Below are 72,089 nucleotides of genomic sequence, written 5' to 3'. Positions count from 1 at the left end.
CCCTCGGCAAGTGCGTAGGTTTGTGGGCATGCCGAATTGGTACAGGGCGTTTATTACCAATTTTGCTGACTTGGCAGGTACCTTGACCGACTGTCTTCGTAAGTCAGCAGGCCCGTTCAAGCTTACAACTGAAGCTATAGAGGCCTTCGAAAAGCTAAAAGTAGCTTTGAGTTCCGCCCCTGTCTTGGCCCAACCAGACTTTCCAAGGGAATTCGTGATACAATGCGACGCTTCCAAAATAGGTGTTGGCGGAGTGTGGTTCCAGGTCGATAACGAGGGCGCTGAGCATCCGATCGCGTTTGTGTCGAAAAAACTGAACAATGCTCAACGCAATTACACGGTAACCGAGCTGGAATGTCTCGCCGCCATAATCAGCGTGAAGCGTTTCCGACCCTATGTGGAGGGATTACCGTTTCGTATTATCACGGACCACTCCAGTCTCAAGTGGTTAATGACACAAAAGGACTTGAGCGGGAGGTTGGCGAGCTGGTCGCTCTTACTGCAAAGATACGACTTTAAAATGGAACATCGTAAGGGCACCCTGAATGTAGTACCAGATGCGCTGTCGCGGTTTGATGCCGATGAATTGTCTTTCACTACCACACCCGGGGAAATAGATTTAGTCTCGCCCGAATTTAGCAGCAACGAATATTTAGACTTAATTCGGACCGTCACCGAAAATGAGGAATCGCTTCCGGATTTACGAGTGGTGGACGGGGTAATTTTCAAACGAGTTAAATTTCGTAAGGGGGTGGAAGGTGAAGAAGATTCGCTGTGGCGATTATGGTTGCCGAAAGGGTTGACTGAGGAAGCAGTGAGACTAGCACATGACGCTAACCCGAGTTACCATGGCGGGTGGCAGAAAACCTTAGAACGCGTTAGGCAGAAACACTTCTGGCCGCAGCAGGCTAAGGACGTTAGGGACTACGTCCAGCGTTGCGATACCTGTAAATCAGTAAAACCTACTAATCAGCAGTCGAGACCGCCTATAGAAAATACCTTTGCATCCGAGAGGCCATTTCAGCGATTATATTGCCATTTCCTAGGACCGTATCCGAGATCTAAGCGGCGAAATCAATTCCTTTTTATAGTACTAGACCATCTTTCAAAATACGTTTGGCTAAAGCCCATGCAGAGAGCCATCACTGTTAACGCTATAAATTACTTCGCTTCCGAAATTTTTCCAGCTGTAGGGGTCCCTCAATTTATTCACAGTGACAAGGGAAAGCAGTTTATCTCGAAGGAAATGAACCAATTTTTTGCAAATTATGGGGTGACGCACGTGAGGACGGGGTTATATTCTCCCCAAGCAAACGCATCCGAGCGCGTTAATAGAGAAATTGTTTCGATGATTAGGATTTTCCTGAAGGATAAACCTGACCATACTGATTGGGATAAGCATATACCCGAGATTTTATCAGTTTTGAGAAGCGATTTTCATACGGCGATTCAGTGCTCTCCATACTTTGCATTATATGGCCAAAATATGGTTCAACATGCCTCAGCGTACACAATTTTAGAGAAACTCGGCAGCCTTCGGGAAGACCAGGTTACAATAGTGAGCAGAACGGACAAGTTGACTAATATTCGCGAGCAGATCCGTAGAAATTTAGATCAGGCCAAGGATAGGGGGATAAACACCTATAACAAGCCCTCTAGGCAAGTCAACTACAAGGAAGGCCAAGAAGTTTTCAGGAAAAACTTTGCCTTATGTAACTTCAAGCAGGGCATTAACGCCAAATTCCTGCCAAAATACCTAAAGTGTCGCGTGCTCCGGAAAATAGGCTATGCACTGTATGATCTCGAGGACCTAAACGGGAAATTGATAGGGCGCTTCCATGCTTCGGATATTCGTCCACAATGAACAACAAGAACACTTTTTTTGCCAAATTACCAAATGATCTTTTTTTATATCTACCTACCAATCGGATTTTTTTTGTCTGGGCGTTTTGGCGGTCGGGTACATCTCGCCCAGTATTATCCCCGAGCACTGACCTCATGGGGTGTTCACACGCGTACTCACCGAGGACCGTGAACACCCTGGTAGTCCACGCTTAGGTCGGACTAGCCTTTCGGAGTTTGGACGAGTTCTCCATATCAAAATGTCTACACTTTTTTTGTCTTGCCTTTCAGTGGGGGCGATAACCACTAGAAATCATCTTTCGGAGTTTTGACGAGTTCTCCATAACAAATGTCTAATTGCCGCAAAGCCCTTTTAAACTAGGAAAAAGAATTAATTCCCGATCTGACTAAACTTTTTTGTTGATGGACCTATGTTGCCCGGCTAGCTCCGTAGTAGGACTTTGAGACTCTTAACTCAGGGGTGAGTCGTGCCCCACGTTGATTGGCATCGGAGGTTCCCGGTAGTGGCTTCCCACAGATGAACCGGTTTCCTGTTCGCTTCATCGTCAGGTCTTCCAAGCGAAGCAGGTTTGTTATGGTCCACTTGGGAGATTCAACCTTGGAACGTACCAGTTGGCTGGTGATAGGAAAGGTGAGGATCCACCCTCACTCATGTCTGCCTGGGGTGGTTGAAACAAAATTTTGTTAATTTCGCGCAGGTGGCATCACGAAATAATCCAGCGATGTCGGAAAATTCCCAATAACGGCAGCCACCATGGCGTAACTATACAAGGTGACAGCTGACTAGTAGGTTCATACGAATTGACACATTAACTTTCAGCGCAGTATGATTTTGACATTAGTCCATCGGTTCACAAAACCGAAATATATCGAACTTTTAATGATGGCCCCTTCGGGGGAGCCTAAAATCCCTAGAGGGCGCGTCCCCAGGTGGCGGATAGGGGAATGCCTCCCAGATATGGGTGGTAGGAGAGAAATCAAATATCTCCCGCGGACCACACAGGCCGAAGAAGGACACTTCGTTAATAAACCAAAGTAAAAAAAAAAAAAATCCTGTCGCCTCTTTGGGAGCCGAGTAGCCGGCAGGTGGGCGTCTGTTCTCCATGTAAGGAGCGGCCTGCTTCGAGCAATCTGTGAACTCATCACTCGCTTATTGAAATTTAAATAATATTCTAGCATGGATCAAAACGATAACGGAAACTATTCTCCACGGGGTAACCAGCATTTGCGACACAATCCCTCTGCTTCGGCAGCTGGCACATCGGATGTGGAGGTGCCAAATTCACGCTTTAATATTAGGATGAATGAAACTGAAACGACCGACCAAGATCATATTCCTGAAAGTAACAAACATCACAGAATCGGAATGAAGCATAAAACACAAATATGTACATGGAATGTACGAACTCTCTATGAGAGTGGTAAGCTTGAACAGCTACGGAGGGAAATGCACCGATACAAAATAGACATATTAGCCATACAAGAGTGCAGATGGACAGGATATGGCCGAATAAATGACCAAGGAACAACGTTCCTATACTCGGGCCGAAATGAAGGAGAGAGTCACACCAGCGGCTTAGGTTTTTTAATAACAAGTACAATAGCGAAAAGTATTATTGAATGGGTGCCGATAAGCCCCAGAATTATTATACTTAAACTCCGCACTAGAGCAAGGAAACATGTTTTATTGGACCAACAGAAAGCCAAAATGACGAAATCAAAAACGAATTTTTCGATACGCTCAACAGCTGCGAAAATTCACACGTAAATCAAGGGGACATATGTGTTATTCTGGGCGACTTTAATGCTAAAGTTGGATCTGACAATGATGGTCTAGATATATACATGGGTAAACACAGCCCTGGTACCCGGAATGACAATGGTAGTAGGCTTATAGAATTTTGTTGTGAAAACGGTCTGGTGATCGGTGGTCCACAAAACAACATGGACGTCTCCGGATCAACGCACTAATAACCAAATTGATCACGTACTAATAAACAGCAGATGGAGGTCATCCTTGCTAGATGTGCGTGTTAAAAGAGGAGCAGATATTGGTAGCGATCACTACCTTGTAGCTGGTAGTTTCAGATTTAAGGTAGCCGCAGTACAGAAAAACCTTCAAAAATTAGCAAGAAAATTGATATTGAGAAACTAAAGCATGAAGAATATTAAAATGCCTTTAATGCCGCAGTACGCGAACGTGTTGAACAGGTAAACATGAGTGGTAGTACAGGTGACAGGCTAGACTTCGTTAATAATATCTACCAAGAACTTGGTAGCAGTATCCTTGGACACAAAAACAAAGCAAAGAAAGTATGGCTAACAAATAGTACGTGGACACTTATTGAACAGCGGCGGAAAATTAAAGAATCGCTTCTCAGACGGACGAACAACAATGACACGGAGGAAGCAAGGCAGTTATCCGCAAGGTATAAGAAAAATGCAAGCAAATTAAGAAGTCTGCTAGAAAAGACAAGAGGGAATGGGCTGACACATTAGCAAGTCGAGCTGAAACGGCAGCCAGATTAAATAATATGAGGGAACTCTATGAGATTAGTAGGGAACTCACCGGAAAATACAGGAGTGGTCAAAAACCAGTAAAAGACTTAAACGGAAATCTTATTACTGAAAGCGAACAACAAATGAGTGTATGGGTGGAACACTTCAAGAAAGTATTAAATAATCCTGTAGGTGAAGCGACCTAAATTCCAACACTATTGCTGCAAACTACAACAGCCAACCCCACTTCAATGGGGTAAACAGCGCGCCCCCTACGAAAAATGAAATAATTTCAGTAATCAAGTCCTTAAAAAAGGGCAAGGCCCCAGGAATTGATGACATATATGCTGAATACCTCATAGCAGATCCAGATACCGCAGCTGAAACCTTACTTCCAATCCTCCGTCAGGTATGGGAAGAAGAATCCTACCCTCGTCAGTGGAATGAAGGCATACTTGTAAAAGTCGCAAAAAAGGGAGATACCTCTGATTGTAACAACTACAGAGGTATCACCTTACTCTCGATTCCTAGCAAAGTGTTCTTCACGATCTTACTGTCCCGAATTCAAGAGGCGGTGTATGGAACTCTAAGAGAAAATCAGTTTGGCTTTAGACAAAACCGATCCTGTGTTGATCTAATAAATACCGTCCGAATCATTGTTGAACAATGCTGTGAATACAGAACATCAGCTTATTTACTTTTTATCGACTTTAAAAAGGCTTTTGATAGTCTCGACAGGAAATATATTTGGGAAATACTACGAAAACGAGGGATGCCCAATAAAATAATCAACATTATAAAGGCAATGTATGCCGAATTTAAGTGCCGGGTCAGTCACGATGGGCGCCTCTCAGAACCCTTCGAAATTAAAAGCGGGTGCGACAGGGATGCATACTCTCGCTGCTCTTGTTTATCTTGGCATTAGACGAGATTATGAGGAACGCAGAAAATGGTGGACACGGTGTACAGTGGACGCCTTTCACTCAGCTAGGGGATTTAGAATATGCAGACGATGTCTGTCTGCTAAGCCACAGAAGTACTGACCTTCAACACAATTTAGAAGCTGTCAACACACATGCAAAGGAGGCCGGACTAAGCATCAATACAGCGAAAACCAAAGTCATAAGATGCGGCTATAGTATTTCATCAAGGCCATTGACGCTTACGGTTGACGAAAATGAAATCGAAGGTGTAGAGTCCGTTGTTTATCTTGGTAGTATTGTCTCAAATAAGAGCGGTGCAGATGAGGACGTTCAGTCTCGCATAAACAAAGCAAGAATGGTTTTTGGGCAACTGGCAAACGTGTGGGGGTCCAGCCAAATATCTTTAAAAACGAAGCTTCGACTGTTTAATTCGAATGTTAAATCAGTACTGTTTTATGCTTGCGAGACGTGGAAAAGCTCAACTTCAATTCAGAAACGTCTACAAAGTTTTTATTAATAAATGTCTGCGCCAAATCCTGAAAATTCGATGGCCGGAAAGAATTTCAAATGACGACTTATGGTCTAGAACAAATCAACCTAAGGCTACCACAGAAATAACCAAGCGTAAATGGTCGTGGATTGGTCACACTCTCAGAAGACCTCCAGTAAATATAGCCAGACAAGCATTGCGATGGAATCCACAAGGAAGCCGACGACCTGGTGCACCTGCGAAAACTTGGCGCAGAACTGTGGATAAAGAACTCGAAGACGCAGGATATACGTGGAATGACATCACAAGAACTGCACCTAACAGAATAAGATTTAAGTCGGTGGTCGAGGCCCTATGCTCCAATAGGAGTTGAGGAGGATGATGATGATGATGATAATGCAGGATTGTCACCGCGACTACCACCTTGTATGGTTCTACTATGGCAACCACAGTTAAATCATGCGATTTAACGGCGCCGTTCCACTGCGCAGTCGCAATAATGGAACGAAAGTTTTCCACAATGCCATGGCGCGGTCGGCCATTTTGGGCAGAAAATCAGAACTTAGATTGCAAGCGTTGGTATCGGTTGGGTTTTGCCAGGGAATTTAGATCATAGCAACGCCGTGAACTTTACAACTTTGCGAAAAGCATTACCTATAAACTATGGGCTCTTATGTGCGCATATTGGAAATAGAACATAAAGTAACTTAAAGCGAAAAATCCAAACGAGATTTTCTGTAATTATATGAAGTGAATACGTGGTGTGCTTGGGCTACGGTTGCGGGCATAATTTGTTGGTCGGCTGTGTGAGTACTGGTGATTGTTAGCAGGATTTCAAGAACGCGTTAATTTTTTTTTTTTAAAGCCCCTATAAGAATAGTGTGAGGTAAAGAAATACCCTCTGTAAAAGGGGCAGTTTAATATTAAGACGACAACCACTGCCCGCACAACATCATATAGGCCGCTGTAACCAACCACCACCAACAACAACAACAGAAAGGCCGCTTCATATAGGCCGCTGTAACCAACCACCACCACCAACAGCAACAGAAAGGCCGCTTCATATAGGCCGCTGTAACCAACCACCACCACCAACAACAACAGAAAGGCCGCTTCATATAGGCCGCTGTAACCAACCACCACCACCAACAGCAACAGAAAGGCCGCTTCATATAGGCCGCTGTAACCAACCACCACAACCAACAACAACAGAAGGGCCGCTTTATATAGGCCCACCGAAATAAGCCGGACGCAACAACCGCCGGTCACGATAATATCTGCAAAGGCCGCTTCATATAGGCCCACCGAAATAAACCGGACGCAACAACCGCCGGCCACGATAACAGCTGCAAAGGCCGCTTCATATAGGCCCACCGAAATAAACCGGACGCATCAACCGCCGGTCACGATAACAGCTGCAAAGGCCGCTTCATATAGGCCCATCGAATTAAACCGGCCTTGCACCAGCAATACAACCCCAACAGGCCGCAACCATTAAACTGACCTTGCACCAGCAATAACGACAACAACAGGCCGTAACAATTAAACCGGCCTTGCACCAGCAATAACAACCCCAACAGGCCGCAACCATTAAACTGACCTTGCACCAGCAATAACGACAACAACAGGCCGTAACAATTAAACCGGCCTTGCACCAGCAATAACAACAACCACAGACACCCACAGCCTCTTGCTGGCTAAGTAGGTATTAGCCTATCGGGTGAGTCGCTGCCAAAGTAGTTAGAACGTAAACTTTAGAAATTAGACAAAACTAAATGCATTATTTTCTTAATTAAAATAAACAGAAAAGGGAAATTAGGATTAGACACACAAATTTAGAAGTTGTACCTAAACCTTTAATTAAAAATTCTCGCATTTAAGGGGTGGGGTTCCTTTTATTTTTTTTTTTCATGCGCTTCAGTAACACTTACTTTTAGTTTCACAACATTAGGAATCTATTTATATATATATAACTAGTACATACATATAATTTGATGCACACTGGCGAGCGTTGTCGTATTTAGGACACTACAGTCTAACTATACTGGAGCTTAGTTCCGGTTGTCTTATTTATTTAAATGCAATTTTTCTTTGCATTTGCTTACTTATTAGTGAGATGAAATTGAACTTATTGTAACCAAATTAGATACGTCAACCTAAGAATAGAAAATAAAGCGAGCTCAGGGACATTATTAAAACGACGTTCATACATATGTTCGAACTAGTATATTATATTATGTAATACTTTAATAAACTGGTAACACATATGCGCATTGCTAACTCAATTGGAATGAATGTAAATTTTAACAAAATTGCTGCTCAGCTACTAAATGAATTGTAAACAAGAAGAAAACCAACACAACCTAAATTAACCTATATGAAGAAAAGACCGAACAACCATTAGGTGTTTAGTAATATTGCATTAATAAGGCAATAGGTATGTGGCCACATACTTATGACATATTTATGAAGTGTACCAGCGCACTTTATTTCAGATACATGAATGTGTAAGCAATCTATAGGAATCAATCAGGTCTAGGTTTTATTCTTATTTCCTGTCGTAGTGACTAACGATTCAATGAATTTCCTTACTACGCCATTCAATCGATAAATGTACTACATATAAACGTTTTTTTTTAATTCATAAAATTCTAAATAAGGGAAACCTTAACTAATAACAGATTATCATCATTGCTGTTTCTTTTGGTCAGCATTTTTTTTTTTTTAATTGAACCAACAAGTTTTAATTGAAGCCATAAAAACAAATAATCCCCTTGAAAAGTTTATAATTTTGGAAAAACTTGTTGTGTTTGATACTCTAATTATATACAGTTCATGGCATAAAATTATCAAGCGCGCTTACGACGCAAAATCAGCAATACTTAACATTCATATATGTATGCACGTGAAGAGAGGGCGATGGCATAATACAATATACCTGAATATTTACCTACACAGACAATTTATAGAGATTTATAAAAAGAAAAAAAATAATTATATATATATAAGGGCAACCCAAAATAAGAGGGAAAATTAACAAAATTTACACCTTTGAATTTAATAAGAATAAGTTACATGCATAATATCGGAAGGAATGTTTTAATTGGAAGTAATTAGATTGTATGCTATTACAAGTGTCTACATACCTAGCTTATGTATTTTCATATATGATGTATTATAAATAAAAAGGGTTTGTAGAATGGGAATGCTGGCATTATTATTGATTTAGAAGGCATAGGGTAATACAGGTAAGGGGCCACCGAAATTCAGGTGCATCGGTGGCCATGGATTTTGAGGGTGGGATATGCACCGGGCGTCGCAACAACACCCGCGGCGCCCCCAAGATATATTCGGCCCTTTTATTTATATTTTTATTTTTCAGCCGTTTTTTTTTTTTAGTTTGATTTTCAACGTTGGTAACCGGCCATGTCCGGTTCGGTAATTTTTTTTTTGCGCTTAGTTTTTTTGAAGTTTCTTTTTTTTTGAATTTTAAATTTTTGAATGTTTAACGGTCTGTCCGTGACATCTGGTTCGACCGGATGTTGTTTTAGTTTGAATTTATAAGCGTTTTGAGTCGGTCTCTCCGCTTCTGTCAGGGTTTTTGATTTTGACAGATTTCAGTTTTGATAGGCATGATAGGAACTTTTTTTTATGGCGCAGGAACAGTAAGGTTGGCAAGGGCCCGCCCCAGCCGACAATGACTAGCCACTGTGCACCACCACATCATGCCGACCGCCTTCCTTACTGCTTCCACCGTAGATGCGATACCATAACAAGCATCAGACCGATAGGAGGATTTTAATTTATTAATGGCTTTACTAATATCCTCAGAAGAGAGACATAGCGATCCAAAGTTAACAACACAGTCCTAACTCTCCGGAAATTCAAATATTTGATTATTATTATCTTCTGGGTCAAAATTCGATTTGAAAAACTCCGCAAATAAATTGGCTGTTTCAGTTGGAGAATTCGCAGAATTGTCATCGAGAAAAACACCTGCTGGGACACTGGCGCAGCATTTTTTTGACTTTATGTAATTCCAGAAGGATTTCGGATTAGACTCGACTCAATGTTACGAATGTAATTGGTGTATAGATACTTATCCAAATTGTTGAAACTCCTAAGATAAAACTTGTATTTAGTAAAAAACAAATGATTCTTCGAGTTTTTGAATTTTTTAAAGTATTTGTTACTAAGATTCTTCAATTTCTTTAAGTCCCTTGAATACCGTGGCAATTTATAGGATCTTTTTCTTTTAACCGAGATCCAATCCAATCAGTGGTTGTATAAAATAGTTTTGAAAGTGCGGAAGCTATTAGCGGTATCAAGTCCCTCAAGTAGCTCCTCCCAGTTTATTTGAAATAAGCAATCATTAAAACCGGAGAAATCAAATGAATTAAAAAACACTGCTTTCAAAATTCTCCGAAGCAAAACAATAAAAATTAACTGTAGTAATCAAAGGCAAATGATGCCTGTCGCTAGGCGTAATAGGGTTCATGCACTCCCTTACTTCACAATTAATATTATCACTAATAAATACAAGATCTAAAAGTCTGTTTAGAGAATTAACATTATTGTTAATTTGAAATAAATTTAGGCTCAATAAATTATCAATGAGGTACAATTCATGATTTCCAGAAAGATTAGAAGGCGTAAGGCCGTTATTAGATAAACTGAGTGACCAATTGACATTACATAGGTTAAAATCACCTAGCACACAGAGATGATTATCACTTACATCACTTAAAGCTAAAGAAACAATATTGTCTGTGTGAGCCTTGTATAACTCAAGTGCGCTCGAAGGTGGTACATATGATGCCATAACGTACAGAGAACCTTGCGAGGTGGTGCCAGTTAAGCAAACGCAGATCTGGTCCAGCAAAGTATCATTAATTTCTAGTTGCACTAAAGAAGCTCGAAGTTTACGTTTGACGGCAATTAAAACACCACCGCCTCGATTGAGGCCAGTTTTTTCTGCATCACGATCCTTGCGAGATACATTAAAAAGGTTGGAGTCAAAAAACTCAGAATCAAAAAATGTTTCATTAAGCCATGTTTCCACGAATACGAAGATGTCATAATCTAACTGCGCGCTAAACTTGTACACCAGGTCAGCTTTGGTCCTCATGCCAGACAGATTTTGATAATAAATTTTCAGTCCACTGATATTTTTAATAGGGGGGAAGTCACGCCTTACTACCTTCGTAGCGGCTTCCGATGAGCCCTTCGAAAAAACTGAAAAGGCTTTACCACGACGTTCACCGGCCAAAGATCTCAGCATAACACCTTCTCATACGACGACTCAGGAACACCCAACTTGAAACTCACTCGAGTCAGAGTAGACAGCGAAACATCTTTTTTAACCAGTTTGGCACATGATAGAAATTTCGCCTCTATCTTTGTTTGCTTAGCCACATAATCTATAATATTACCATCTGACACAGATGGTGTAAAAGAGGAAATATGAAGCCATTTATAGCGATCGGCAACATCAAGGTCAGTGCAAACACTAGTACCAATAATGCGAGCCTGTTTGTTATTATTATTATTCCTGCGCCCCCTATGCATCATCTCAGTCAACTGCCCATTTTCATTATCAACAATTTCGACAGCGTCAACAATAGGCTCGTGGGGTGAAATATTGTTATTGGATGGCTGGATGGGTCTAATGTTGTCATTCACCGTGACTGCATTATTACTACTATTAACACCTTCAGGCATTGAAATTGTACCAGCGTCAGCATCACCATTGTCATTTTGAATTTTATGTTCATTTTTATCTTTATTTACACTTTTATTTCTTCGATTCCTTTTATTTCGCACTGTTTTCCATTCGTTTGAGTTACCGGATTTGTCAACAGTAACCGGAGTTGGTGAAGCTAGTTGCGTAGCAGCCGCATTAACAATAGGCACCACACTTGAAGAGATAGCAACAGCAGCAGCATCATGAGGCTGAATATTCGACGGTGGATGTGCATAGGAAGCAGTATCAGTCTGGTTGTATAGTCTCTCGACGGCTTTATCAACGCCGTCAGCAGAGCCAGACGCAGTTGAAGTATTAGTAACAGCAGCATTATTATCAACAGATCCACTAGCGACTGTTGACACGCACGAAGAAGCTGACTGCTTTGATGTAGACAAGTTGCTGTTTACACAGCACAATTTCTCAAATTTCGTGAGCAAATGAGACAAAATAGAATTGTTTTCAGTGAGCTTACAATGCAAGCCACGAACCTCAGCTTGAAGAGAATCTCTTTTTTCTCGTAAGCCCTCATTATCTTTATGCAAAATAGCCATAGCAGAAAGCGACTGAGAGTTAAAAATGTTCAACTCAGCAAAATTTTCATTAGCAGTTAGCGGATTAGGCATTTGCACTAGAGTAGCTTGTCGTTGTTGTAACGAAGAGTTATGTGAAGCAAAATTGTCATTAGCTGATATCGGGTTAGGCATTTGCACTAGAGTAGCTTGTTGTTGTTGTAAAGAAGAGTTATGTGAAGTAATAGACTCGTCTTGTTGAGATGGAGCACACAAACCACAAATGTAAATATTGTCAACATTGTTTAGATGGTTTAGGTCGGCAGACAAGCTACCAACAACACAACTTATATGGTAAATTTCTCTGCAATTTTCACATTGCACCGAAGTTTGGGCGCGATCCACTCTATGGCCACAAAAACAAGGCATAATATTGCAATTAATAAACTATGATAAACATAGAAAAACTAAGAGAGTCAATGTTCTATCACAATTTTAGATTGTAATTTTTATTTTTAAGCGACACTTAACAAAAGCACAAATTTAAATAAAACATTAGAGCGCAGCAAAAACACGTCTGTTCACGTCAATCACTTAAAGGCAGTGATCGAAATTTTCCAAGTTGAGAGAATGAGCAATAGTTTTCTCGTCCCGGTTGTAAATATTTACAAATTATCTGCACAGCTAAATTATTTAGTAACACTTGCCTTCAAAGCTTACGTTTAGCGCAGCAAGTTTATTTTAAATTAGTGTAAATATTCACAGAAAAGCATGTTGGTAATGTTCCGAATAGAGTCAATATTTTTTTTAAAACGCATCATAAAGGAAGTAACATAAACTCCTTTGCACACCTATTTGGTGCTTGAAATACGAAGAGGAGAAATTGAACTAAAAATATCCATTGAGGTCACTGTCTTCTATCTACAGATTCTTTTCGTTTGAAATTATTTCCGGAGGGGGCAGTAGGAACGACTTCTGTATTTGTATGATGTCATAATTCTTGAATTGAAACCCAACCCCATGTTCAAAAAAATATAAATGGTTAGAAAAGCCCTTTTTTGAAAATCATGTACTTCCCTATAAATGGCCAATGATACAGGTTTCATAAAGCGATTTATTTCTATGGCTAGGAATAAGCACACGCTAATTATGGATCTCACTCACCAATAGCTCATTCCAATTCCTGGCAGTCATCATCAGTGACAATTGTGATTGAGTCTTTGCGTTTTTTTTTAATCGAGGTGTAATGAGTTTAAAACTCGATGGCGATCTTCCTGAAACCGGAAATCAAAGGAAGGATAAAATTGTAAAGGTAACACCACATAATAATGAATAATATAGACCTGTAGGCTATTGGTAGTCAGTCAGTTTTAGATTTTCAGCATGCACCGATGCGCCGCAGCTCACGTTCAAGAGCCCATGCATTGACCTTCTGTAGATTACCTTGAATAACATGCCCTCTTTTTTCCAAATCTTCCATACTGTTTTCCGGCTTGATAATGTTCGAAGCCGGTACTTTCAACTTATAGGCAGGTCCAAATTTTATAAACTCATTATTGTCCGTAGGTATATCTCAGATATCTGTCGGCCACAACAGTTTGCAGATGGTAATGTGTTATTCCAATACAGTTCGTGGTATAAGATATTAAAATGGATTACTTAAGCTATTTTTATAAGTATACGTAGAACTATTTGTATCTAGTCAGACATCTGAGTGGATGAGTCCATGTTTATGTATCACTCTTCTACAATTTGATCGTCTTGTCATTTTCCAATGCTGCGGAAGCAAATTCCAAATGTAGACTATATTGCCCTCACTGCCCGACACTATCCACTTGCCCCCAGTAACAGCGAAGTTGGCGAATATGCAGTATTTCTCATTTTTATGTCCCATATATGTTTTTAGACATTAGCCCTTGGAGTAATCCCATAACTTTAATGTATTGTCTAAAGTTGCGGCTAGTATATATTTACCATTTGGCGAGAATTTGACAAAGCTCACAGGCGGATTATCGTCATCAATCAGTGTTTTCAAGCATTGCCCGCTGGCTGTATCCGAAATGCGACAGAGTCCGTCATAACTGGAACTCACAATCAATGAACCATCACGATTGAAATGAACGGCTGACACAGGGTCAGAATGTACTGGCAGAGTTGTTAAACACTTGCTAGTGCGCACATCCCAAATACGCACGCTCTCATCAAAACTGAGAGACACTATCAAATTCGATTTCGGATTAAAGTTGCAACAGAAGACACAATTGCTGAGGGACACAGTTAGCGTTTTCAAACATTTGCCCGAACCCAGTTCCCATACTTTAAGTGTTTTATGGTCACTGGCGCTTACCATAAAGACGTGTATCAGATGACCAGGCAACATGGCTTATGGCAAGCTTATGACCGGATATAGTTTTCTCAAATCTGCATTAATATGCGCCCCAAATTTTGATTAATTTATCAGCTGAAGAGATGACCAACCACTCACCATTTGGGGTGAATTTAACCGCAGATACCGCTTTGGTGTGTCCGCCCAGTGTAAACTTTAATGCATAGTTGGGTTTGACGGACATTGAACCGTTGTTTGATGGAGCATTAGATGGTGTGGATGATGAAGATTGCAGCGTGTTATGGTCTGTCGGCGCAGTTGGCATTGGTTGTGGCGCAGGTACACCTGGATGGCCATGTACAGCACCGATTGGTACCATCCTGTGGACAAGGGGCAATGGTACGTGACACGAATTCAGTGCTGCGGCTTGAATTTACTTTGGCGATTATAATTGCGGATGATGCCTTCACGCCGCACGGTGTTGTGATTTGTTGTTGCTATAGCCGACTGAGCTGAAGCAGTCAATTGAGACTTTATTAATTGCTTGTTTTACCTACAGTCTGTTGAGGATATTGCGCTCCAGCAACTTTACCAAAATATGAATTAAGTATTTTTCGTGTTATTTACTAATTAAAGATTTCTTGGTTGAAGTTACTTTTCCAATGTTTTTCCCCAAATTTTGCATTCAGCTGAGTCAAAAAAAAAAAAACCACTAGCATCTGCAAAATTGTAACCACCGATTGTGCTTTCATAAATAGCGTGATCGTTTTGCACGGAAATCTTTTAAATTCGTAAACATATAAAGCGCTAGAGGTGTGAGGCTCTCGATAAAACTTCGAAGCTGAGGCGTGATTGGCAGAAAAAGCACATCGCAATTGATGGATCCATTTGTTGAAAACTTCTGCGACACATGGTTATGAGCATAACGCTGATGTAGTGCAGCATCGCTGTATTGTATGTGGATCGAGACATATTACTTCATCATACCCATGGCCACCAAAATATAACGCTTGATTTGGACGGCCACCGATCATGCCACAACTACCCGCGAACTCAAAACAAGTTTAAGGGCAGGTTTTATGCATGAGATTTATATCACTGCCAGAATCTTTCGCGGGCATTGCAGTTGGTGCGGCAATGGCAGGGTTAAGACCAATTTACGAGGTCATGACACTTAACTTCAGCAGCTAAAGCATTTCACATGTCTGCCGGTATGGCCAATATGCCAATCGTTTCTCGTGGTCTCGATGGCACTGCCACGTATGTGACCGCTCAACATTCACAGCGCTTTGCTCCTTGGTATGCACATTGTCCTGTCCGGGGGTTTATGTTGCAATGTATGTCCAGTGGATGATAAAGTATGAGACACAGATTTGTATTACCCATTGGTAAGGCAAGAATGATGAAACCTAACAACCACATTACATTGGTAGCACATTCGAGGGCAATATAAAACTTCCCCAACAGCTGCAGCCGAACTAGCAAGAAGGGCGTTGAAGCTGAGATTATAAACTGGCGTTTCATACGCCCACTTGATATAGATACCATTTACAAATCAGTAACGCATCATCTTGTCACTGTGGAAGAGGGATAGGCACAGCATGATGTTGGCGCTGAAATTTGTGCGCGTATTACGGAGGATGAAACTTTCTTCCATTTTGGATGCACCCGTAAGGCATGTATGTGGCGTTGATATACCCATGACATATGCCAAAACACTAGAAGTTAATGCCTTACCACAGGCAAAATGTTGTCGCAGCTGTAACTAAAATTATAGGATCAACGCATCGGATTATTGCTCTCTAAAGCCTGTTGAGACGACATTTGGATCAGGTACCAGTTTGGCTCTATTTGATAGCTTAGCAGAAGGTGTGAAAATACTATTTTTTTAATTGATACGGCTAAATGAAAACAGTTTCCTTTTGTTTTGGCTTAAACAAACGTGAAATTATAAGTCAGCACTCAAAAACGTAAAAGCCTTTCGTGATGCAAAAGAAAATACTATACGAAAGCTGTGAAATCATAAATTTGTTGGCAAGTGTAGAATTGCTTGCGTGTATCTTGCGACAAAATGCATACTTTGTCACCCACTACCAGTTTTAACGCTGCGAATTGTCCTATATTGCGCTCAATGAGAAAATGAAGCCTGAGGTTCCCAAGAACAGTACAGTGGTAGCGGAAACTCACCTTGCCGACGTCGAAAGGCTTTCTTATGAGTCTCACCGTTGCTCCAGATTTCCTACCACCTATTTCCATGAAAATATACTCGCAGATTTTCCCAGTGACCAATCCTCACACTGGTCAGCGCATACAAACAATCCACCACCGTAGCTCGCACGTAAATTAAAACGGTCGGCAATTCTTAACCTTTTAATCCTTACAGAATTTTAAACACTTTGTTTAAAATAATATTTGTTTGAAAATTTCTTTCCACGACGCGTATGCTTCCACCATGCAATTAATAGTGCTACGCAAGCCACGCGCCATAGTAAAAGAAGGAAACAACGGAAAAATCGTTCGATTTTAGTCCCGTTTGTTTCAATTCATAGGAATTTTACATTCTATACACGGCTGTGTATTAATGTTCACTTTTTTGCCTTTGATGTTGGTATGCTTAGACCAGTGCGCGGACCTTTTAAGAGGAAAATGTTGGTAGACAAAAAAAAAATGAAAATAGTACTAGTTGGTACATTTTCATCCAAGAAACGAAAAAAATATCTACAGTTTTATATTTGTACAAAACAATGATTATTTATTGTAAAACAAATAAAGCACATTCCACGGAAATAACACTTTCAAAAAAACCACTGCCACAAAATAACCGATTTCGGCATGTTATCGTTGTTTAAAATTTTTATTTTTCGTTCAAAATTATTTCGAAAAGAAGAAAAAACTGATGAAAATAGTGCAGGAAAATATTCGCGTGCTCAGTTGCTACATTTATCTCATCAACAAATTGATTTCTTGTTTACATTTGTTTACAAACTCATCAAAATTGATTGGTGTGGTCAGCATCACCTTGGGTATACTCGGCAATTAAGCACATTTACCAAATGGTCGCAGTATTTGTTTTAAATGCGAAAATACTGAAATGTTGGTAGATTTTGGGTTTTAGTGGCAGAAGTAGTAGAAAATGAAAAATGGGTCAAAAAGGTTGGCCAATCTACCAATGCGGTAAAGTCCGTGCACTGACGGAAGACATACTTATACCAACGCATGTACGTATATATGCTTATTTTAAATGTACATTATACTAGTGATGCATAAAAAGATACAAACGGGTACACAAACACCCGTTTCTAACAAATCGGTATCGGACCCAAATACCCTTCGGGAAACGTGCCGTTTGATAAAGACCATCAATTAAACAGGACTCGAAGTGAAAGTGGGATTACTTACTTACTTAATTGGCGCTTAACCGTCTAAACGGTTATGGCCGTCCAACAAGGCGCGCCAGTCGCTCCTTCGCTCCGCCAACCGGCGCCAATTGGTCACACCAAGGGAGTTTAAATCGTTTTCCACCTGGTCCTTCCAACGGAGTGGGGGCCGCCCTCTACCTCTGCTTCCATAGGCGGGTTCCGATAGAAACACTTTCTTGGCCGGAGCATCATCTTTCATTCGCATAACATGGCCTAGCCAACATAGCCGCTGCGTTTTAATTCGCTGGGATAAGGTAAACAAATAATCGAAGGCCAATAAAAAAAAAAATTAAAAATTATACATTTTATAAATCTCTCCCCTCTTCCAAAACGAAAATTTTTATTTTTTTTCCTTTATAAAACATAAAATTTTGCTGTCCAAACATGTTTTTTTGCGGCGGGCAGGAAAGTTGTTGGTTTTTAGCACCAACAACACAAATAACAACGACTCAAAAGAACCCACGTTATACACTCTCTACCCGGTTCGGTTCCAGAATGTGCGAACCGAAAATCGTGAATGCTCATTTTTCTGCAGCACTAGTATGCCCGTGGCTAACTAAAACACTACCGGCTGATGCGGCAGTTACCCACCGACGTGTGCCGTACGTAAGGACGTTTGTCGTACGAAGCACGTTTGACCGAACTCTCAAGCCCGTAGGAATCAATGTGTGTGTCTGTGTACATGTACATAAGATATTTGAGTGTGTATTGTTTACAGATAAGCACTGTTGCCATTGACCATTTTGCATGTATGCTTATGGAAACATCAACTTTTTCCAATTTAATTTTTATACTCAGTTGAGCAGAGCTCACAGAGTATATTAAGTTTGATTGGATAACGGTTGGTTGTACATATATAAAGGAATCGAGATAGATATAGACTTCCATATATCAAAATAATCAGGATCGAAAAAAAATTTGATTGAGCCATGTCCGTCCGTCCGTCCGTCCGTCCGTTAACACGATAACTTGAGTAAATTTTGAGTTATCTTGATGAAATTTGGTATGTAGGTTCCTGAGCACTCATCTCAGATCGCTATTTAAAATGAACGATATCGGACTATAACCACGCCCACTTTTTCGATATCGAAAATTTCGAAAAACCGAAAAAGTGCGATAACTCATTACAAAAGACAGATAAAGCGACGAAACTTGGTAGATAGGTTGACGTTATGACGCAGAATAGAAAATTAGTAAGATTTTGGACAATGGGCGTGGCCCCGCCCACTTTTACAAGAAGGTAATTTAAAAGTTTTGCAAGCTGTAATTTGGCAGTCGTTGAAGATATCATGATGAAATTTGGCAGGAACGTTACTACTATTACTCTATATGTGCTAAATAAAAATTAGCAAAATTGGATTAAGAACACGCCCACTTTTTAAAAAAAAAATTTTTTAAATTCAAATTTTAACAAAAAATTTAATATCTTTACTGTATATAAGTAAATTAAGTCAAAATTCAACTCCAGTAATGATATGATGCAACAAAATACAAAAATAAAAGAAAATTTCAAAATGGGCGTGGCTCCGCCCATTTTCATTTAGTTTGTCTAGAATACTTTTATTGCCATAAGTCGAACAAAAATTTACCAATCCTTCTCAAATTTGGTAGGAGCATAGATTCTATGACGGTAACTGTTCTCTGTGAAAATGGGCGAAATCGATGGAAGCCACGCCCAGTTTTTATACACAGTCCACCGTCTGTCCTTCCGCTCGGCCATTAACACAATAACTTGAGCAAAATCCGATATATCTTTACTAAACTTAGCCCACGTACTTACCTGAGCTCACTTTTTCTTGGTATAAAAAATGGGCGAAATCTGACCATAACCACGCCCACTTTATCGATATCGAAAATTACGAAAAATGAAAAAAATGCCATAATTCTATACCAAATACGAAAAAAGGGATGAAACATGGTAACTGGATTGGTTTGTTGACGCAAAATATAACTTTGGAAAAATCTTTGTAAAATGGGTGTGACACCTACCATATTAAGTAGAAGAAAATGAAAAAGTTCTACAAGGCGAAATCAACAGCCCTTGGAATCTTGGCAGGAATACTGTTAGTGGTATTGCATATATAAATAAATTAGCAGTACCCGACAGATGATTTTCTGGATCACCTGGTCCACATTTTGGTGGATATCACGAGAACGCCTTCACATATACATCTAAGGGCCACTCGCTTTTAAAACCCTCATTAATACCTTTAATTTGATATCCATATCGTACAAAAGCATACCAGAGTCACCCCTGTCCCACCCTAATGGCGATATCTCGAAAAGGCGTCCACCTATAGAACTAATGCCCCCTCTCTCTTAAAATGCTCAGTAACACCTTTCGTTTGATACCCATATCGTACAAACATTCTAGAGTAACCCCTGGCCCACCCTAATGGCGATATCTCGAAAAGGCGTCCACCTATAGACCTAGTGTCCACTCCCTCTTAAAATGCTCAGTAACACCTTTCGTTTGATACCCATATCGTACAAACATTCTAGAGTCACCCCTGGCCCACCCTAATGGCAATATCTCGAAAAGGCGTCCACCTATAGACCTAATGCCCACTCCTCTTAAAATGCTCAGTAACAGCTTTCGTTTGATACCCATATCGTACAAACATTCTAGAGTCACACCTGGCCCACCCTAATGGCGATATTTCGAAAAGGCGTCCACCTATAGAACTAAGGATTACTCCCTTTTAAAATACTCATTACCACCTTTCATTTGATACCCATAACGTACAAACACATTCTAGAGTCACCCTGGCCCACCCTAATGGCGATATCTCAAAAAGGCGTCCACCTATAGACCTAATGTCCACTCCCTCTTAAAATGCTCAGTAACACCTTTCGTTTGATACCCATATCGTACAAACATTCTAGAGTCACCCCTGGCCCACCCTAATGGCGATATCTCGAAAAGGCGTCCACCTATAGACCTAAAGTACACTCCCTCTTAAAATGCTCAGTAACACCTTTCGTTTGATACCCATATCATACAAACATTCTAGAGTCACCCCTGTCCCACCCTAATGGCGATATCTCGAAAAGGCGTCCACCTATAGACCTAATGCCTACTCCCTCTTAAAATGCTCAGTAACACCTTTCGTTTGATACCCATATCGTACAAACATTCTAGAGTCACACCTGGCCCACCCTAATGGCGATATCTCGAAAAGGTGAACACCCTGGTAGTCCACGCTTAGGTCGGACTAGCCTTTCGGAGTTTGGACGAGTTCTCCATATCAAAATGTCTACACTTTTTTTGTCTTGCCTTTCAGTGGGGGCGATAACCACTAGAAATCATCTTTCGGAGTTTTGACGAGTTCTCCATAACAAATGTCTAATTGCCGCAAAGCCCTTTTAAACTAGGAAAAAGAATTAATTCCCGATTTGACTAAACTTTTTTGTTGATGGACCTATGTTGCCCGGCTAGCTCCGTAGTAGGACTTTGAGACTCTTATCTCAGGGGTGAGTCGTGCCCCACGTTGATTGGCATCGGAGGTTCCCGGTAGTGGCTTCCCACAGATGAACCGGTTTCCTGTTCGCTTCATCGTCAGGTCTTCCAAGCGAAGCAGGTTTGTTATGGTCCACTTGGGAGATTCAACCTTGGAACGTACCAGTTGGCTGGTGATAGGAAAGGTGAGGATCCACCCTCACTCATGTCTGCCTGGGGTGGTTGAAACAAAATTTTGTTAATTTCGCGCAGGTGGCATCACGAAATAATCCAGCGATGTCGGAAAATTCCCAATAACGGCAGCCACCATGGCGTAGCTATACAAGGTGACAGCTGACTAGTAGGTTCATACGAATTGACACATTAACTTTCAGCGCAGTATGATTTTGACATTAGTCCATCGGTTCACAAAACCGAAATATATCGAACTTTTAATGATGGCCCCTTCGGGGGAGCCTGAAATCCCTAGAGGGCGCGTCCCCAGGTGGCGGATAGGGGAATGCCTCCCAGATATGGGTGGTAGGAGAGAAATCAAATATCTCCCGCGGACCACACAGGCCGAAGAAGGACACTTCGTTAATAAACCAAAGTAAAAAAAAAAAAAATCCTGTCGCCTCTTTGGGAGCCGAGTAGCCGGCAGGTGGGCGTCTGTTCTCCATGTAAGGAGCGGCCTGCTTCGAGCAATCTGTGAACTCATCACTCGCTGATTGAAATTTAAATAATATTCTAGCATGGATCAAAACGATAACGGAAACTATTCTCCAAGGGGTAACCAGCATTTGCGACACAATCCCTCTGCTTCGGCAGCTGGCACATCGGATGTGGAGGTGCCAAATTCACGCTTTAATATTAGGATGAATGAAACTGAAACGACCGACCAAGATCATATTCCTGAAAGTAACAAACATCACAGAATCGGAATGAAGCATAAAACACAAATATGTACATGGAATGTACGAACTCTCTATGAGAGTGGTAAGCTTGAACAGCTACGGAGGGAAATGCACCGATACAAAATAGACATATTAGCCATACAAGAGTGCAGATGGACAGGATATGGCCGAATAAATGACCAAGGAACAACGTTCCTATACTCGGGCCGAAATGAAGGAGAGAGTCACACCAGCGGCTTAGGTTTTTTAATAACAAGTACAATAGCGAAAAGTATTATTGAATGGGTGCCGATAAGCCCCAGAATTATTATACTTAAACTCCGCACTAGAGCAAGGAAACTAGTCATCATCAATGTTTATGGACCAACAGAAAGCCAAAATGACGAAATCAAAAACGAATTTTTCGATACGCTCAACAGCTGCGAAAATTCACACGTAAATCAAGGGGACATATGTGTTATTCTGGGCGACTTTAATGCTAAAGTTGGATCTGACAATGATGGTCTAGATATATACATGGGTAAACACAGCCCTGGTACCCGGAATGACAATGGTAGTAGGCTTATAGAATTTTGTTGTGAAAACGGTCTGGTGATCGGTGGTCCACAAAACAACATGGACGTCTCCGGATCAACGCACTAATAACCAAATTGATCACGTACTAATAAACAGCAGATGGAGGTCATCCTTGCTAGATGTGCGTGTTAAAAGAGGAGCAGATATTGGTAGCGATCACTACCTTGTAGCTGGTAGTTTCAGATTTAAGGTAGCCGCAGTACAGAAAAACCTTCAAAAAATTAGCAAGAAAATTGATATTGAGAAACTAAAGCATGAAGAATATTAAAATGCCTTTAATGCCGCAGTACGCGAACGTGTTGAACAGGTAAACATGAGTGGTAGTACAGGTGACAGGCTAGACTTCGTTAATAATATCTACCAAGAACTTGGTAGCAGTATCCTTGGACACAAAAACAAAGCAAAGAAAGTATGGCTAACAAATAGTACGTGGACACTTATTGAACAGCGGCGGAAAATTAAAGAATCGCTTCTCAGACGGACGAACAACAATGACACGGAGGAAGCAAGGCAGTTATCCGCAAGGTATAAAGAAAAATGCAAGCAAATTAAGAAGTCTGCTAGAAAAGACAAGAGGGAATGGGCTGACACATTAGCAAGTCGAGCTGAAACGGCAGCCAGATTAAATAATATGAGGGAACTCTATGAGATTAGTAGGGAACTCACCGGAAAATACAGGAGTGGTCAAAAACCAGTAAAAGACTTAAACGGAAATCTTATTACTGAAAGCGAACAACAAATGAGTGTATGGGTGGAACACTTCAAGAAAGTATTAAATAATCCTGTAGGTGAAGCGACCTTAAATTCCAACACTATTGCTGCAAACTACAACAGCCAACCCCACTTCAATGGGGTAAACAGCGCGCCCCCTACGAAAAATGAAATAATTTCAGTAATCAAGTCCTTAAAAAAGGGCAAGGCCCCAGGAATTGATGACATATATGCTGAATACCTCATAGCAGATCCAGATACCGCAGCTGAAACCTTACTTCCAATCCTCCGTCAGGTATGGGAAGAAGAATCCTACCCTCGTCAGTGGAATGAAGGCATACTTGTAAAAGTCGCAAAAAAGGGAGATACCTCTGATTGTAACAACTACAGAGGTATCACCTTACTCTCGATTCCTAGCAAAGTGTTCTTCACGATCTTACTGTCCCGAATTCAAGAGGCGGTGTATGGAACTCTAAGAGAAAATCAGTTTGGCTTTAGACAAAACCGATCCTGTGTTGATCTAATAAATACCGTCCGAATCATTGTTGAACAATGCTGTGAATACAGAACATCAGCTTATTTACTTTTTATCGACTTTAAAAAGGCTTTTGATAGTCTCGACAGGAAATATATTTGGGAAATACTACGAAAACGAGGGATGCCCAATAAAATAATCAACATTATAAAGGCAATGTATGCCGAATTTAAGTGCCGGGTCAGTCACGATGGGCGCCTCTCAGAACCCTTCGAAATTAAAAGCGGGTGCGACAGGGATGCATACTCTCGCTGCTCTTGTTTATCTTGGCATTAGACGAGATTATGAGGAACGCAGAAAATGGTGGACACGGTGTACAGTGGACGCCTTTCACTCAGCTAGGGGATTTAGAATATGCAGACGATGTCTGTCTGCTAAGCCACAGAAGTACTGACCTTCAACACAATTTAGAAGCTGTCAACACACATGCAAAGGAGGCCGGACTAAGCATCAATACAGCGAAAACCAAAGTCATAAGATGCGGCTATAGTATTTCATCAAGGCCATTGACGCTTACGGTTGACGAAAATGAAATCGAAGGTGTAGAGTCCGTTGTTTATCTTGGTAGTATTGTCTCAAATAAGAGCGGTGCAGATGAGGACGTTCAGTCTCGCATAAACAAAGCAAGAATGGTTTTTGGGCAACTGGCAAACGTGTGGGGGTCCAGCCAAATATCTTTAAAAACGAAGCTTCGACTGTTTAATTCGAATGTTAAATCAGTACAGTTTTATGCTTGCGAGACGTGGAAAAGCTCAACTTCAATTCAGAAACGTCTACAAAGTTTTTATTAATAAATGTCTGCGCCAAATCCTGAAAATTCGATGGCCGGAAAGAATTTCAAATGACGACTTATGGTCTAGAACAAATCAACCTAAGGCTACCACAGAAATAACCAAGCGTAAATGGTCGTGGATTGGTCACACTCTCAGAAGACCTCCAGTAAATATAGCCAGACAAGCATTGCGATGGAATCCACAAGAAAGCCGACGACCTGGTGCACCTGCGAAAACTTGGCGCAGAACTGTGGATAAAGAACTCGAAGACGCAGGATATACGTGGAATGACATCACAAGAACTGCACCTAACAGAATAAGATTTAAGTCGGTGGTCGAGGCCCTATGCTCCAATAGGAGTTGAGGAGGATGTTGATGATGATGATAATGCAGGATTGTCACCGCGACTACCACCTTGTATGGTTCTACTATGGCAACCACAGTTAAATCATGCGATTTAACGGCGCCGTTCCACTGCGCAGTCGCAATAATGGAACGAAAGTTTTCCACAATGCCATGGCGCGGTCGGCCATTTTGGGCAGAAAATCAGAACTTAGATTGCAAGCGTTGGTATCGGTTGGGTTTTGCCAGGGAATTTAGATCATAGCAACGCCGTGAACTTTACAACTTTGCGAAAAGCATTACCTATAAACTATGGGCTCTTATGTGCGCATATTGGAAATAGAACATAAAGTAACTTAAAGCGAAAAATCCAAACGAGATTTTCTGTAATTATATGAAGTGAATACGTGGTGTGCTTGGGCTACGGTTGCGGGCATAATTTGTTGGTCGGCTGTGTGAGTACTGGTGATTGTTAGCAGGATTTCAAGAACGCGTTAATTTTTTTTTTTTAAAGCCCCTATAAGAATAGTGTGAGGTAAAGAAATACCCTCTGTAAAAGGGGCAGTTTAATATTAAGACGACAACCACTGCCCGCACAACATCATATAGGCCGCTGTATCCAACCACCACCAACAACAACAACAGAAAGGCCGCTTCATATAGGCCGCTGTAACCAACCACCACCACCAACAGCAACAGAAAGGCCGCTTCATATAGGCCGCTGTAACCAACCACCACCACCAACAACAACAGAAAGGCCGCTTCATATAGGCCGCTGTAACCAACCACCACCACCAACAGCAACAGAAAGGCCGCTTCATATAGGCCGCTGTAACCAACCACCACAACCAACAACAACAGAAGGGCCGCTTTATATAGGCCCACCGAAATAAGCCGGACGCAACAACCGCCGGTCACGATAATATCTGCAAAGGCCGCTTCATATAGGCCCACCGAAATAAACCGGACGCAACAACCGCCGGCCACGATAACAGCTGCAAAGGCCGCTTCATATAGGCCCACCGAAATAAACCGGACGCATCAACCGCCGGTCACGATAACAGCTGCAAAGGCCGCTTCATATAGGCCCATCGAATTAAACCGGCCTTGCACCAGCAATACAACCCCAACAGGCCGCAACCATTAAACTGACCTTGCACCAGCAATAACGACAACAACAGGCCGTAACAATTAAACCGGCCTTGCACCAGCAATAACAACCCCAACAGGCCGCAACCATTAAACTGACCTTGCACCAGCAATAACGACAACAACAGGCCGTAACAATTAAACCGGCCTTGCACCAGCAATAACAACAACCACAGACACCCACAGCCTCTTGCTGGCTAAGTAGGTATTAGCCTATCGGGTGAGTCGCTGCCAAAGTAGTTAGAACGTAAACTTTAGAAATTAGACAAAACTAAATGCATTATTTTCTTAATTAAAATAAACAGAAAAGGGAAATTAGGATTAGACCACACAAATTTAGAAGTTGTACCTAAACCTTTAATTAAGAATTCTCGCATTTAAGGGGTGGGGTTCCTTTTATTTTTTTTTTCATGCGCTTCAGTAACACTTACTTTTAGTTTCACAACATTAGGAATCTATTTATATATATATAACTAGTACATACATATAATTTGATGCACACTGGCGAGCGTTGTCGTATTTAGGACACTACAGTCTAACTATACTGGAGCTTAGTTCCGGTTGTCTTATTTATTTAAATGCAATTTTTCTTTGCATTTGCTTACTTATTAGTGAGATGAAATTGAACTTATTGTAACCAAATTAGATACGTCAACCTAAGAATAGAAAATAAAGCGAGCTCAGGGACATTATTAAAACGACGTTCATACATATGCTCGAACTAGTATATTATATTATGTAATACTTTAATAAACTGGTAACACATATGCGCATTGCTAACTCAATTGGAATGAATGTAAATTTTAACAAAATTGCTGCTCAGCTACTAAATGAATTGTAAACAAGAAGAAAACCAACACAACCTAAATTAACCTATATGAAGAAAAGACCGAACAACCATTAGGTGTTTAGTAATATTGCATTAATAAGGCAATAGGTATGTGGCCACATACTTATGACATATTTATGAAGTGTACCAGCGCACTTTATTTCAGATACATGAATGTGTAAGCAATCTATAGGAATCAATCAGGTCTAGGTTTTATTCTTATTTCCTGTCGTAGTGACTAACGATTCAATGAATTTCCTTACTACGCCATTCAATCGATAAATGTACTACATATAAACGTTTTTTTTTAATTCATAAAATTCTAAATAAGGGAAACCTTAACTAATAACAGATTATCATCATTGCTGTTTCTTTTGGTCAGCATTTTTTTTTTTTTAATTGAACCAACAAGTTTTAATTGAAGCCATAAAAACAAATAATCCCCTTGAAAAGTTTATAATTTTGGAAAAACTTGTTGTGTTTGATACTCTAATTATATACAGTTCATGGCATAAAATTATCAAGCGCGCTTACGACGCAAAATCAGCAATACTTAACATTCATATATGTATGCACGTGAAGAGAGGGCGATGGCATAATACAATATACCTGAATATTTACCTACACAGACAATTTATAGAGATTTATAAAAAGAAAAAAAATAATTATATATATATAAGGGCAACCCAAAATAAGAGGGAAAATTAACAAAATTTACACCTTTGAATTTAATAAGAATAAGTTACATGCATAATATCGGAAGGAATGTTTTAATTGGAAGTAATTAGATTGTATGCTATTACAAGTGTCTACATACCTAGCTTATGTATTTTCATATATGATGTATTATAAATAAAAAGGGTTTGTAGAATGGGAATGCTGGCATTATTATTGATTTAGAAGGCATAGGGTAATACAGGTAAGGGGCCACCGAAATTCAGGTGCATCGGTGGCCATGGATTTTGAGGGTGGGATATGCACCGGGCGTCGCAACAACACCCGCGGCGCCCCCAAGATATATTCGGCCCTTTTATTTATATTTTTATTTTTCAGCCGTTTTTTTTTTTTAGTTTGATTTTCAACGTTGGTAACCGGCCATGTCCGGTTCGGTAATTTTTTTTTTGCGCTTAGTATTTTTGAAGTTTCTTTTTTTTTGAATTTTAAATTTTTGAATGTTTAACGGTCTGTCCGTGACATCTGGTTCGACCGGATGTTGTTTTAGTTTGAATTTATAAGCGTTTTGAGTCGGTCTCTCCGCTTCTGTCAGGGTTTTTGATTTTGACAGATTTCAGTTTTGATAGGCATGATAGGAACTTTTTTTTATGGCGCAGGAACAGTAAGGTTGGCAAGGGCCCAATGACTAGCCACTGTGCACCACCACATCATGCCGACCGCCTTCCTTACTGCTTCCACCGTAGATGCGATACCATAACAAGCATCAGACCGATAGGAGGATTTTAATTTATTAATGGCTTTACTAATATCCTCAGAAGAGAGACATAGCGATCCAAAGTTAACAACACAGTCCTAACTCTCCGGAAATTCAAATATTTGATTATTATTATCTTCTGGGTCAAAATTCGATTTGAAAAACTCCGCAAATAAATTGGCTGTTTCAGTTGGAGAATTCGCAGAATTGTCATCGAGAAAAACACCTGCTGGGACACTGGCGCAGCATTTTTTTGACTTTATGTAATTCCAGAAGGATTTCGGATTAGACTCGACTCAATGTTACGAATGTAATTGGTGTATAGATACTTATCCAAATTGTTGAAACTCCTAAGATAAAACTTGTATTTAGTAAAAAACAAATGATTCTTCGAGTTTTTGAATTTTTTAAAGTATTTGTTACTAAGATTCTTCAATTTCTTTAAGTCCCTTGAATACCGTGGCAATTTATAGGATCTTTTTCTTTTAACCGAGATCCAATCCAATCAGTGGTTGTATAAAATAGTTTTGAAAGTGCGGAAGCTATTAGCGGTATCAAGTCCCTCAAGTAGCTCCTCCCAGTTTATTTGAAATAAGCAATCATTAAAACCGGAGAAATCAAATGAATTAAAAAACACTGCTTTCAAAATTCTCCGAAGCAAAACAATAAAAATTAACTGTAGTAATCAAAGGCAAATGATGCCTGTCGCTAGGCGTAATAGGGTTCATGCACTCCCTTACTTCACAATTAATATTATCACTAATAAATACAAGATCTAAAAGTCTGTTTAGAGAATTAACATTATTGTTAATTTGAAATAAATTTAGGCTCAATAAATTATCAATGAGGTACAATTCATGATTTCCAGAAAGATTAGAAGGCGTAAGGCCGTTATTAGATAAACTGAGTGACCAATTGACATTACATAGGTTAAAATCACCTAGCACACAGAGATGATTATCACTTACATCACTTAAAGCTAAAGAAACAATATTGTCTGTGTGAGCCTTGTATAACTCAAGTGCGCTCGAAGGTGGTACATATGATGCCATAACGTACAGAGAACCTTGCGAGGTGGTGCCAGTTAAGCAAACGCAGATCTGGTCCAGCAAAGTATCATTAATTTCTAGTTGCACTAAAGAAGCTCGAAGTTTACGTTTGACGGCAATTAAAACACCACCGCCTCGATTGAGGCCAGTTTTTTCTGCATCACGATCCTTGCGAGATACATTAAAAAGGTTGGAGTCAAAAAACTCAGAATCAAAAAATGTTTCATTAAGCCATGTTTCCACGAATACGAAGATGTCATAATCTAACTGCGCGCTAAACTTGTACACCAGGTCAGCTTTGGTCCTCATGCCAGACAGATTTTGATAATAAATTTTTAGTCCACTGATATTTTTAATAGGGGGGAAGTCACGCCTTACTACCTTCGTAGCGGCTTCCGATGAGCCCTTCGAAAAAACTGAAAAGGCTTTACCACGACGTTCACCGGCCAAAGATCTCAGCATAACACCTTCTCATACGACGACTCAGGAACACCCAACTTGAAACTCACTCGAGTCAGAGTAGACAGCGAAACATCTTTTTTAACCAGTTTGCACATGATAGAAATTTCGCCTCTATCTTTGTTTGCTTAGCCACATAATCTATAATATTACCATCTGACACAGATGGTGAAAAAGAGGAAATATGAAGCCATTTATAGCGATCGGCAACATCAAGGTCAGTGCAAACACTAGTACCAATAATGCGAGCCTGTTTGTTATTATTATTATTCCTGCGCCCCCTATGCATCATCTCAGTCAACTGCCCATTTTCATTATCAACAATTTCGACAGCGTCAACAATAGGCTCGTGGGGTGAAATATTGTTATTGGATGGCTGGATGGGTCTAATGTTGTCATTCACCGTGACTGCATTATTACTACTATTAACACCTTCAGGCATTGAAATTGTACCAGCGTCAGCATCACCATTGTCATTTTGAATTTTATGTTCATTTTTATCTTTATTTACACTTTTATTTCTTCGATTCCTTTTATTTCGCACTGTTTTCCATTCGTTTGAGTTACCGGATTTGTCAACAGTAACCGGAGTTGGTGAAGCTAGTTGCGTAGCAGCCGCATTAACAATAGGCACCACACTTGAAGAGATAGCAACAGCAGCAGCATCATGAGGCTGAATATTCGACGGTGGATGTGAATAGGAAGCAGTATCAGTCTGGTTGTATAGTCTCTCGACGGCTTTATCAACGCCGTCAGCAGAGCCAGACGCAGTTGAAGTATTAGTAACAGCAGCATTATTATCAACAGAGCCACTAGCGACTGTTGACACGCACGAAGAAGCTGACTGCTTTGATGTAGACAAGTTGCTGTTTACACAGCACAATTTCTCAAATTTCGTGAGCAAATGAGACAAAATAGAATTGTTTTCAGTGAGCTTACAATGCAAGCCACGAACCTCAGCTTGAAGAGAATCTCTTTTTTCTCGTAAGCCCTCATTATCTTTATGCAAAATAGCCATAGCAGAAAGCGACTGAGAGTTAAAAATGTTCAACTCAGCAAAATTTTCATTAGCAGTTAGCGGATTAGGCATTTGCACTAGAGTAGCTTGTCGTTGTTGTAACGAAGAGTTATGTGAAGCAAAATTGTCATTAGCTGATATCGGGTTAGGCATTTGCACTAGAGTAGCTTGTTGTTGTTGTAAAGAAGAGTTATGTGAAGTAATAGACTCGTCTTGTTGAGATGGAGCACACAAACCACATTTGTAAATATTGTCAACATTGTTTAGATGGTTTAGGTCGGCAGACAAGCTACCAACAACACAACTTATATGGTAAATTTCTCTGCAATTTTCACATTGCACCGAAGTTTGGGCGCGATCCACTCTATGGCCACAAAAACAAGGCATAATATTGCAATTAATAAACTATGATAAACATAGAAAAACTAAGAGAGTCAATGTTCTATCACAATTTTAGATTGTAATTTTTATTTTTAAGCGACACTTAACAAAAGCACAAATTTAAATAAAACATTAGAGCGCAGCAAAAACACGTCTGTTCACGTCAATCACTTAAAGGCAGTGATCGAAATTTTCCAAGTTGAGAGAATGAGCAATAGTTTTCTCGTCCCGGTTGTAAATATTTACAAATTATCTGCACAGCTAAATTATTTAGTAACACTTGCCTTCAAAGCTTACGTTTAGCGCAGCAAGTTTATTTTAAATTAGTGTAAATATTCACAGAAAAGCATGTTGGTAATGTTCCGAATAGAGTCAATATTTTTTTTAAAACGCATCATAAAGGAAGTAACATAAACTCCTTTGCACACCTATTTGGTGCTTGAAATACGAAGAGGAGAAATTGAACTAAAAATATCCATTGAGGTCACTGTCTTCTATCTACAGATTCTTTTCGTTTGAAATTATTTCCGGAGGGGGCAGTAGGAACGACTTCTGTATTTGTATGATGTCATAATTCTTGAATTGAAACCCAACCCCATGTTCAAAAAAATATAAATGGTTAGAAAAGCCCTTTTTTGAAAATCATGTACTTCCCTATAAATGGCCAATGATACAGGTTTCATAAAGCGATTTATTTCTATGGCTAGGAATAAGCACACGCTAATTATGGATCTCACTCACCAATAGCTCATTCCAATTCCTGGCAGTCATCATCAGTGACAATTGTGATTGAGTCTTTGCGTTTTTTTTTAATCGAGGTGTAATGAGTTTAAAACTCGATGGCGATCTTCCTGAAACCGGAAATCAAAGGAAGGATAAAATTGTAAAGGTAACACCACATAATAATGAATAATATAGACCTGTAGGCTATTGGTAGTCAGTCAGTTTTAGATTTTCAGCATGCACCGATGCGCCGCAGCTCACGTTCAAGAGCCCATGCATTGACCTTCTGTAGATTACCTTGAATAACATGCCCTCTTTTTTCCAAATCTTCCATACTGTTTTCCGGCTTGATAATGTTCGAAGCCGGTACTTTCAACTTATAGGCAGGTCCAAATTTTATAAACTCATTATTGTCCGTAGGTATATCTCAGATATCTGTCGGCCACAACAGTTTGCAGATGGTAATGTGTTATTCCAATACAGTTCGTGGTATAAGATATTAAAATGGATTACTTAAGCTATTTTTATAAGTATACGTAGAACTATTTGTATCTAGTCAGACATCTGAGTGGATGAGTCCATGTTTATGTATCACTCTTCTACAATTTGATCGTCTTGTCATTTTCCAATGCTGCGGAAGCAAATTCCAAATGTAGACTATATTGCCCTCACTGCCCGACACTATCCACTTGCCCCCAGTAACAGCGAAGTTGGCGAATATGCAGTATTTCTCATTTTTATGTCCCATATATGTTTTTAGACATTAGCCCTTGGAGTAATCCCATAACTTTAATGTATTGTCTAAAGTTGCGGCTAGTATATATTTACCATTTGGCGAGAATTTGACAAAGCTCACAGGCGGATTATCGTCATCAATCAGTGTTTTCAAGCATTGCCCGCTGGCTGTATCCGAAATGCGACAGAGTCCGTCATAACTGGAACTCACAATCAATGAACCATCACGATTGAAATGAACGGCTGACACAGGGTCAGAATGTACTGGCAGAGTTGTTAAACACTTGCTAGTGCGCACATCCCAAATACGCACGCTCTCATCAAAACTGAGAGACACTATCAAATTCGATTTCGGATTAAAGTTGCAACAGAAGACACAATTGCTGAGGGACACAGTTAGCGTTTTCAAACATTTGCCCGAACCCAGTTCCCATACTTTAAGTGTTTTATGGTCACTGGCGCTTACCATAAAGACGTGTATCAGATGACCAGGCAACATGGCTTATGGCAAGCTTATGACCGGATATAGTTTTCTCAAATCTGCATTAATATGCGCCCCAAATTTTGATTAATTTATCAGCTGAAGAGATGGCCAACCACTCACCATTTGGGGTGAATTTAACCGCAGATACCGCTTTGGTGTGTCCGCCCAGTGTAAACTTTAATGCATAGTTGGGTTTGACGGACATTGAACCGTTGTTTGATGGAGCATTAGATGGTGTGGATGATGAAGATTGCAGCGTGTTATGGTCTGTCGGCGCAGTTGGCATTGGTTGTGGCGCAGGTACACCTGGATGGCCATGTACAGCACCGATTGGTACCATCCTGTGGACAAGGGGCAATGGTACGTGACACGAATTCAGTGCTGCGGCTTGAATTTACTTTGGCGATTATAATTGCGGATGATGCCTTCACGCCGCACGGTGTTGTGATTTGTTGTTGCTATAGCCGACTGAGCTGAAGCAGTCAATTGAGACTTTATTAATTGCTTGTTTTACCTACAGTCTGTTGAGGATATTGCGCTCCAGCAACTTTACCAAAATATGAATTAAGTATTTTTCGTGTTATTTACTAATTAAAGATTTCTTGGTTGAAGTTACTTTTCCAATGTTTTTCCCCAAATTTTGCATTCAGCTGAGTCAAAAAAAAAAAACCACTAGCATCTGCAAAATTGTAACCACCGATTGTGCTTTCATAAATAGCGTGATCGTTTTGCACGGAAATCTTTTAAATTCGTAAACATATAAAGCGCTAGAGGTGTGAGGCTCTCGATAAAACTTCGAAGCTGAGGCGTGATTGGCAGAAAAAGCACATCGCAATTGATGGATCCATTTGTTGAAAACTTCTGCGACACATGGTTATGAGCATAACGCTGATGTAGTGCAGCATCGCTGTATTGTATGTGGATCGAGACATATTACTTCATCATACCCATGGCCACCAAAATATAACGCTTGATTTGGACGGCCACCGATCATGCCACAACTACCCGCGAACTCAAAACAAGTTTAAGGGCAGGTTTTATGCATGAGATTTATATCACTGACAGAATCTTTCGCGGGCATTGCAGTTGGTGCGGCAATGGCAGGGTTAAGACCAATTTACGAGGTCATGACACTTAACTTCAGCAGCTAAAGCATTTCACATGTCTGCCGGTATGGCCAATATGCCAATCGTTTCTCGTGGTCTCGATGGCACTGCCACGTATGTGACCGCTCAACATTCACAGCGCTTTGCTCCTTGGTATGCACATTGTCCTGTCCAGGGGTTTATGTTGCAATGTATGTCCAGTGGATGATAAAGTATGAGACACAGATTTGTATTACCCATTGGTAAGGCAAGAATGATGAAACCTAACAACCACATTACATTGGTAGCACATTCGAGGGCAATATAAAACTTCCCCAACAGCTGCAGCCGAACTAGCAAGAAGGGCGTTGAAGCTGAGATTATAAACTGGCGTTTCATACGCCCACTTGATATAGATACCATTTACAAATCAGTAACGCATCATCTTGTCACTGTGGAAGAGGGATAGGCACAGCATGATGTTGGCGCTGAAATTTGTGCGCGTATTACGGAGGATGAAACTTTCTTCCATTTTGGATGCACCCGTAAGGCATGTATGTGGCGTTGATATACCCATGACATATGCCAAAACACTAGAAGTTAATGCCTTACCACAGGCAAAATGTTGTCGCAGCTGTAACTAAAATTATAGGATCAACGCATCGGATTATTGCTCTCTAAAGCCTGTTGAGACGACATTTGGATCAGGTACCAGTTTGGCTCTATTTGATAGCTTAGCAGAAGGTGTGAAAATACTATTTTTTTAATTGATACGGCTAAATGAAAACAGTTTCCTTTTGTTTTGGCTTAAACAAACGTGAAATTATAAGTCAGCACTCAAAAACGTAAAAGCCTTTCGTGATGCAAAAGAAAATACTATACGAAAGCTGTGAAATCATAAATTTGTTGGCAAGTGTAGAATTGCTTGCGTGTATCTTGCGACAAAATGCATACTTTGTCACCCACTACCAGTTTTAACGCTGCGAATTGTCCTATATTGCGCTCAATGAGAAAATGAAGCCTGAGGTTCCCAAGAACAGTACAGTGGTAGCGGAAACTCACCTTGCCGACGTCGAAAGGCTTTCTTATGAGTCTCACCGTTGCTCCAGATTTCCTACCACCTATTTCCATGAAAATATACTCGCAGATTTTCCCAGTGACCAATCCTCACACTGGTCAGCGCATACAAACAATCCACCACCGTAGCTCGCACGTAAATTAAAACGGTCGGCAATTCTTAACCTTTTAATCCTTACAGAATTTTAAACACTTTGTTTAAAATAATATTTGTTTGAAAATTTCTTTCCACGACGCGTATGCTTCCACCATGCAATTAATAGTGCTACGCAAGCCACGCGCCATAGTAAAAGAAGGAAACAACGGAAAAATCGTTCGATTTTAGTCCCGTTTGTTTCAATTCATAGGAATTTTACAGTCTATACACGGCTGTGTATTAATGTTCACTTTTTTGCCTTTGATGTTGGTATGCTTAGACCAGTGCGCGGACCTTTTAAGAGGAAAATGTTGGTAGACAAAAAAAAAATGAAAATAGTACTAGTTGGTACATTTTCATCCAAGAAACGAAAAAAATATCTACAGTTTTATATTTGTACAAAACAATGATTATTTATTGTAAAACAAATAAAGCACATTCCACGGAAATAACACTTTCAAAAAAACCACTGCCACAAAATAACCGATTTCGGCATGTTATCGTTGTTTAAAATTTTTATTTTTCGTTCAAAATTATTTCGAAAAGAAGAAAAAACTGATGAAAATAGTGCAGGAAAATATTCGCGTGCTCAGTTGCTACATTTATCTCATCAACAAATTGATTTCTTGTTTACATTTGTTTACAAACTCATCAAAATTGATTGGTGTGGTCAGCATCACCTTGGGTATACTCGGCAATTAAGCACATTTACCAAATGGTCGCAGTATTTGTTTTAAATGCGAAAATACTGAAATGTTGGTAGATTTTGGGTTTTAGTGGCAGAAGTAGTAGAAAATGAAAAATGGGTCAAAAAGGTTGGCCAATCTACCAATGCGGTAAAGTCCGTGCACTGACGGAAGACATACTTATACCAACGCATGTACGTATATATGCTTATTTTAAATGTACATTATACTAGTGATGCATAAAAAGATACAAACGGGTACACAAACACCCGTTTCTAACAAATCGGTATCGGACCCAAATACCCTTCGGGAAACGTGCCGTTTGATAAAGACCATCAATTAAACAGGACTCGAAGTGAAAGTGGGATTACTTACTTACTTAATTGGCGCTTAACCGTCTAAACGGTTATGGCCGTCCAACAAGGCGCGCCAGTCGCTCCTTCGCTCCGCCAACCGGCGCCAATTGGTCACACCAAGGGAGTTTAAATCGTTTTCCACCTGGTCCTTCCAACGGAGTGGGGGCCGCCCTCTACCTCTGCTTCCATAGGCGGGTTCCGATAGAAACACTTTCTTGGCCGGAGCATCATCTTTCATTCGCATAACATGGCCTAGCCAACATAGCCGCTGCGTTTTAATTCGCTGGGATAAGGTAAACAAATAATCGAAGGCCAATAAAAAAAAAAATTAAAAATTATACATTTTATAAATCTCTCCCCTCTTCCAAAACGAAAATTTTTATTTTTTTTCCTTTATAAAACATAAAATTTTGCTGTCCAAACATGTTTTTTTGCGGCGGGCAGGAAAGTTGTTGGTTTTTAGCACCAACAACACAAATAACAACGACTCAAAAGAACCCACGTTATACACTCTCTACCCGGTTCGGTTCCAGAATGTGCGAACCGAAAATCGTGAATGCTCATTTTTCTGCAGCACTAGTATGCCCGTGGCTAACTAAAACACTACCGGCTGATGCGGCAGTTACCCGCCGACGTGTGCCGTACGTAAGGACGTTTGTCGTACGAAGCACGTTTGACCGAACTCTCAAGCCCGTAGGAATCAATGTGTGTGTCTGTGTACATGTACATAAGATATTTGAGTGTGTATTGTTTACAGATAAGCACTGTTGCCATTGACCATTTTGCATGTATGCTTATGGAAACATCAACTTTTTCCAATTTAATTTTTATACTCAGTTGAGCAGAGCTCACAGAGTATATTAAGTTTGATTGGATAACGGTTGGTTGTACATATATAAAGGAATCGAGATAGATATAGACTTCCATATATCAAAATAATCAGGATCGAAAAAAAATTTGATTGAGCCATGTCCGTCCGTCCGTCCGTCCGTCCGTTAACACGATAACTTGAGTAAATTTTGAGTTATCTTGATGAAATTTGGTATGTAGGTTCCTGAGCACTCATCTCAGATCGCTATTTAAAATGAACGATATCGGACTATAACCACGCCCACTTTTTCGATATCGAAAATTTCGAAAAACCGAAAAAGTGCGATAACTCATTACAAAAGACAGATAAAGCGACGAAACTTGGTAGATAGGTTGACGTTATGACGCAGAATAGAAAATTAGTAAGATTTTGGACAATGGGCGTGGCCCCGCCCACTTTTACAAGAAGGTAATTTAAAAGTTTTGCAAGCTGTAATTTGGCAGTCGTTGAAGATATCATGATGAAATTTGGCAGGAACGTTACTACTATTACTCTATATGTGCTAAATAAAAATTAGCAAAATTGGATTAAGAACACGCCCACTTTTTAAAAAAAAAATTTTTTAAATTCAAATTTTAACAAAAAATTTAATATCTTTACTGTATATAAGTAAATTAAGTCAAAATTCAACTCCAGTAATAATATGATGCAACAAAATACAAAAATAAAAGAAAATTTCAAAATGGGCGTGGCTCCGCCCATTTTCATTTAGTTTGTCTAGAATACTTTTATTGCCATAAGTCGAACAAAAATTTACCAATCCTTCTCAAATTTGGTAGGAGCATAGATTCTATGACGGTAACTGTTCTCTGTGAAAATGGGCGAAATCGATGGAAGCCACGCCCAGTTTTTATACACAGTCCACCGTCTGTCCTTCCGCTCGGCCATTAACACAATAACTTGAGCAAAATCCGATATATCTTTACTAAACTTAGCCCACGTACTTACCTGAGCTCACTTTTTCTTGGTATAAAAAATGGGCGAAATCTGACCATAACCACGCCCACTTTATCGATATCGAAAATTACGAAAAATGAAAAAAATGCCATAATTCTATACCAAATACGAAAAAAGGGATGAAACATGGTAACTGGATTGGTTTGTTGACGCAAAATATAACTTTGGAAAAATCTTTGTAAAATGGGTGTGACACCTACCATATTAAGTAGAAGAAAATGAAAAAGTTCTACAAGGCGAAATCAACAGCCCTTGGAATCTTGGCAGGAATACTGTTAGTGGTATTGCATATATAAATAAATTAGCAGTACCCGACAGATGATTTTCTGGATCACCTGGTCCACATTTTGGTGGATATCACGAGAACGCCTTCACATATACATCTAAGGGCCACTCGCTTTTAAAACCCTCATTAATACCTTTAATTTGATATCCATATCGTACAAAAGCATACCAGAGTCACCCCTGTCCCACCCTAATGGCGATATCTCGAAAAGGCGTCCACCTATAGAACTAATGCCCCCTCTCTCTTAAAATGCTCAGTAACACCTTTCGTTTGATACCCATATCGTACAAACATTCTAGAGTAACCCCTGGCCCACCCTAATGGCGATATCTCGAAAAGGCGTCCACCTATAGACCTAGTGTCCACTCCCTCTTAAAATGCTCAGTAACACCTTTCGTTTGATACCCATATCGTACAAACATTCTAGAGTCACCCCTGGCCCACCCTAATGGCAATATCTCGAAAAGGCGTCCACCTATAGACCTAATGCCCACTCCTCTTAAAATGCTCAGTAACAGCTTTCGTTTGATACCCATATCGTACAAACATTCTAGAGTCACACCTGGCCCACCCTAATGGCGATATTTCGAAAAGGCGTCCACCTATAGAACTAAGGATTACTCCCTTTTAAAATACTCATTACCACCTTTCATTTGATACCCATAACGTACAAACACATTCTAGAGTCACCCTGGCCCACCCTAATGGCGATATCTCAAAAAGGCGTCCACCTATAGACCTAATGTCCACTCCCTCTTAAAATGCTCAGTAACACCTTTCGTTTGATACCCATATCGTACAAACATTCTAGAGTCACCCCTGGCCCACCCAAATGGCGATATCTCGAAAAGGCGTCCACCTATAGACCTAAAGTACACTCCCTCTTAAAATGCTCAGTAACACCTTTCGTTTGATACCCATATCATACAAACATTCTAGAGTCACCCCTGTCCCACCCTAATGGCGATATCTCGAAAAGGCGTCCACCTATAGACCTAATGCCTACTCCCTCTTAAAATGCTCAGTAACACCTTTCGTTTGATACCCATATCGTACAAACATTCTAGAGTCACACCTGGCCCACCCTAATGGCGATATCTCGAAAAGGCGTCCACCTATAGAACTAAGGATTACTCCCTTTTAAAATACTCATTACCTCCTTTCATTTGATACCCATATCGTACAAACACATTCTAGAGTCACCCTGGCCCACCCTAATGGCGATATCTCGAAAAGGCGTCCACCTATAGACCTAATGCCCACTCCCTCTTAAAATGCTCATTAACACCTTTCGTTTGATACCCATACCGTACAAACATTCTAGAGTCACCCTTGGTCCAGCTTTATCGCGATATCTCGAAAAGGCGTCCACCTATAGAACTAAGGATTACTCCCTTTTAAAATACTCATTACCACCTTTCATTTGATACCCATATCGTACAAACACATTCTAGAGTCACCCTGGCCCACCCTAATGGCGATATCTCGAAAAGGCATCCACCTATAGACCTAATGCCCACTCCCTCTTAAAATGCTCAGTAACACCTTTCGTTTGATACCCATATCGTACAAACATTCTAGAGTCACCCTTGGTCCACCTTTATGGCGATATCTCGAAAAGGCGTCCACCTATAGAACTAAGGATTACTCCCTTTTAAAATACTCCTTACCACCTTTCATTTGATACCCATATCGTACAAACACATTCTAGAGTCACCCCTGGCCCACCCTAATGGCGATATCTCGAAAAGGCGTCCACCTATAGACCTAATGCCCACTCCCTCTTAAAATGCTCAGTAACACCTTTCGTTTGATACCCATATCGTACAAACATTCTAGAGTCACCCCTGGCCCACCCTAATGGCGATATCTCGAAAGGGCGTCCACCTATAGACCTAATGCCCACTCCCTCTTAAAATGCTCAGTAACACCTTTCGTTTGATGCACATATCGTACAAACACATTCTAGAGTCACCCCTGGCCCACCCTAATGACGATATCTCGAAAAGGCGTCCACCTATAGACCTCATGCCCACTCCCTCTTAAAATGCTCAGTAACACCTTTCGTTTGATACCCATACCGTACAAACATTCTAGAGTCACCCCTGGCCCACCCTAATGGCGATATCTCGAAAAGGCGTCCACCTATAGACCTAATGCCCACTCCCTCTTAAAATGCTCAGTAACACCTTTCATTTGATTCCCATATCGTACAAACACATTCTAGAGACACCCCTGGTCCACCTTTATGGCGATATCTCGAAACGGCGTCCACCTATGGAACTAAGAATCACTCCTTTTCAAAATACTCATTAACAGCTTTCATTTGATACCCATATCGTACAAACACATTATAGAATCACCCCTGGTCCACCTTAATGGGGACATCTCGAAAAGGCGTCCACCGATAGACCTAAGGCCCACTCCCTCTTAAAATGCTCAGTAACACCTTTCATTTGATACCCATATCGTACAAACAAATTCTAGAGTCAGCCCTGGTCTACCTTTATGGCGATATCCCTAAATGGCGTTCATCCATAGAACTATGGCCTATTCTCTCTTAAAATACTCTTTAATACCTTTCATTTGATACACATGTTATACAACCACATTCCAGGGTTACCCCAGATTGATTTTCCTTATTTTGTCTCCATAGCTCTCAACTGAGTATGTTATGTTCGGTTACACCCGAACTTAGCCTTCCTTACTTGTTGATATTGTAAAAGGCCGGAATACTTATAAATAAGTATAAATAGATTAAATATTTATAATCAGCACTTTTACATAATTATTTCGAATTATTTTCACAATTTTTCAAACTTTAATTAGGCGTTTTTGCATAAAATTGCAAACGGTCAAAAATTAGCGCACAAAAGTTTACTAGGCAACTCTGTCTAGTGAGAGAGCGATCAGCTGACACGTTCTTACGGAAAAAATCAAAATTGTTTTGATTTCTACGTTCCGGGCTACGTACGTACGGGCGTTGCACGTCGGTGAGTTTTCGTTTACATTGCACACTCATAAGATAGGTCGTGTCAGCTGACACGTTTTTTCTACGTACGTTCGTGAGTAACCACGGCTTGACACAAAAATAAGTAAAATAGGGCACTAAAGCTCCATACACATAACGCGCATTTAAAGAGACCATGCACATAACATGCGCGAATATCTTCTTAGGCAGCTACCGAGTTTCACCCCACTCACACGAAAAATTTAATTAACGCAGTTAGGGCTTACTCGTCATCGAACTCGTGTCATAGTCATAATAAATCAACGAGTTTCCCTTTATTTTTTCTTTTCGAAATAGAATGGTTCGTTACGCTTCGCTAAGAAAGAGGACCGAGCGCCAGGCCGCCCGTTACCCGAAGCCGTGCCATTTATGCAAAGCGCAACATCCTATCAGGTCGTGTCCGATATACCGCGCTAAGTCTCCACTGCAATGACTGCGGGAAATTATTAAAGTCAATTATTGCCAGAACTGTCTGTCGATGGTACACCGTACCCGAGACCGCACGATTCAGGGCAGGTGCCGAAGATGTGGTAGCAACCATCATACGACGCTGCACCTGTCGATGGAGGACTTGTCGTCCGAGCCAGAGCCGCCGAAGAGCTGAAACCAGCTGCTCATGGAAGAAGAGGAAGATGAGTATGAGCGTATGCCCACGATGCAAGAGGTGGACGACAGGACGATGGATGATTAATTAACTTGTTAACTTTTTGTATTTCTTAATTGTAGTCTGTTTTTTAATTGTATGAAACTTGTTAGTAGTCTGTAAGAATTTTGTTAATAATATGCTGTATAGTTTTTCATTGGTAATCTGTAAGAACATGCCTTCATAGACTTAATAAATAAATAAATAAATATATATATAGTATATATATATATATATATTTTCGCAATTTCAGCCCCATATTGTTGTCTGAAAAATCGTAGGGATCGGTGGTATATATATTATATACCCCATATAAACTGTCATTTTTGCCACTTTTTTACGGCTAGAAGCTTCAAAATTCATCAAATTTCATCAGGTAGTTACGTTTAGGTCATATTGTTGAAATACGCGATTCTTAGTCATAGTTTTTACATGCATACCACAAAAAACGTGAAGCTTTGCATCCTCACACAAACTACCTACCTATTTTTTATTTTATATTTATCTTAAAAATCGTTTAGATATGTTCAAATTTCACCCAATGCTTACGTGTATAGCATATATTGTTGTCTGAAAAAATCTTAGAGACCGGTGATATATATATTATATATCTACTACAACCGATTGTTCAGATAAGAAACTTTTCGCAATTTCTACCCCATTTAAACAGCTAGAAACTTAAAATTTCACCAATTGCTTACGTATATAGCGTACATTGTTGTCTGAAAAATCATAGAGATCGGTGGTATATATCTCATTCAACCGATTGTTCAGATAAGAAACTTTGCTCCATACCTTGCGACTTCCGGCGTTCGGCAAGACAGTATTCTTGGACCCTTGCTCTTTGTTCCCTTCATCAACGACATCAGCGCTTGCTTTTCGTATGCTAGGTTTCTCTTGTAAGCTGATGATCTTAAAGTTTTCTCCATTATAAAGTCTTCGCGTGATATGCTCGAACTTCAGTGTGAAATTAATAATCTCTATTCCTGGTGCGTTAGATCGCACCTTTCTTTAAATATTGGTAAATGCTTTCACGTAACGTACTCTAAATTGCGCTTTAAGTTTAATAGTTCATATACCATTTATAATAATCCACTGCAGACTGTTGTTAAAATCAAGGAACTTGGTGTAGTTTATGATACCAAGTTTTCTTTCAATAGTCATGTAAACTTTATCATAGTCAAATCGTATGCAATGCTTGCTTTTATTCGGCATAATAGTTCAGAGTTCTCTGACCCGTATACACCTAAATTGCTCTAAAATTCATTTGTATGATCTCATCACGAGTATGCCACTACGTTTGGCCACCGTTCCAACAGTTTGCAATTAACAGGATTGAGCGAGTTCAAAAAGTTTTTCTTAAATACTGTCTGCGATCACTTAGATTTACTAGCCCTCTTCCCTAACATAATGTACGTTCACTTCTATTAAATCTTAAAACTTTAGAAGCGAGCAGGTCTATTCTTTCTTTGACCTTTTTATATTGCATCATCCATGGGGATACAGATTGTGCTTCTCTTCTTGAGAAAATTAATTTTAATGTTCCAAGAAGAGAACTTAGAAGCTTTTACCCTTTTTATGGCATTAATAGTAGAACCAAATATGCGAGAATAAACCCAATTACCCGCGCTATGAGTGAATTTAATAAGATTTCGTATTTTATCGAGCTTGATTTCTCTTTTTTTATTAATTTATTAAAGTGTGTTTTTTAGTTATCAATACTTTTATATTAGTCTGTAGGTCCTAGTTTTTCATTGACTTGTTAACTTTTTGTATTTCTTAATTGTAGTCTGTTTTTTAATTGTATGAAAATTGTTAGTAGTCTTTGAGAATTTTGTTAATAATATGCTGTATAGTTTTTTCATTGGTAGTCTCTAAGAACATGTGTTCATAGACTTAATAAATAAATAAATATATAAATAAATATATATATATAGTATATATATATAGTATATATATATATTTTCGCAATTTCAGCGCCATATTGTTGTCTGAAAATTTCATAGGGATCGGTGGTATATATATTATATACCCCATATAAACTGTCATTTTTGCCACTTTTTTACGGCTAGAAGCTTCAAAATTCATCAAATTTCATCAAATAGTTACGTTTACGTCATATATTGTTGAAATACGCGATTCTTAGTCATAGTTTTTACATGCAGACCACAAAAAACGTTAAGTTTTGCATCCTCACACAAAGTACCTACCTATTTTTTATTTTATATTTATCTTAAAAATCGTTTAGATATGTTCAAATTTCACCAAATGCTTACGTGTATAGCATATATTGTTGTCTGAAAAAATCTTAGAGACCGGTGGTATATATATTATATATCTAATGCAACCGATTGTTCAGATAAGAAACTTTGCGCAATTTCTGCCCCATTTTAACAGCTAGAAGCTTAAAATTTCACCAATTGATTACGTATATAGCGTATATTGTTGTCTGAAAACATCATACAGATCCGTGGTATATATTGTAATGAATTTACTGTAATTCCTCTCATTTGCAACCTTCTACTAACGTTCGTATCGCTAAACTGTTGAATAAATGACTCCAATATTCAATAATGCAAAATGGCCTTTATTTAAGTACTTCACAATAACACTGATACTTCGGAACCAATAGCTTGCTTAAATCAAACTGATTGTCGTGCCTCTACTGTTGCTGCCTTTTATACTCTGTGATTTCTCGTATACTTCTAGGCGCTTCCATTTGTAGAATTTACGAGTTAGTTATCAGCCATAAAATTACTCAGCTGTAACTACAGATGCACGATTTTATAGCTTCTCTCAAACTCAATGCGCTTGTATGTGTGAGCGACACTTGTACAACCATTGCATACTTTCTGGAGTATCTCAGATGTATGCATGTGGTTGTGCGTTGCTTCTCGGCTGCGTGTACGTACATATGTATAGGCATAATGATTTATCTATTGATGTGCATACAAGTCACTGCTTAGCATCGGCTTAGAGTTGATAGTATCCCTTAGTGCTGCTAATATTCGTTACACTGCCCTCCACCTAAGTCTGAACGTCCCGATGAGACAAATCTCTCGATCGAAACGCTGTTAGCATCTCCACATGAACCACCCTTCTATTTCGTGGTTTCCCAATGGTTGGTATGCGGTAGATGGTATCACTGATCTTCTTCACAACTTTGTACGGGCATTCCGAACTGCACCGAATTTTGGATGGAACACCTTTCCGCCGGTGAGGGTTGTATAACAGTACCAAATCTCCCGCCCAGAAACCTTCCGAATTCTTGTCCTCATCGTACCTGCGTTTCATCTTACTACTCAATATCCTGGATCGTTCTCTCGCACTCTGTTGTTTGGCCAATGAACTACTTAGCAGAGCTTGCGCTTGACGGATTTGCTTCGCATAATCAGTATCGTTCCCACGTTTCACAAAAGTGGGATACTCTTCCCTTCGTCTTCGTGCGTCCCTTTGGTTTTGTCAATGCCAGTGTTCTCTCGCAGGTACTTTTGATTTCGCTTTATTTGGCCCATTCGACTCATCAACCTTTACCGTTGACTTTCGTGGTCTTTGTCGAGTCTTCTCCACCAATACTCGATTACTGCTGAACCCTTTCTCCAAACTAAAGTTAAGTGGTACATCCTGGTTCTCATAACATATAACCCTTTTCTGCATATCGATCTTGATGTCATGGTCAACTAAGAAGTCCACTCCCAATATGACTTCATCAACAATCTCCGCCACAATGAATTTGTGTAAAACCATGATCTTCCCAATAAAGACTTCACATATCACTTCTCCCTGGACTTGGTTATACTCTCCTGTGACCGTACGCCACATTGCTCCAGGTTACGGTTTTACTCCCCTGTTGACTAAATCAGATCGAATCAAGGAATGAGATGCGCCCGCATCTACAGTCAGTACACGCTCCTTGCCATCCACATTCCCTCTGACGGTAAGACTGCTTGATTTCTTTCAAATTGCGACACAGATATCACAGGACATTCAATAGCTGGGGCAATTTTTCGATCTTTACATCTGACTCACTCTTGCTTATCTCCTCCAGCTTTGCGTTTACGGCCACCCAAGTTGGAACTACCAGGACCGGTGCTGCAATGACGAGCAATGTGACCTGGGTTTCCGCACTTCAAACATTTGATTGCACAATTATTCTTCTGTCGTGTTCCTTTTAAAGCTTCTAAAATTTCGTCTACCCACTCTGGCCTTTCTACTTCCACACCGCGTGCTTTGAAAACTGGCTTACACAGAAGCGACGCTGTTTCCTGAATCAGAGCATGTGATACCGTTTCTGCGAATGTTGGCTTGGGGTTTCCGTATGTATAAATCTCTGAATCTTTACCCTTTCAGTGTATTCCACGGGTGCGTCCGCATTCGCTAAATGTGTCAGCCTTTCAACATCCGAGGCAAAATCCTGCATAGTCTCATTCTCTCTTTGGTGACGGTTCTGCAACTCAATTTGGTGTATCTGTTTTCTATGCTCGATTCCATAACGTCTCCCTAGAGCGCCGATCAATGGTTTATAACAGTTCCGTTCGCCCTCTGTAATGGTTTGTAAGATCTCAGCTGCAGGCCCTTTCAATGCCATGAACAGTGCAGCATCTTTATCTTCAGCATTTCAGTTGTTCACTGCTGCGGTCTTCTAAACTGTAGCTTAAAGACCTGAAAAGGAAAAGAACCGTCAAAGGACGGAGTTTTTACCTTCGGATTAGACGTTGAAGTGACTGGGCGGTTCAATTGTAATTCCTGGATCCTATCTTTCAAAGCATCCATCTCTGCCTCTATTTTATCCTGTCGACCACTGCAGCCTTCATGAAACTGGGTTAGTTTTTCTTCCACATGCGCTTCCAGTTTCGATGATATTCGGTCTTCCTGCTCTTCTAGTTGTGTGGAGATCTGAGATGATATCTGTGCTGAAATTTGTGCCGACATTTCGGAAATACGCGTCTCCTGTGCTTCAATCTTAGATGTGATGCGTGTCTTTTGCGATTCCAGTTTGGATGCCATATATGTCTTCTGTTCTTCCAGTTGAGTTTCCATCTTGGATGTTATACGGTTCTCCTCAGATTCTAGTTGAGATGCCATATATGTCTTCTGTTCTTCCAGTTGAGATGACACTTGCGACGACATAGATGTTACTGTCGATGTGTGTGCAGATATTGCAGCCAATATCATGTTCAAGTCTGTGCTCGTAACTGTCTGCGATGTTTCATTTTTCTCTTCAATTTTTGTTGTCTCCTCGCCATCAAGAGGAAATACATACTCTTCCACGTTAATTCTCTCTAATCCCATTGCCTTTCGTAGTCGTGCTTGAAGTTCCAGTTTATTGCCGGTTGTATTCAATCCACGGCTCTCCAACTCCTTCTTCAGTTGCTGGATCTTCAATTCACTCCACTTTGCCATGTCCAAGTTGTATTCGAAGTCTTCGGAATTTATTCAACAATTTCTCTTCTGACACCAATTGTAACGAATTTACTGTAATTCCTCTTATTTGTAACCTTCTACTAACGTTCGTATCGCTAAACTGTTGAATAAATGACTCCAATATTCAATAATGCAAAATGGCCTTTATTTAAGTACTTCACAATATCACTGATACTTCACAAACAATAGCTTGCTTAAATCAAACTGATTGTCGTGCCTCTACTGTTGCTGCCTTTTATACTCTGTGGTTTCTCGTTAGCATACTTCTAGGCGCTTCCATTTCTAGAATTTACGAGTTAGTTATCAGCTATAAAATTGCTCAGCTGTAACTACAGATGCATGAATTTATAGCTTCTCTCAACCCCCATGCGCCTGTATGGGTGAGCGACACTTTTACAACCATTGCATACTTTCGGGAGTATCTCAGATTTATGCATGTGGCTGTGCGTTGCTTCTTCGCTGCGTGTACGTACATATGTGTAGACATAATGATTGAACTATTGATGTGCATACAAGTCACTGCTTAGCATCAGCTTAGAGATGATAGTATCCTTAAGTGCTGCTAATATTCGTTACAATATATTGTATACCCCATATAAACTGCCGTCGTAGTCATAGATTTTACATACAGACCACAAAAAACCGAAACTTTGTATCCTCACACAAAGTACCTACATATTTTTATACCTTTCATGAAAATGAAATGGTATATTAATTTCGTCACGAATCACAAAATTGTAAGTCCTTAAAGGAAAATAGATAGACCCACCATTAAGTATACCGAAATAATCAGGATGAAGAGCTGAGTTGATTTAGGCATGTCCTTCTGTCTGTTTGTATGCAAACTAGTCCCTAAATTTTTGAGATATCTTGATAAAATTTGATGAGCGGGTTTATTTGGGAACGGGAGGAATTTTGTCAAATCTTCCTCAATTTATCAAATTGAAACTTTACAGTTCACCATATACTTTCGTATATTGCACATATTGTTGTCTGAAAAAATTTATTAGATCGGTCGTATATATAGTATATATCCCCACCAACCCGATTGTTCAAATATGAAACTTTTCGTAATTACTGCCCTATTTAAGAGCTAGAGGCTTCAAATTCAACGAAGTATATATAAGCATATATTTTTGGCTAAAGAAATCAAAAAGATCGGTGGTATATTATAGTATATATAATCGGTGTATATATAGTATATATAGTATATACATGTATACTAGCTGACCCGGCAGAGGTTGTTCTGCCCTAAATTTGGCCTATCTGCATACATTTTAGTAAGCTTTTTCGTCTAACTCTGCCCTACCCCTCTACACTTTTTCCTAATCTCTTTTCTCACTCCTCCTCCGTCTTTTTCGCTTCATATCCATCTTCGTCTCATCTCTTTCTCAGTATCCTTCTCTCTTTTTCTCTTCTCAAGTTTTTCTCCTTCTTCTTCATCTCTTATTTCCAGTCCCAGAGGGTGGCATGTATTTTGTTCCAGACCCATTCCGAGTTTCAGTCCCATTCCCACTCCTAGTCGCAGTCTCCGTCCCAGTTCTAGTCCTAATCCCAGTCCCAGTCCGTCTCTATTATACTCCCCGGAAAAAAGCATCGCAAATTTATTTACGAAATTTTAGGCAAATCGAATAGGACGTATGCAAATAAGTACGTGGGTATTATTAATTCTTGTCTTTATTTCGGCTTCGCATGCATATTTAACAGTTTTGCCAGGTTGATGCGACTAAATCAAATGTCACAATGAACTTCAGAGCTCTCAGCGACAGCTTTCATTTGATATCCATAATACACACATATCCTAGCGGTATCCGGGTCCATGTTTTGGCCTATATTTCGAGACCCTAGTCACTCAGCGGTGTAAAACTTACTCTGTATTATAGCACACATCAACAGCATCAATTTAATACTCATAATATAAAAACACATTCTACGTGTATCCGGGTCCATATTTTGGCCTATATCTCGAGACCGTAGTCACCCAGCGGTGTAAAACTTACTATGTACTAAAACATACATCAACAGCTTCAATTTGATATCTATAATGTGAACACATTCTGGGTGTATCGGGGTCCGCGTTTTGGGCTATATCTCGAGACCCTATCCTCCCAGTTGTATGAAAATTGCCCTGTACTATAGCACTCATCAACAGCTTTCATTTGATATCCATATTGTATAAACACATTCTAGGTGTATCGGGGTCCGCGTTTTGGGCTATATCTCGAGACCCTATCCTCCCAGTTGTATGAAAATTGCCCTGTACTATAGCACTCATCAACAGTTTCATTTGATATCCATATTGTATAAACACATTCTAGGTGTATCGGGGTCCGCGTTTTGGGCTATATCTCGAGACCCTATCCTCCCAATTGTATGAAAATTATCCTGTACTATAGCACTCATCAACAGTTTTCATTTTATATCCATATTGTATAAACACATTCTAGGGGTACACGGGTCCACGTTTTGGGTTATATCTCGGGACCCTAGCCTCCCGTGTAAGAAAACTATCCTTTTTTTTTTTTTTTGCGGGGAGGCTGAAAAATGCCTAATGCACCATAATTGCTGCCCTTGCAGCAACCGTGTGTCCGTAGACTAAAAAACAGCCCCGTTCTGGAACCGTCGCCCACCCCGGCACCACTTTCGCATTACTTCAGGGTGGCGTTCCATATTTCTCATTTTTTAAGAGCCTACTGTTGTCCCTGCGTCCAGGTTCCCGCTATTTGCTCTGAGTCTCCATTTAATCGCCACTGCTTCGCATGCGCATTTCTCTGCGCTCCCTCTCAGCATCCATCAGGCGTGTCATTACTATAAATGCCATTTTGCTCACTGCAGTCCAGCATTCTTCCCTGCTGCACATATGTGAAACTCAATTTCTCGTGGTAGGTTCCTCCCCAAAGACTCCATGCAAGGTGAGTCTTTCTTCGTGGAAACGGGGGCAGTAGAACATGACGTGTTCTGCGTTTTCTAACTCTGTGGTACACATTGGGCAATGAGGATCTTCCTCTATCCTACGCTTCCATAAATACTCTTTGAAACCGCCATGTCCACTCATTATCTGCGTGAGATGGTAGTTCAGTTCGCCGTACTTCCGCTCATTCCATTGAGCTACGTTCCAAACTAGGGTGAAAGTCCAACGCCCTTTACTCGAGGCCTCCCACCGTTCTTGCCACTTAGCTATTGTTTGTGTCCTTGCTCTTTTCTTGTCTTCTTCAGATGGTCGCTCGATATTACTGTTATACAGATCGGCCATTTCGCTTGCCAGTAAGTCCACTGGGATTTTCCGGGTTAGAACCAGGATCGCGTCGTCGGACACCGTCCGATAAGCACTTGCTATTCTTAAAGAAGCAAGTCGGTACGCTGCTAATATATATTTTTGATGGGTCTGTTTAGATCCATACCACACTGGTGCTGCGTATAGTATTATTGAGCTGGTTACTGTGGACAATAGCTGACGTATAGCTTCGCTTGGACCACCAATGTTAGGCATTATTCGCATAAGTGATCCATTAACTTTGGTAATTTTCTCCCCCACCGCTCTGAAGTGCTCTTTGAAAGTTAACTTAGAGTCAATGTGCACTCCTAAGTATTTTAAGGAATCCTTTGAGGTGATTTGATGATCCCCGACAGTAAAGACTAACTCGTTCGCCGACCGTTTGGAGCTTACTAATACCACTTCCGTCTTTTGGCTAGCCAACTCCAGTCCTGTTTTGGTCAGCCATTCCTTTATTCTTGGTACGGCGTCATTACATAATGCTTGAAGCAGGTCCAGTTTCTTGGCCACTACTACCACTGCAATATCATCAGCATATCCCACAATTTGCGTGTTTTCTGGTAGATCAATCTTTAGCACCCCGTCATACATTACATTCCAAAGCGTTGGACCGAGAACAGATCCCTGTGGGACGCCTCCTGTGATTTTGTACTCTTTAGCTACTTGATCCGTGTCAAAAAGAAGTACTCTGTCTTTAAGATAGCTACCTATAATTCTGCGTAAGTAAGCTGGAGTGCCGAAGCTTTGCAGCGCTGCCATTATCTGCATCCAGTTCGCAGTGTTAAGAGCATTCTTGATGTACAACATAATCAGTGCACAGAACTTCCTTTTGTTTTGGCCTCCAGAGATAGCTTCTCTAGCTATATTGACGACTGTTTGTATTGCATCTACGGTGGATCTTGATTTGCGAAATCCATATTGACTATTCGATAAGCCACCTGGTCTTTCTAGAGTCAGCTGTAGGCGCTCACTAATTATACGCTCGAAAATCTTCCCTAGGGAATCCAGCATACAAAGTGGCCTATATGAGGATGGTTGGTCCGGCTGTTTACCACGTTTCAGCAATAGGACAAGTCTTTGTCGTTTCCACGGGCGAGGGAACATGCCTTCTTGTATACAGGCATTAAATAGATCAGTAAATAATGTAGCTCTAGTTGTAATCGCGGTTTTAAGGGCTATGTTTGGTACTTCGTCGGGTCCTGGGGATTTGTTATCAGCAACTCTTTTTGCAGCGTCCAGCACCTCTTGCTCTGTAATTTTCGGAATTTCCGTACTTTCTAGATCCTCGCTTGGATAAGTCCAGCGATCTTGCGCCGGGAAAAGTGTTTCAACAATAATATTCATCAGTATCGGGCACGTAGGTTGCTGTGATATCGGTCCTTTAACTTTGGCCATCACAATTCTGTAGGCTGATCCCCAAGGATCTAGGTCGACATTATCCAGCAGTTCCCTAAAGCATAACTTCTTGCTCTTTTTTATGGCATTTTTAAGTACCTTTCTTTGTGCGACATAGGTGCTGTGTAGCTCTGCATATCGTGGTGATGAGCGTGCCCTCTGCGCTATTCTTCGTGCTTTGTGGCATTTTCTACGCTCTTCCGCTATTTCGTCATTCCACCAATATACCGGAGTGCGCTGTGCTTTTCCGCGACTTCTGGGCATGGCAGCATCACATGCCATACATAGCAACTTAGTGATTTGAACCGACTGGTCTTCCGCATGCGATTCTCGTACTATGGCGTCCTTCCAGATAATGCCAAATATTTGTGGGTCGAAAAGGTGCTGTTTCCATTTCCTACTTTGTCGATATCTTGCTGCTACCGTTCGTGGAGTTTCGAGCAGCTCTACGCTAATAGCATTATGGTCGCTGTGTGTGTAGACGTTGCTTATGGACCATTTTGCTCGTCTTGCTATTTCGCTGCTAGCGAAGGTGAGATCTATAATGGATCGTCTGGTACCTGTATCGAAGGTATATATCCCTGGTTCATTTAGGAGTTCTAGCCTCAAAGAAGTAAGACTTTCGAGGAGAATTCTCCCTCTTTCGTTGGTTCGTCTACTTCCCCACACAGATGACCATGCATTGAAGTCTCCACACACTAAAAGCGGGTGTTTACCTCGTGCTTCAATGGTGATCCCGTATATCATGTCTTCGAACTCGGCGATGGTCATGCTCGGAGGGGCATAGCAACTGAAGACGTATATACCGTTGATTTTTGCCCACGTGAATCCTGCTACCATTGGCGTCATAATTTCCTGTGGGAGAAATTTCCCTGGTGCCCAAATTGAGGCTTTCCCTGCTGAATCTGAGAGCCAACCCTGCTCCTGGCGATTTTTGTATTGTTCAGAGAGTACCACTATGTCATATCCTCCTTCGTAGACTGTTTGGGATAATAGCTCTTGGGCTGCCTCGCAATGGTTTAAATTGAGCTGCAATACCCTCACGAGACAGTCATTTTGCTGCCCTCTCATTGTGGGCATTTAAAACTGCCTGCTGAATGTTGTCCCCCACATAGCGCGCATTTCGGTGCATTTTCGCAACTTGCAGCCTTATGACCTTCCTGGCCGCATTTCCTGCATAGGCTAGACCTATCTACAGTCTTCTTACATTTCTGAGCTATGTGCCCGTAGCCCCAGCACCTATAACAGCGTTTTTCTTGCTTGAGCTCTCTAATTCGGCAGGAAACCCATCCTACCCGTATTCTTTGCGTATTAAGAACCGCCTTGGCATCATCCGCTGTAAGGCTTATAAGTGCCGACTTCGTGCCACTGTACTCTGTGCGTATGCTTTTTATGGCAGCCACATCTGGAAGTTTGATGTTGCATTGCTGGTGGAGGGCGTTGCAAATTTCCTCGGGCGTAGTAATCTCATCGAGATCCCTGCACTGTAGCGTGACCATTTGGGACTTTGTTATAACTTTAGCCGAGTCCTTTAGTACCGCTTCAATTTCTGCTTGGTGCGCGCTTGTTTTCCCATCTTGCGATTTTTTCAGCTCTAGTAACAGCTCTCCTTTCGCCGTTCTTCTAATCGTTTTGACGTCATCACCCAGGGATTTTAATTCGTCGCATCTTCTCACTTTACGTAATATGTCGGCGTACGTCGCATCCCACGCCTTGGAAATGATGATTGCATCCGGCCTAGCCTTAAGTGATTTTTTCTTGCTCTTCTTTTTGGCTAACTGCCACTCTCCCGTCTTTTGGGCTGCAGTTTCCTCTTTCCGCTCCGTCTTCCTTGCATTTCTTGCCGTCGTTTGTGACCACCCACGTGCCCTGGTAAGACATCTCTTAGAGTAGTAGTGGGTTTTACAACGTTGTTCTCCTTGGTCGAGTACGAATTATTCCTCGGTCGCTTTCCTGGGGGTGATGGACTTCTATCCTTGGCGCATTCGCTTGCACGCAATTTCTGTTCTAAATTCTTTATCTCTAGGGCCGACTCGATGTACAGCACTTTTATTACGGAGGCCAAGCGCTTGATTTCCGCGTGTATATTATTACGCCTTATGAAGAACTGCATCAAGTCCTCAATCGCCTTGCCTAGCTTGGTCATCTTTTTTTCTCCAGGGGGGTTTTGCTGATTTAACGCAGCTGACGCCTGCTTAATTAGCTCACTTAATAATGGTGTGCCCGTTTGAACCTTACTGTCGGAGTTCTTTTTGCAAAGCTTCGGTGTAACACCCGGCGACAACGCTCCTTGCTTGCTTTCGGCCTCCGCTCCTTTGGGTTTCGTTACCACTTGCGACGAAATGTTAAGGCCCCCAGCCGATAGGCCACGCCCTTCTGGAGAGCGAGCTAGCTTCCTTCCTACAAATGGATTGAACGCCATTTCATTCTCCTGTGTTTGGTTTTTTATTTTAGTATTGTTGTTGCTCATCATTTATTTAATTGGGTCCCCACTTGAGGCCGCTATCTTGGTCCGAGTGTGCAGTTACCTATATAGATCCCGTGGTTGTCTATGCGAAGGCAGGGAAGCCACGTGAAGGTTGACGCAGTCCCTCATGAAGACTGCGTTCAGAGCCAGATCAGTATTAATCGGGAGGATCTCAACCGAACCTGCACCACCAACTTAATGATGACGGACTTTGAACTTACCCCAAGGCCTGCCAAGGTTTTAACGGGACGGAGACGAATGGGACATTAACCGGAAAGTCATTTCGACGGTGTGTCAAGCCGTGTACTGAGATTTCCGAATGCCACATTCGCCAGCCCTTAACAAACATATCCGAGTCGTTGATTCCAGTATACCTTAATTAAGACCTTACTGGGCTCAGTCTTAATGTGACAATCACCTTAAATTTACAAATAATTTACCTCTTTACCTTCCTGAGTGTGTATCCCACGTCGTATAGTTGCCTCCCTATCTTGGGTAGGTATTCCCTCGAAGCAACCCGCACTAGGCTGTGGATGCTTTATTCAGGGCGGCATCTACTCGCCCTGTCACTGGAGGTTCTCAGGGTGCTTTAGGCCTTTTAAGCCAAACCCTCCTCACCAGCCGCTCTTGGTCGAGGGCTGCTTATTTGATATTCGCAGCTAACCTAATTAATAGGCCGTTCACTGTCCGCCAGCAGTGACCCCCTTGGCCTGAGCTCAGCCACTATAGCACTCATCGACAGCTTTCATTTGATATCCATATTGTATAAACACATTCTAGGGGTACTTGGGTCCACGTTTTGGGCTATATCTGGAGACCCTAGCCTCTCAGTTGTATGGAAATTATCCTGTACTATAGCACTCATCAACAGCTTTCATTTGATATTCATATTGTATAAGCACATTCTAGGGGTACCCGGGTCCTCGTTTTGGGCTATATCTCGAGACGCTAGCCTCCCAGTTGTATGAAAATTATCCTGTACTATAGCACTCATCAACAGCTTTCATTTGACATAGATATTTTATAAACACATTCTAGGGGTATCCGGGTCCACGTTTTGGCCTATATCTCGAGACCCTAGTCACTCAGGGGTATGGAAATTATCCTGTACTATAGCACTCATCAACAGCTTTCATTTGATATCCATATTGTATAAACGCATTCTAGGGGTACCAGGGTCCACGTTTTGATCTCAAGACCCTAGACATGTAGCGAAAAAAAAGTAGACGTTGGCCAATTCTCAGAGCTACACAATATGCCCACAAAATTTCATCAGAATCGGTTCAGCCGTTTCGGAGGAGTTCAGCCTCTAAAACCGTGACAGAAGGATTTTATATATTAGATAGTATATATATATATATATTTTCGCAATTTCAGCCCCATTTTAACAGCTATAAGCTTCAAATTTCACCGATTGCTTACGTATATAGTATATATTGTTGTGTGAAAAAATCTGACAGGTCGGAGATATATATAACATATATATGATGGTATATATAGTATATAACCAAAGTAGCGTCGTGAACGGACGTGTTTTTGCCGTGCTCCGTGTTTTTCTTAACTTTAAATTTAAACTTCAAATTTAAATTTAACCTTGTGCTTTTATTTTTATTTAATGGCGCATAACAATTAAAATTATATTAGTGACATTGATTCTGTTAATTTTTTCCTGTGCTTTCATATTTTAACATTTGAATTATTATGCCTTGTTGTTGTGGTCATAGAGTTGATCGTGCCTAAACTTCAGTGCAATGTGAAAAATGCCGAGAAATTTATTAACTAAATAATTAATATAGAGCGGTATACGACTCACACAATAAAGAATTAAAATTGAAACTCCTTATAGTCGTTTATATATATATATATATGTTTGCTTTATTTGGCAAAACAATTGTTTCGACACTCGCGACGTGGCATCATCAGTTGCTAGTTATCAAGAAATTTATTATTTGAGTTGTGTTGTTGGTAATGTGCTTGCCGTCCACAACCATCTAAATACTGCTGAAAATATATACATTTGTGGTTTGTGTGCGCCCGCTCAACAAGACGATTCTATGTTTTCGCATAATTCTTCTTTACAACAACAACAAGCCATACAAGTGCAAATGCAAATTCCGCGCAGTATAATGATAAATTTACTGAGTTGAAAATAGTTAACTCTCAACTTCTTTCTGTCGTGACTGCTTTGCACGTAGATAATGAGTGCTTACGTCAACAAACTGATTCTCTGCAAGCCGAAGTTCGTGACTTGCATTGTAAGCTCAACGAAAATAACTCAATTTTATCTAATCTGCTCACACAATTTGAAAAATTCATCAATAACAGTAACAACTCTGCTAATTCATTGCAGCCAGCTTCTTCGTGTGTACCAATGGGTGCGTCTGGCTCTGTCGACGTCGCTGCTAATGCTGATATAATATCAGCTGCTACTGCTGCTCATCCACCCCCTAATGATGCTGCTGCTAACATTTCCACTGTGACGCTAACTCCTAACGCCGCTGCTTTGCAAATTTCTTCGCCTACATCGGGTACTGTTGACAATTCTCATGCAGTTGTTGGTAACCAAAACGAATGGAGAACAGTGCAAAATAAAAACAAGTAAGGAAGGCTAAGTTCGGGTGTAACCGTACATTACATACTCAGTTGAGAGCTGTGGAGACAAAGTAAGGGAAAATCACCATATTGTAAAAAGAACCTAGGGTAACCCTGGAATGTGTTTGTATGACATGTGTATCAAATGGAAGGTATTAAAGAGTATTTTAAGAGGAAGTGGACCATAGTTCTATAGATGGACGCCATTTAGGGATATCGCCATAAAGGTGGACCAGGCCTGACTCTAGAATTTGTTTGTACGATATGGGTATCAAATGAAATGTGTTAATGATAATTTTAAAAGGGAGTGGGCCTAAGTTCTATAGGTGGACGCCTTTTCGAGATATCGCCATAACGGTGGACCAGGGGTCACTATAGAATTTATTTTGTACGATATGGGTATCAAATGAAAGGTATTAATGAGTATTTTAAAAGGGCGTGGGCCTAAGTTCTATAGATGGACGCCCTTTCGAGATATCGCCATAAAGGTGGACCAGGGGTGACTCTAGAATTTATTTTGTACGATATGGGTATCAAATGAAAGGTATTAATGAGTATTTTAAAAGGGCGTGGGCCTAAGTTCTATAGAGGGACGCCGTTTCGAGATATCGCCATAAAGATGGAACAGGGGTGACTCTAGAATTTGTTCGTACGATATGAGTATCAAATGAAAGGTGTTAATGAGCATTTTAAGAGGGCGTGGGCCTTAGTTCTATATGTGGATGCCTTTTCGAGATATCGCCATAAAGGTGGACCAGGGTTGACTCTTGAATTTTTTTTGTACTATATGGGTATCAAATGAAAGGTGTTAATGAGTATTTTGAAAGGGAGTGGGCCTTAGTTCTATAGGTGGACGCCTTTTCGGAATATCGTTATAAAAGTGGACCAGGGGTGACTTTAGAATGCGTTTGTACAATATGGGTATCAAACGAAAGGTGTTAATAAGTGTTTTAAAACGGAGTGGGCCTTAGTTCTATAGGTGGACGCCTTTTCGGAATATCGTTATAAAAGTGGACCAGGGTTGACTCTAGAATGCGTTTGTACAATATGGGTATCAGACGAAAGGTGTTAATAAGTGTTTTAAAAGGGAGTGGGCCTTAGTTCTATAGGTGGACGCCTTTTCGAAATATCGTTATAAAAGTGGACCAGGGTTGACTTTAGAATGCGTTTGTACAATATGGGTATCAAACGAAAGGTGTTAATAAGTGTTTTAAAACGGAGCGGGCCTTAGTTCTATAGGTGGACGCCTTTTCGGAATATCGTTATAAAAGTGGACCAGGGTTGACTCTAGAATGCGTTTGTACAATATGGGTATCAAATGAAAGGTGTTAATAAGAGTTTTAAAAGGGAGTGGGCCTTAGTTCTATAGGTGGACGCCTTTTCGGAATATCGCCATAAAAGTGGACCAGGGGTGACTCTAGAATGCGTTTGTATAATATGGGTATCAAATGAAAGGTGTTAATGAGTATTTTAAAAGGGCGTGGGCCTTAGTTCTATGGGTGGACGCCTTTTCGAGATATCGCCATAAAGGTGGACCAGGGGTGACTCTAGAATTTGTTTGTACGATATGGGTATCAAATGAAAGGTGTTAATGAGTATTTTAAAAGGGCGTGCGCCTTAGTTCTATAGGTGGACGCCTTTTCAAAATATCGCCATAAAGGTGGACCAGGGGTGACTCTAGAATTTGTTTGTACGATATGGGTATCAAATGAAAGGTGTTAATGAGTATTTTAAAAAGGAGTGGGCCTTAGTTCTATATGTGGACGCCTTTTCGAGATATCGCCATAAACGTGGACCAGGGGTGACTCTAGAATGTGTTTGTACGATATGGGTATCAAATTAAAGGTATTAATGAGGGTTTTAAAAGGGAGTGGCCCTTAGTTGTATATGTGAAGGCGTTTTCGAGATATCGACCAAAATGTGGACCAGGGTGATCCAGAACATCATCTGTCGCTTACCGCTAATTTATTTATATATGTAATACCACGAACAGTATTCCTTCCAAGATTCCAAGGGCTTTTGTTTTCGCCCTGCAAAACTTTTTCATTTTCTTCTACTTAATATGGTAGGTGTCACACCCATTTTACCAAGTTTTTTTCTAAAGTTATATTTTGCGTAAATAGGCCAATACAATTACCATGTTTCATCCCTTTTTTCGTATTTGGTATATAATTATGGCATTTTTTTCATTTTTCGTAATTTTCGATATCGAAAAAGTGGGCGTGGTCATAGTCTGATTACGGCCATTTTTTACACCAATATAAAGTGAGTTCAGATAAGTACGTCAACTAAGTTTAGTAAAGATATATAGATTTTTGCTCAAGTTATCGTGTTAACGGCCGAGCGGAAGGACCGACGGTCGACTGTGTATAAAAACTGGGCGTGGCTTCAACCGATTTCGCCCTTTTTCACAGGAAACAGTTATCGTCCTAGAGTCTAAGCCTCTACCAAATTTCACAAGGATTGGTAAATTTTTGTTCGACTTATGGCATTAAAAGTATCCTAGACAAATTAAATGAAAAAGGGCGGAGCCACGCCCATTTTGAAATTTTCTTTTATTTTTGTATTTTGTTGCACCATATCATTACTGGATTTGAATATTGACTTAATTTACTTATTTACTGTAAAGATATTAACTTTTCTTTTAAAATTTGAATTTAAAAAAAAAAAATTTTTAAAAAGTGGGCGTGGTCGTTCTCCGGTTTTGCTAATTTTTATTTAGCAGGCATATAGTAATAAGTGTAACGTTCCTGCCAAATTTCATCATGATATCTTCAACGACTGCCAAATTACAGCTTGCAAAACTTCTAAATTACCTTCTTTTAAAAGTGGGCGGTGCCACGCCCATTGTCCAAAATTGTACTAGTTTTCTATTCTGCGTCATAAGTTCAACTCACCTACCAAGTTTCATCGCTTTATCCGTATTTGGTAAGGAATTATCGCACCTTTTCGATTTTTCGAAATTTTCGATATCGAAAAAGCGGGCGTGGTTATTGTCCGATATCGTTCACTTTAAATAGCGATCTGAGATAAGTGCCCATGAACCAACATACCAAATTTCATCAAGATAGCTCAAAAGTTACTCAAGTTATCGTGTTAACGGACAGACGGACGGACGGACGGACGGACATGGCTCAATCGAATTTTTTTTCGATACTGATGATTTTGACATATGGAAGTCTATATCTATCTCGATTCCTTTATACCTGTACAACCAACCGTTATCCAATCAATGTTAATATACTCTGTGAGCTCTGCTCAACTGAGTATAAAAATAGGAACGAAGAAATAAAAATAAACCTCAAAACATCAAAGAAAAGGGTTCTAGCAATGCTAATGCTGAAGCAGGTACAAGTTCAATTCCGGATAGTGCCTAAAGCAACAATAATGCTGCATTGGCAAATAAAAACATTAGACCCACCCCCAATAATGGTAAACAGAATAATTTGCGTTTACTAGCGCAACCTTTAGTTGTTGGGTCGGCAATTAACGGGGATTTAAATGCTGTTGTGAAAAGGAAGTGGTTGCATCTCTCGCCCTTCTCTGCCTCGGTTACATCCGAAAAATTGAAATCGCACATTTCTCAACATACCGGTAAGGAAGAAGACTCCATCGTTTTTGTTCCGTTGGTAAAGGTTGACGTGGATCCCAAATCTCTGCGGTATATTAATTTTAAGCTGGGTGTTGAGGCTAGCTAACTTCCAAAGCTATTGGTGCTAGAGTTATGGCCTTCAAATATTGCTGTGCATCCATTTAATTTTCATCCTAAAAACGACGAGGTCCAACCGATGTCCAATGGAAATTGGTTGGGTCAGACGGAACAACGAACCGATTAAAAATGTATATGCAAAACATGGCTGGCATTAGATCTAAATCTCAGCTTTTGCAGTTATTCAGTTCCCACCAGGATTATGATGTCTTCGTTATCATCGAGACGTGGTTGAATGATAACTTTCATAGCGCGGAGTACTTCCACGCCATGTTTTATAACGACTTTTGCAAAGATAGAAATTCTAACATCACAGGATCTGCTAGAGGTCGTGGAGTTCTCATCGCAATGCATTGCAAACATCACGCTTCTGAGGTTACACTTAATAACAGGCATGCTTAACCAACGAAACGATATCATTTCGTTACGATAATCAACGTTAATAAACGAAACGAAGTCATTTCGTTTCGTTTATTAACGTTAAGATCGTCAAATTAACGAAATGATTTCGTTTCGTTTTCTGCCATATCAAAACGAAATCAAATCGTTTATGTTGATTATTAATTTCAAACTATGCTGGCAAAGCTGATTGATGGCGGAGTCATTAAAGGTGAAAGCATTATCCAAGCTGATTGCAACTTTTCTCATGAATTTTGACAGTACGAACATTTCCAGAGTATTTTTGACATTACCACCAACGAATTACACAAACAAATTACATAGAGTTTGTGTGTGTATGTGCGCTCGTTGTTGCCACCTTACGGCTTCACCATGGCTATAGCATTGCCAGCACAATTCAAACATAAAGTATCACGTTTTCGTTAACGTTTTTAACGTTAACGAAAGCTTTTCGTTTCGGTTAAAAACGAGATACTATTTATCTTGATAATTTCTTTATCGATAATATTTCGAAGTGTTTCAACGGAAACGGTGGAAATTTTTTGATAAACGATTAGCTTAACGTTAAGGTGCATACCTGCTTAATAATAACAATGAGCTGCTTGATCAAGTCTGTGTTCACATCCGTGGCACCCAAGATTCATTTTTTTGTGTGCATCGTATATTCCGCACAATAGTAGCCCTGGCTCTGAATAAATTGGTCTCAAGATACTTCCAGTTCTTCATTAATAGCGGGTGATGTTACTAGCCTGAATGAAATATATGTGATTGATAGCCTTTTAAGCATTAATTTAAGGCAAATTAATGCTTACCCAAATCTACTTGGTCGCACCTTAGATTTAGTATTTTTAAGTAATCATTTAAATTTCACATTGCTTAAATACGACTCACCTATTAAAAAGTCTCACATGCATCATGTTCCGTTAGACATAACTTTTGAGTTTTATAGATTTGCCAAAGTCAGTAATGATAATTCAAGTTTTTCTTTTAATTTTAAGCGATGCAACTTTTTTGACCTGAGCAATCTATTTCTGGAAATTAATTGGGAAAGCCTGTTTCACAACTGAGACACTAACAGTTCTTTCGAGATATTTAAAACTATTGTTGTGGAAATCTGTAAACGCTCTATTCCTTTGGTTTCCAAAAAGAAGTATAAAGTTCCTTGGCATAACGCAGCCTTGATGAAAATCCGAAATTTGAGGAATAAATTTTTTCGCAAGTTCAAAAATAGTAAAAAAAAATGGTGTTCTTCGACAAGTATAAAGAGTTTGAAAGGAAATTCACGTGCCTAGATAAATTTTTGCACAGAAATTACATTTTAAGTTTTGAAGAAAGCTTAAAAACAAATCCAAAATCGTTTTGGAATTTCTTTATCTGGAAAAAATCTGTGTCGAATATTCCCTCCTCACTCTTCCTTGGCGATAAAGCTGTTGATAGTCCAGCTGATGCGGCAAATCTGTTCGCTGAGTTTTTCATGGGCAACTTCGCGTCCGACCCTGATACAAGTGATGACATTAGTTTCAACATACAACCATCGATAAGTTTTGGAAATCTTGCACTGTCTTTTGATGATGTCGTTTGTGACATCTCTCGACTTAAACAGTCATCAAATACCGATGTTGATGGTCTGTTGGCAATTTTATTTAAGCAGTGCGAAGCTCTTGTTTATCCCCTTTTATTAATATTTAATAGCTCCCTTTCCTCGGGAACTTTCATTGACGCGTGGAAACTGCCTTTTATTATACCTATTTTTAAGAGTGGCAACAAAAGTGATATTAGCAACTACAAACCCATTTCAAAACTTTCCGCCACGTCAAAGCTTTTTGAATGCATAATCCAAGAAAAATTAATTTTTTTCTTTAAGAATATTGTGTGTCCAGAGCAACATGGCTTTCTTCCCGGACGCTCAACTTTGACTAACTTAGCTATCTTTTCTGAAGACTGCATCGCAGCTTTTCAGTCTGGGTGTCAGGTTTACACAGTATATACGGACTTTTCAAAAGCTTTTGATCGGGTTTCTCATGTAGTCCTGGTTAATAAGCTGGCCTGTATGGGTCTCCACTCAGTGTTTCTAAAATGGATTGAATCATACCTACAAAACCGCTGTTGTAGGGTTGTTGTGGACAATGTGAGGTCTTCGCCTTTGGTTGCCTGTTCTGGTGTCCTACAAGGAAGCATCTTAGGACCACTTTTCTTCATACTGCGCATTAGTTACATTTGCTCTGGCTTCTCTACAGTTAAGTTTGTACTATATGCGGATGATTTAAAAATCTATTCACTTATTCACAGTCAGCATGACTCTGAATTGATGCAATTAGATTTGGATAATTTAAGTACATGGTGTAATAACAATCGGTTAATTCTTAACTTAAAAAAATGTTTTCATATATCTTTTTCAAAACGCGTTAATGTCATTGATACCTCATACCATTTATCTAACTCGCCCCTTACAAGGGTTAGTGAAATAAAAGATCTGGGAATAACTTTTGACTCCAAATTTACTTTCGCAAAACATATTAACCTTTGCATCTCGAAACGTTTGCCATGCTTGCATTTCTTAGGCCGCATAGCTCGGAGTTTACTGATCCTCATACGGTAAAACTTTTGTATACAGCGTTTGCGCGCTCTAAACTTGAGTATGCCTGTTTCATTTGGTCGCCGTATTATCAGTGCCATATTGCAAGAATCGATCGGATCCAGAAAGTATTCTTATATTTTGCTTTGCGCAGCTTACGCTTCTCTGAACCCATTCCGACTTACGAAGCTAGATGCCTATTGATTAATTTAAAGTCACTGAAGAACGTTGACGTTTTTCGCGGTGCGACTGACTGCCCAATACTCCTTGTGAGGATTTTCATAAACATTCCTGCCAGAGCGCTCAGGAACTCTGAATTCTTCAATGTTCGTCTTTTCAAACCTCTTTATGCAATCAACGCTCCAATTACCGGAACCTTGATTGAGTTTAATAGAATTTTAAATTATTTGGAAATAGATTTTTCTTGCTCAAAATAGCGCTGTTTAAGTCCAATAAACCCTTTTTATAAGTAAGCCATTTATTTATGCTAGTAATTTGCCTACTGTTACCACATGTTTCTACTTAGCCTGTAAGATCTTGTATTCTAATTGGCTTAATAAATAAATACTAAATACTAAATATATATATAGTATATATATATAGTATTTATATATTTTTTTTGCAATTTCAGCCCCATTTTAACAGCTAGAAGCTTCAAATTTCACCAAATGGTTACGTATAGCATATAGCATATATAGTTGTCTGAAAAAATCATACAGGTCGGTGGTATACATAGCATCCCTTCAGGAAAACGGTGACAATTGCCCCCAAGAAAAGGGTTCAACCATTGAAAACGGACCTACTACTAGAAGGACCCTTTGTGATGCACAAGGTGTGAATTGCCACCTCCTGCATCACTAAGAGTCATTCTGGTAGTAGGTTCATATTCATCTGTTTAGTTCGATCAACGACAGAGCCACCTGTAATTACCAGCGCATCAAAGCTAACGCTGCACAGAATTACCAAGCTTTCGCTACCAGCAATCTACGGCGCAATAACATCTCGTCACGCAGAGTTACACAGGATTACACTTTGTTTATGCTGATGCCATTGCTGTTATGAAATGTTATTGATGGTTTTACAAGTGAATTAGAAGTTGTTGTCGCGTTTTCATAATAAAAAAGTAAAGAATGCGTTTGGATTGTGCCGTTTAGAATTGTTGTGGTGTTTTGTAAATAAAAAAGTGCAGTGAGATGAAAAAATGCTGCAAAGCCGTCGCAACATTAAAAGGTTGGTAACAAAAAACGTGAACGGACGTGTTTTTGCCGTGCTCCGAGTTTTTCTTAACTTTAAATTTAAACTTCAAATTTAAATTTAACCTTGTGCTTTTATTTTTATTTAATGGCGCATAACAATTAAAATTGTACTAGTGACATTGATTCTGTTAACTTTTTCCCTGTGCTTTCATATTTTAACATTTGAATTATTATGCCTTGTTGTTGTGGTCATAGAGTTGATCGTGCCCTAAGTTCAGTGCAATGTGAAAAATTCCGAGAAATTTATCATTGGTAACGGAGACGGCAAGCACAGTCTCCAACCATCTAATACTGCTGAAAATATATACATTTGTGGTTTTTGTGCTCCCGCTCAACAAGACGATTCGATGTTTTCGCATAATTCTTCTTTACAACAACAACAAGCCATACAAGTGTAAATGCAGTGATAATGATAAATTTACTGAGTTGAAAATAGTTAACTCTCAACTTCTTTCTGCCGTGACTGCTTTGCACGTAGATAATGAGTGCTTACGTCAACAAACTGATTCTCTTCAAGCCGAAGTTCGTGACTTGCATTGTAGGCTCAACGAAAATAACTCAATTTTATCTAATCTGTTCACACAATTTGAAAAATTCATCAATAACAATAACAACTCTGCTAATTCAATGCAGCCAGCTTCTTCGTGTGTACCAATGGGTGCGTCTGGCTCTGTCGACGTCGCTGCTAATGCTGATATAATATCAGCTGCTACTGCTGCTCATCCACCCCCTAATGATGCTGCTGCTAACATTTCCACTCTGACGCCAACTCCTAACTCCGCTACTTTGCAAATTTCTTCGCCTACATCGGGTACTGTTGACAATTCTCCTGCAGATGTTGGTAACCAAAACGAATGGAGAACAGTGCAAAATAAAAAAAATAGGAACGAAGAAATAAAAATAAACCTCAAAACATCAAAGAAAGTGGTTCTAGCAATGCTAATGCTGAAGCAGGTACAAGTTCAATGCCGGATAGTGCTCAAAGCAACAATAATGCTGCATTGGTAAATAAAAACATTAGATCCACCCCCAATAATGGTAAACAGAATAATTTGCGTTTACTAGCGCAACCTTTAGTTGTTGGGTCGGCCATTAACGGGTATTTAAATGCTGTTGCGAAAAGGAAGTGGTTGCATCTCTCGCCCTTCTCTGCCTCGGTTACATCCGATAAATTGAAATCGCACATTTCTTAACATACCGGTAAGGAAGAAGGCTCCATCGTTTTTGTTCCGTTGGTGGTTGACGTGGATCCCAAATCTCTGCGGTATATTAATTTTAAGCTGGGTGTTGAGGCTAGCTAACTTCCAAAGCTATTGGTGCCAGAGTTATGGCCTTCAAATATTGCTGTGCATCCCTTTAATTTTCATCCTAAAAACGACGAGGTCCAACCGATGTCCAATGAAAATCGGTTGGGTCAGACGGAACAACGAACCGATTAAAAATGTATATGCAAAACATGGCTGGCATTAGATCTAAATCTCAGCTTTTGCAGTTATTCAGTTCCCACCAGGATTATGATGTCTTCGTTATCGTCGAGACTTGGTTGAATTATAACTTTCATAGCGCGGAGTACTTCGACCCCATGTTATATAACGTCTTTTGCAAAGATAGAAATGCTAACATCGCAGGATGTGCTAAAGGTGGTGGAGTTCTCATCGCAGTTCATTGCAACCATCACGCTTCTGAGGTTGCACTTAATAATAACAATGAGATGCTTCATCAAGTCTGTGTTCACATCCGTGGCACACCAGATTCATTTTTTCTGTGTGCATCGAATATAGTAGCCATAACCTATACACAGCACATATTGACAATATTGTTTCCCTAGCTCTGAATAAAAGTGGTGGCGATCATCACTGCGTGCTAGGGGATTTCGACCTCCTAACATAAATTAGTCTCAAGATACTTCCAGTTCTTCATTAATAGCGGGTGATGTTACTAGCCTGAATGAAATATGTGTGATTGATAGCTTTTTAAGCATTGATTTAAGGCAAATTAATTGTTACCCAAATCTACTTGATCGCACCTTAGATTTAGTATTTTTAAGTAATCATTTAAATTTCACCTTGCTTAAATGCGACTCACCTATTACAAAGTCTGACATGCATCATGTTCCGTTAGTCGTAACTTTTGAGTTTTATAGATTTGCCAAAGTCAGTAATGATAATTCAAGTTTTTCTTTTAATTTTAAGCGATGCAACTTTTTTGACCTGAGCAATCTTTTTATGGAAATTAATTGGGATAGCCTGTTTCACAACTTAGACACTAACAGTTCTTTCGAGATATTTAAAACTACTGTTGTGGACATCTGTAAACGCTCTATTCCTTTGGTTTCCAAAAAGAAATATAAAGTTCCTTGGCATAACGCAGCCTTTGTGAAAATCCGAAATTTGAGGAATAAATTTTTTCGCAAGTTCAAAAATAGTAAAAAAATGGTGTTCTTCGACAAGTATAAAGAGTTTGAAAGGAAGTTCACGTGCCGAGATAAATTTTTGCACAGAAGTTACATTTTAAGTTTTGAAGAAAGCTTAAAAACAAATCCAAAATCGTTTTGGAATTTTGTTAACTCGAAACAATCTTTGTCGAATATTCTCTCCTCTCTCTTCCTTGGCAATAAAGCTGTTGATAGTCCAGCTGATGCGGCAAATCTGTTCGCTGAGTTTTTCATCGGCAACTTCGCGTCCGACCCTGATACTAGTGATGACATTAGTTAGTTTTTTTTTCTGAAGACTGCATCGCAGCTTTTCAGTCTGGGTGTCAGGTTTACACAGTATATACGGACTTTTCAAAAGCTTTTGATCGGGTTTCTCATGTAGTCCTGGTTAATAAGCTGGCCTGTATGGGTCTCCACTCAGCGTTTCTAAAATGGATTGAATCATACCTATAAAACCGCAGTTGTAGGGTTGTTGTGGACAATGTGAGGTCTTCGCCTTTGGTTGCCTGTTCTGGTGTCCTACAAGGAAGCATCTTAGGACCACTTTTCTTTATATTGCTCATTAATGACATTCGCTCTGGCTTCTCTACAGTTAAGTTTCTACTATATGCGGATGATTTAAAAATCTATTCACTTATTCACAGTCAGCATGACTCTGAATTGATGCAATTAGATTTGGATAATTTAAGTACATGGTGTAATAACAATCGGTTAATTCTTAACTTAAAAAAATGTTTTCATATAACTTTTTCAAAACGCGTTAATGTCATTGATACCTCATACCATTTGTCTAACTAGCCCCTTACAAGGGTTAGTGAAATAAAAGATCTGGGAATAACTTTTGACTCCAAATTTACTTTCGCAAAACATATTAACCTTTGCATCTCGAAATCGTATGCCATGCTTGCATTTCTTAGGCCGCATAGCTCGGAGTTTACTGATCCTCATACGCTAAAGCTTTTGTATACAGCGTTTGTGCGCTCTAAACTTGAGTATGCCTGTTTCATTTGGTCGCCGTATTATCAGTTCCATATTGCAAGAATCGATGTGATCCACAAAGTATTCTTATATTTTGCTTTGCGCAGCTTACACTTCTCTGAACCCATTCCGACTTACGAAGCTAGATGTCTATTGATTAATTTAAAGTCACTGAAGAACGTTGACGTTTTTCGCGGTGCGACTGACTGCCCAATACTCCTTGTGAGGATTTTCATAAACATTCCTGCCAGAGCGCCAGGAACTCTGAATTCTTCAATGTTCGTCCTTTCAAAGCTCTTTATGCAATCAATGCTCCAATTACCAGAACCTTGATTGAGTTTAATAGAATTTTAGATTATTTGGAAATAGTTTTTTCTTGCTCAAAATAGCGCTGTTTAAGTCCAATAAACCCTTTTTATAAGAAAGCCATTTACTTATACTAGTAATTGGCCTACTGTTACCACATGTTTCTACTTAGCCTGTAAGATCTTGTATTCTAATTGGCTTAACAAATAAATACTAAATACTATATATATATAGTATGTATATATTTTTTTTTGCAATTTCAGCCCAATTTTAACAGCTAGAAGCTTCAAATTTCACCAAATGGTTACGTATAGCATATAGCATATATTGTTGTCTGAAAAAATCATACAGGTCGGTGGTATACATAGTATCCCTTCAGGCAAACGGTGACAATTGCCCCCAAGAAAAGAGTTCAACCATTGAGAACGGACCTACTACTAGAAGGACAATTTGTGATGCACAAGGTGTGAATTGGCACCTCCTACATCACTAAGAGCCATTCTGGTAGTAGGTTCATATTCATCTGTTTAGTTCGATCAACGACAGCGCTACCTGTAATTATCAGCGCATCAAAGCTAACGCTGCAAAGAATTACCAAGCTTTCGCTACCAGCAATCTACGGCGCAATAACATCTCGTCACGCAGAGTTACACAGGATTACACTTTGTTTATGCTGATGCCATTGCTGTTATGAAATGTAATTGATGGTTTTACAAGTGAATTAGAAGTTGTTGTCGCGTTTTCATAATAAAAAAGTAAAAAATGCGTTTGGATTGTGCCGTTTAGAATTGTTGTCGTGTTTTGTAAATAAAAAAGTGCAGTGAGATGAAAAAATGCTGCAAAGCCGTCGCAACATTAAAAGGTTGGTAACAAAAACGTGAACGGACGTGTTTTTGCCGTGGTCCGAGTTTTTCTTAACTTTAAATTTAAACTTCAAATTTAAATTTAACCTTGTGCTTTTATTTTTATTTAACGGCGCATAACAATTAAAATTGTATTAGTGACATTGATTCTGTTAACTTTTTCCCTGTGCTTTCATATTTCAACATTTGAATTATTATGCCTTGTTGTTGTGGTCATAGAGTTGATCCTGCCCAAACTTCAGTGCAATGTGAAAAATGCCGAGAAATTTATCATTTGAGTTGTGTTGTTGGTAATGTGCTTGCCGTCCCCAACCATCTAAATACTGCTGAAAATATATACATTTGTGGTTATTGTGCTCCCGCTCAACAAGACGATTCGATGCTTTCGCATAATTCTTCTTTACAACAACAACAAGCCATACAAGTGCAAATGCAAATTCCGCGCAGTATAATGATAAATTTACTGAGTTGAAAATAGTTAACTCTCAACTTCTTTCTGCCGTGACTGCTTTGCACGTAGATAATGAGTGCTTACGTCAACAAACTGATTCTCTTCAAGCCGAAGTTCGTGACTTGCATTGTAAGCTCAACGAAAATAACTCAATTTTATCTAATCTGCTCACACAATTTGAAAAATTCACCAATAACATTAACAACTCTGCTAATTCAATGCAGCCAGCTTCTTCGTGTGTACAAATGGGTGCGTCTGGCTCTGTCGACGTCGCTGCTAATGCTGATATAATATCAGCTGCTACTGCTACTCATCCACCCCCTAATGATGCTGTTGCTAACATTTCCTCTGTGACGCCAACTCCTAACGCCGCTGCTTTGCAAATTTCTTCGCCTACATCGGGTACTGTTGACAATTCTCCTGCAGATGTTGGTAACCAAAACCAATGGAGAACAGTGCAAAATAAAAAAAATAGGAACGAAGAAATAAAAATAAACCTCAAAACATCAAAGAAAGTGGTTCTAGCAATGCTAATGCTGAAGCTGGTACAAGTTCAATGCCGGATAGTGCTCAAAGCAAGAATAATGCTGCATTGGCAAATAAAAACATTAGACCCACCCCCAATAATGGTAAACAGAATAATTTGCGTTTACTAGCGCAACCTTTAGTTGTTGGGTCGGCCATTAACGGGTATTTAAATGCTGTTGCGAAAAGGAAGTGGTTGCATCTCTCGCCCTTCTCTGCCTCGGTTACATCCGAAAAATTGGAATCGCACATTTCTCAACATACCGGTAAGGAAGAAGACTCCATCGTTTTTGTTCCGTTGGTAAAGGTTGACGTGGATCCCAAATCTCTACGGTATATTAATTTTAAGCTGGGTGTTGAGGCTAGGTAACTTCCAAAGCTATTGATGCCAGAGTTATGGCCTTCAAATATTGCTGTGCATCCATTTAATTTTCATCCTAAAAACGACGAGGTCCAACCGATGTCCAATGGAAATCGGTTGGGTCAGACGGAAAAACGAACCGATTAAAAGTTTATATGCAAAACATGGCTGGCATTAGATCTAAATCTCAGCTTTTTCAGTTATTCAGTTCCCACCAGGATTATGATGTCTTCGTTATCGTCGAGACGTGGTTGAATGATAACTTTCATAGCGCGGAGTACTTCGACCCCATGTTATATAACGACTTTTGCAAGGATAGAAATGCTAACATCACAGGATATGCTAGAGGTCGTGGAGTTCTCATCGCAGTGCATTGCAAACATCACGCTTCTGAGGTTGCACTTAATAATAACAATGAGCTGCTTGATCAAATCTGTGTTCACATCCGTGGCACCCCAGATTCATTTTTTTTGTGTGCATCGTATATTCCGCACAATAGTAGCCCTGGCTCTGAAGAAAATTGGTGGCGATCATCTCTGCGTGCTAGGGGATTTCAATCTTCCTAACATAAATTGGTCTCAAGATACTTCCAGTTCTTCATTAATAGCGGGTGATGTTACTAGCCTGAATGAAATATATGTGATTGATAACC

The 72,089-nt window shown here is 40.0% G+C and overlaps 4 pseudogenes; 2 read left to right on the top strand and 2 right to left on the bottom strand.

Annotated features, from left to right (window-relative positions):
* Nucleotides 1-13,732: 13,732 nt before the first annotated feature.
* LOC137235141 (protein will die slowly-like) lies at nt 13,733-14,735 on the bottom strand (annotated as a pseudogene).
* A 704-nt stretch (nt 14,736-15,439) lies between these two features.
* LOC137235140 (pyruvate dehydrogenase E1 component subunit beta, mitochondrial-like) lies at nt 15,440-16,162 on the top strand (annotated as a pseudogene).
* Nucleotides 16,163-32,658: 16,496 nt separating this feature from the next.
* On the bottom strand, nt 32,659-33,661 carry LOC137235139 (protein will die slowly-like; annotated as a pseudogene).
* Nucleotides 33,662-34,364: 703 nt separating this feature from the next.
* LOC137235138 (pyruvate dehydrogenase E1 component subunit beta, mitochondrial-like) lies at nt 34,365-35,087 on the top strand (annotated as a pseudogene).
* The last annotated feature ends 37,002 nt before the right edge of the window (nt 35,088-72,089 follow it).

This window comes from Eurosta solidaginis, chromosome X (assembly GCF_040869045.1).
Source record: "Eurosta solidaginis isolate ZX-2024a chromosome X, ASM4086904v1, whole genome shotgun sequence".
Lineage (NCBI taxonomy): Eukaryota > Metazoa > Arthropoda > Insecta > Diptera > Tephritidae > Eurosta > Eurosta solidaginis.
The sequence above is the reverse complement of the archived record's forward strand: the minus strand, read 5'-3'. Positions and strand labels throughout refer to the sequence as shown.